The 68,940-nt window shown below is 49.5% G+C and overlaps 4 protein-coding genes across 11 annotated transcripts in view; 1 reads left to right on the top strand and 3 right to left on the bottom strand.

The window, feature by feature from the left end:
* SYTL4 (synaptotagmin like 4) overlaps window positions 1–12,989 on the bottom strand; it is a 24,613-nt gene extending 11,624 nt beyond the window's left edge. Inside the window, exons 1-9 of the mRNA XM_032772159.2 lie at window positions 12,755–12,989; window positions 5,811–5,998; window positions 5,308–5,523; window positions 4,433–4,542; window positions 4,031–4,145; window positions 2,114–2,227; window positions 1,221–1,350; window positions 1,020–1,110; window positions 620–723 (exon numbers count right to left, since the gene is read on the bottom strand). Coding sequence (XP_032628050.1) covers window positions 620–723; window positions 1,020–1,110; window positions 1,221–1,350; window positions 2,114–2,227; window positions 4,031–4,145; window positions 4,433–4,542; window positions 5,308–5,523; window positions 5,811–5,920 — 990 coding nt within the window. The 5' untranslated portion in view covers window positions 5,921–5,998; window positions 12,755–12,989. The remainder of the gene's footprint in view (window positions 1–619; window positions 724–1,019; window positions 1,111–1,220; window positions 1,351–2,113; window positions 2,228–4,030; window positions 4,146–4,432; window positions 4,543–5,307; window positions 5,524–5,810; window positions 5,999–12,754) is intronic.
* A 7,881-nt stretch (window positions 12,990–20,870) lies between these two features.
* Window positions 20,871–30,457, bottom strand: TYW2 (tRNA wybutosine-synthesizing protein 2). 4 transcript variants are annotated; one of them, XM_075068732.1, is made up of 8 exons: window positions 30,278–30,354; window positions 29,126–29,210; window positions 28,195–28,363; window positions 26,817–27,015; window positions 26,586–26,736; window positions 26,348–26,457; window positions 25,711–25,868; window positions 20,871–24,144 (listed from the first exon to the last, which is right to left on the bottom strand). In XM_075068732.1, exons 2-8 carry the CDS (start codon window positions 29,197–29,199, stop codon window positions 23,671–23,673), a joined length of 1,335 nt encoding a protein of 444 aa, XP_074924833.1. In that variant the 5' UTR covers window positions 29,200–29,210; window positions 30,278–30,354; the 3' UTR covers window positions 20,871–23,670. The 4 variants fall into 4 exon arrangements, with proteins under 4 accessions (XP_074924833.1, XP_074924834.1, XP_074924835.1 ...); XM_075068733.1 differs by lacking the exon at window positions 30,278–30,354 and adding an exon at window positions 30,392–30,457 and having other exon boundaries at window positions 21,594–24,144; XM_075068734.1 differs by lacking the exon at window positions 30,278–30,354 and adding an exon at window positions 30,058–30,180 and having other exon boundaries at window positions 21,594–24,144.
* Window positions 30,407–51,386, top strand: CSTF2 (cleavage stimulation factor subunit 2). Of its 5 annotated transcripts, XM_075068731.1 has the most exons (16): window positions 30,407–30,624; window positions 34,395–34,473; window positions 34,755–34,924; window positions 35,645–35,781; window positions 38,736–38,855; window positions 38,992–39,056; window positions 39,093–39,147; window positions 39,375–39,498; window positions 39,825–39,887; window positions 41,383–41,442; window positions 42,148–42,289; window positions 42,680–42,834; window positions 43,197–43,594; window positions 48,913–49,068; window positions 49,502–49,627; window positions 51,168–51,386. In XM_075068731.1, the coding sequence occupies exons 1-15, from the start codon at window positions 30,408–30,410 to the stop codon at window positions 49,622–49,624; spliced, it is 2,064 nt and encodes a 687-aa protein (XP_074924832.1). In that variant the 5' UTR covers window position 30,407; the 3' UTR covers window positions 49,625–49,627; window positions 51,168–51,386. The 5 variants fall into 5 exon arrangements, with proteins under 5 accessions (XP_074924832.1, XP_032628016.1, XP_032628019.1 ...); XM_032772125.1 differs by having other exon boundaries at window positions 38,992–39,147; window positions 51,163–51,386; XM_032772129.2 differs by having other exon boundaries at window positions 30,433–30,693; window positions 38,992–39,147.
* A 98-nt stretch (window positions 51,387–51,484) lies between these two features.
* NOX1 (NADPH oxidase 1) lies at window positions 51,485–60,705 on the bottom strand. Its single transcript, XM_032772131.2, has 11 exons — window positions 60,595–60,705; window positions 59,312–59,396; window positions 58,447–58,595; window positions 58,134–58,315; window positions 57,621–57,759; window positions 56,524–56,616; window positions 56,043–56,278; window positions 55,754–55,916; window positions 55,380–55,526; window positions 54,942–55,066; window positions 51,485–53,600 (listed from the first exon to the last, which is right to left on the bottom strand). The coding sequence occupies exons 1-11, from the start codon at window positions 60,652–60,654 to the stop codon at window positions 53,474–53,476; spliced, it is 1,506 nt and encodes a 501-aa protein (XP_032628022.2). The 5' UTR covers window positions 60,655–60,705; the 3' UTR covers window positions 51,485–53,473.
* Window positions 60,706–68,940: the final 8,235 nt, after the last annotated feature.

The raw sequence follows: 68,940 nt of genomic DNA, 5'->3' as shown, positions 1-68,940 counted from the left end.
CACAATGGGTACATCTACATAGCAATGAGTCCCAGAGCCTGGATCAATGGACTCAGGCTCCCGCTGCAGGGCTAAAGATAGCCATGTAGACATTCAGGCTTGGTCTGGTGAAACCCGGCAAGTTGGGAGGGTCCGAGTGCCTGGGCTTTGGACCAACTCTCAATCTCTAAACAGCCATCTGTAGCCACACAGTGCAAGCCCAAGTCAGTTAAGCCAGGTTCTGAGATTCGCTGCTACAGGGTGCTACTTGCTGTGTAGACATACCCGAAGGCTTCTCGCCCAACACCCAGTCCCATCAGGTGTACTCACCTTGGACTGGGGGAAGATGCCCTGAGCACACAGCAGATCAGTGACCTGACTAAGTTCCTCCCCCACAGCCCCGGAGCGCTCATTCAGAAAAGATGTGAGGCTGGAGACCCACAGATGTGCAATAGGGTCTGAGCTTCACTGGAAATTTAGATAATAGCATGGTAGTCTGCAGCTGAACTGAAATGGAAGGAGGCCAGGTGGGGAGCAACTCCCCCTCGATCCCACGGGCCTCAGAGAAAGGTGGCGTGAAGGAGAAGCCTCCCTCTGTTAAGCAAACAAGTTGATGCAATGCAACTCAATAGGCTCTCACCACTTCAGTTTTGAGACCTGGGACCGACTTGCTTCTGTCTCCCATGGAGCCGCTTTCACTTCCCAGCTCCTCCGGGCGCAGATCAATCACTGACTTGGTGTAGTCTGTGTCAGAGACAGGAAGGTGAGATGCCTCCAGTCCCAGCTGTTAGTGCAGTGCTAGCACGCTGTAATGGGCGTATCTAGTACTTGCTCATCCACTGGTCAAGGTGTGTTACAGAAGTGGGGAAGCTTCGCTATTCCCCTTTTGAGGGTGGAGGAACTGAGGTGGGTGAAGTGACTTGCCTAAGGTCACTCAACAGGTCAGCAGCAGAGGCAGGAACAGAATCAAGGTATCCAGACTCAACCCTGCGCTTTGTTTCCCAGAGCACAGCTGCCAGGGTCCCCAGGCAGCAACTCACCTGCAGGCCTCAGGATTCTCCTGGGGTTCTTCTTGAATATGGTTTCATTCTCATCTGCGGATGCTGCACCATGGCTCCCCACACGAGCCTCCTATGAAGGGAAAACAGGCTGTTCAGAGAGGGGGAACTAGACTGCGTATAACCCCCAACCTCACAGGGCAGGAGAGCCCAATCACTGCAGAGGTGGTAGCGGACACATACACTTTCTGAGCCAGAGGGAGTAGTGTCTCTGGAGCGGGTGGGGATGGGCAAGGTGGATACGTTGGAGCCCACGGGACCAGGCCTTTGCTTCCCCTCTTGGAAAGTGACAGTTTTATCCAGGGAGTTTCTCCTGCAGACAGTAGGGAAAAAGTCAGACACGCTCTGTATCCATCCAGCATGAGAGCTCTTTGGGGGGAGTGGGGGGGACTGCCTAGCAACTAGGGATAGCTTGCTTATCAGCCAATATCTTGACTTTCTCAACAAGCATGGGAACAGCCTTCTGAGTGACATTAGAGTATCTCCATCTACCAGTACCATGTGCTAAAGGAATGAGCAGGGGAAGACATGGTGGAATCCTGCCTACCCAGTGTAAGATTTAAACACATTTTCCCCTAGCACTGCATTTTGCACTTGCCACTCTGCCTGCATCACAGCCAGCTCAGAGTTATCTACTCTTTAGGCTGCAGCAGCACTGCTCCCAGTTCCTCTCATGGCTCAAGGCCTCCTGGGTGTATCAGGACTTCACAGGCAGCTGAGCACCAGCCTGTTCAGCACACGGACCGGAGCAGCCATGGGCTCTAAAGGGACCAGGGTTTGGGAGACAGCTGTACCCACTGGAAGGGGAGGGGAGCAGCATCTAGAACAGGTTAGGGAGTCATCTCCCCATTAGGGTCTCAGCTAAGCATTTCTGGAAAGTGGGATCCCAGCTCACCTTCAGAAGCATCCCTAAAGTGTGCCCCTTTCCTCCTACTCCAAATCTTTAAAGGACCCTCCACCTGCCCTTTGAACCATTTACTTAAGGCAGGAGGGAGACAGCAACACAGGAAGGGGGAAGAGGCAAGTACCGGACCGCTCCTGTTGACAGTTTTGGGGCACAGGACTCAATCTCTAACCTGGATCTGACACCTGTGCCAGCAGCATTGGGTCTGTACCCATCCAGACTCATGTTCTCCATGGACTCGGTATCACTCTTCCCATCACGGGGGTCCATGGCTTCAGGAGGCATGCTGGGAAAAAGAACAGATCCGTCCCTATGGTAGGAAAGGCAGTTCCAGACTGCAGTGCAGGAGGCCCAACCCCTCCTGAGACAGGGAGATCCAGGGTGTCAGCCACTATGCTGTATAGCAATATGGACCTTTGGGGCAACTGGCAGCACTTTGATTTTTGCTGCACAGGGCCTAGAGGAAGATACTGGCCCCTGAACGCAGCCATTTTATTTATAAGGGCAGGAGATGGGTTTCAGATAAGCAGAGCCACGTGGTGGATTTGTAGGTCAATAAGAGAAGGGTCTGATCAGATGAGACCTGCATCAGACCACCACCACATTGACCGTGGGAGAGCTGGATCGGCCTGGAGACCTGTTGCAGCTCTCTGGAAAACTCCACTGGAGGGCTGGGTTACACAACAGCAAATCCTCCTCATCTAACAGCATCAGGAAGGGGCCTGGAAAGGAGCATCAACAAGCTGAGGGAGCTTTAAAAAGGTCTGGTCTATTTTAGCTGCATACGGTCTCCACAAGACAAAGTGGCATTACCGGACAGCCACCGTAATTTACATTTTCATGCCATCACCCAGATAAGCCACTTTGGTGCCAGATATCAGAGGGGTAGCCATGTTAGTCATTTATGTGACAGAAAGCATAATGGGCTGGGATAACACCCATCTCCCATGGTTCCTCTTTTGGGACAACAGATTCCAGCTCAGTGCCCCGTGGCCGAGGGATGGTATCATTCCCACCGCAGGCAACAGGAGGACATGGTTGACCATATGAAACGATACAGGAGACAGAATATCACACAAAGCCCATGGGACACAAGCATCGCCAGCTGATCAAGTGTCACCGACAAGCACTAAAGCATCTCACCAACAAGGGGAGGGTATCATGCTGGGGGCCTGCTGGCTGAAGGAACAGGGCAGGAGCAACAGCACTAGTTTAGCCCTTCTGCAATTCATGGTTCTTGGCCAGTCTTACATCACACCTTGAAGTGATTTTCTAATACGCCCATCAGGCGTAGTATCTGACTGTCTGTGTGAGGGAAATTGGGAGTGACAGACAGCCCAGGTCCCCTGCCCCAGGGCTGGGAGGGCAACTGAGGAAGGAATCTTCCCCAATCTATTTGCCAAAGGCCTAGAGATCCACAGTCATCTGCTGTAGCATTCGACAATAAGACTCAGTCTGTGCCAGGGGTTCTCACAACAAATTTTTTGGTTACCTCAGAGTGCGGCCACCAACTCTTGCTGATGGCCACTCTGACAAACCTGTTTCTCTGTCCCTGCCTCCCACAGCTCTTCAGTGACAGCCTGGCCTGGGGAAAGCTGGCGACCTGGCAGGAATGGGGGAGCTGCCTAAAGGAGTGCCGCAGGGACCAAAAGCCACAGCTGCCTCCAGCACTGCACGCACTGACCTCATGTCTCCAGATGTGCTTGAGGAAGTAGCACGGTGCAGGGCACTGATCCCTGCTGGTAGCGCCAGCACATATACCAAGGTAGCACAGCTCACTGCCTTTGGTACCAGCTACTCAAGGGAACAGCTGGGCACTGATTTGCCCCTCACCCCCATCTCCACCCATGGTTTGGAGGCTGACATGGCCGCATTTGAGAAATGCTGGCCTATGCCCTCTACAGCTACCAGCCCTCTTCCCATTAGAGAGAACATCTTCTCAAAGCCCACTGCTCTGCCCCATGCACATGAATTTCAGGTCATTGCTTCCCTGAGAAATCTGAGGTGAACGCAGGGAAGGTGGGATCTAGTTCCCTCTTTCTGCAGAGGCTCCAACAGTGGACACCTGCAGGATGGACTCAAGACTCACCTGGGCTCCTTCTGTCGCTCCTGGGGATTCTTCTGCTTTGCCATGGGGGAGTCTTTTGGATCGTTTGACTGTGCCTGCTGGAGAAGGGTTTGCCCCACTGTCTCTCTTTTGTTGGCTGGAAGAAAATAAAAAACAATGCCAAGGCAACCAAGATGGCAGGAGAGCAGCCCAGGAGGGGCAGCCTGCAGAGACCTCAGGCATCTTATTTGCCCATCAAAGTGCTAACTCTGACATCGCCATGAGCAAGAAAACAAGTGCCTCCATCTAACCTGGAGGGCCCCTTGCGGTGAAATGGGGCCTGTGTCCTTGGCCTCTCCATACGGAGGCCACCAACTAGGTTGCATCCCAGAGGTGTTTTTTTAGGATAGGGCCCCTCCCCACCCAGAGCTTGCCTGTTCCTACCTGGAGGTTTGCGCCGAAGGGACATTCTCACTATGTCGCTCCCCAGCCTGTTTGCAAAGCGATTGATTCTTTGGTCATAGAACCAGTCACCGGTTGTCTTCTTCAGCTCTCTGCAGCGGAAAGAGGCAGTGAGAGGTCATTCTCACCCTGTGCAAAGTCAGTGTTCTCTGCTTCCTTTACTCTACCACCCTGCAGGAGGAAATACTGTTGGAGCAATATAGATGAGCATGGCAATTTTAGGATGCAGATGCATAGAAGACAAGATCGCAGCCCCAAAGAGCTGTCAGACTAGCCCTGGGCATGCAGTTCCAAAAAGGCCTGCATACACTGTCAGCAAGGAACAGACACAGGATGCCTGGTGCACCGGCAACAGGAAGCTCTCCCGGTGTGAGCAGCAGCAGGAGAGATGCTGCGGAGCTACAAGTGGGAGAAGGACAAGGGATATAGGTAAGGCAGGGCAGGAGAGGAGAGAGGGGTCTGTTTTTCACCACCGAAAGCTTGCATATTGCCAGCTTGGTGCAGAAAGAGAATGGGAAGAGGGGCGTTGGAGGGGAAGACTCATAGCAGAAGTGCTTGGAACAGACTGGGAGGGAAGAAGAAAGGCTGGACTCCAGGGTAGGTGGAGAGTGGAACAGCTGTGGCAGGAGATAACCAGGACAACAAGCAGCAGAAATAGAGAAGGACGGATGGGTTTTACAGATGTTGGAGTAAGCCGTGAGGTCTTTTAAAGAGCCTTACTGTGTGTGGGAGCAGGGGAAGAGAAGACCAGGATGGCATCCAGGTTGCAAGCCTGGCGACAGGGAGGATGAGGAAGGCAGGCATGGTCTGGGCAGAGAGAGACACTCAGCCTGAACTCTCCCCAGGGAAACACTCACGCTTCCTTGGTGCAGACTTTACAGCGCCAGGTGCTGTTGATGCTGTAGGAGCGGCAGTCCCGACACACTAGGTGGTTGCAGCCGCGGCAGCTGTTGGCCTTGGGGCTCACCCGGCCCAAGCTCTGCTGGCACCGGGCACACGTCCTCTCGCTGTAGCGCTGACTGCCCCGCTTGGCCCCTTTGCGTCGGATCTCCAGCAGCTCATTCTTCAGTCGCCTGTTCAGATGCAAAATGCAGGAGCAGTTAAAAACCACACTGAGCCCTGCGTCAATGCTGCCTCTTAGAGCAAGTCAGGACAGTGCAGTGATGTCTGGGCAGCCACCATTTACCTCCCCCATCAAGGAAGAACAGAACACAATACCAGTAGGGCAGCTAACTACAAGACCCATGTCCATCCCCACCCTGCCATTTACAGGCAAAACTTTACCAGCCATCAAGGAAGCAGACTGCAGCTGAAGACTTTGAAGGAGAAAAAAACCTCTCCTCCCTACCCAGGCTCTCACCTGACCCTTCTCTCCTCAGCCTTGCGGAGCTCTTCATCTCGCTGCAGGACTTGCAGGATCATATCCCTCTCTGCCTCTGACAGGAAAGACAGGTCCACAGCCTCCGACATGGCTTATCCCAGGAATCGCCTGCCTTTTCCTGAAAGGATTCCTCAGAGCTGGAGCTGGAGCAACTGGATTCCTTAGAGCTGGAGGCAAGTTGGCAAGTTAGTACAATCAAGGGCAACACTCCTGGGTTCTTCTAAGCCCCTGTGCACTTGCATGAAGCAATAACTCATTGATAAGTACAGGTGGCCATCAATTGCCACTGTATCTACTCTGCCTCACAGCACTTTGTTGGTCCCACCTCACAGCAAGGCTGTGGCGAGTCCCTGCATTAGTCACTAAAGCATGATCAGCTTCATCCCTGCGCCCAGCCTAAGAGCATGCTGCCTCTGCTGCCCTCCCAGCACTAAATTACACTGCCGGTTCAGAGAGTTCAGTGTTTTGGAAGCTCTTAGCCTCCTGCATGTGGCCTTAATGAGCCCCCATGGGAACATCCAGTGGCTGAGTTGTTTCACCAACACACCTGGAGTTTCCTGCCTGCATCCAGCACTTGCAGACAGACCCAGCCTGGAAAGGGGTTGGAGGGGGTGAAAAGAACAAAACAGGATGGATTAGAGTTCAGAGGTACAGCGTTGCGCCTCCCCTACTGACACAGGCCCAAGTGTCCAGGCACAACAAGGCCTTGTGAGCTGCAGACCTCGTGAGCTGCAGACCTCCCCAACCCCAAGGAAGTAAAGCTACTGCAAGGACCTTGGAAGCATAGGATGTAGGATCTGGCCTACGAGGCTTCCCTCGGAGCCCAGAAGAGGCAGGAGAGCAAAGAGATCAGGCCCATCGCTAAGCTGCCATGAGCGGTTGCTTGTAGTATTTCTATAGAGCTTGGACCACATCTAAGTCACTTTCCCAGGTCCCAGCTCAGCCCATCGGGGTCAGATACACCACACAAGAGCCTTCAAAAAAACTGTCCCTCTCCCATCTCAGGAACAGGCTCCTCAGGGCTCTGAAGCACACAACAGCAAGCATACGCTGCTGTCAAAAGCAGCACTGCCCCTGCCTTGTTCACCCAGAGCCTTGCAGGTTCATTCCTTGTCTGGACCCCAGCTATCTGCAGTGATGAATTTGCCCCTACTGCCAGCAGGAAGTTCACACTCCCTTGATGCTGCCCGAGTGACTTTCCTGCCTCCTAAATGACATCATACTCATTGTTATGGCTACAGATGTGCTGTGACTTCTCAGGACAGTGGGAATCAGGGACTCCCTAAGAGCAGGAGGCCAGGACTCCCAAAAGGAGGTTGAGAATCTCATTGAGTTCTAGCTCAAATGTGTTGGGTTTTGTTTGTTTGTTTGGGTTTTATTTTTTAAATACAAACGGAAGCCAACCCAGGCCTTAGGATTTGCCTATGCATTAACTCAAGACAGCACAGATCCAGACAGAGCAATATATTAACCCCTGTGCTATTTTCAAACTGAAGACACTAAGCAAAAATAAGTCGCATATTGGAATTTACTGTACCCGGTGTGACAAATGTCTAAACTTGTTTATATAGAGAAAAAACCTGCACCAAATATCAACTACGGACAAATAACCCCATCTTGTAAACCGCCTCTTTACGGTACACCTCTACCCCGATATAACGCCACCCGATATAACATGAATTCAGATATAATGCGGTAAAGCAGAGCTCGGGCGGGGGCAGGGTTACTTGCTCTGATGGATCAAATCAAGTTCGATATAACACGGTAAGATTTTTTGGCTCCAAAGGACAGCGTTATATCGAGGTAGACGTGTACTTAGATTCCAGGTTTTGCCTGACCTTTAGTTAAAGAGCCACCTCTACTAAGCAACTCATCTTTGCTGGTTCCTTAGTCCCATTTTCAGTCTATTTAAGCGAGATTTGGGGTTTTAAAAAAGACACACCATTCCCATTGTGATGGGTGCAGTGTTAAAGACAAAAAGCCAAGGGAATTGGCCCCAATGTTTTGTTTCTTCACAAAAAAAAAGTATTTTCACAAGACTCTGAGATGACAAGGAATACCGCCTGGAGCGTTTAAAAAGCATCACCCTCTGGTTTACAGTACTGTGCTAATCCATGTGAGATCTGGAAAGTGAACCTGAGCAGCATATCATTGTTCAAGCAGAACGACATGAAAAACCGTTACCACTACATTTTTAATACCCCAAGATGTCCTTTATTTAGGTTGCTAAGAAAGGTAACATATGAATTTTAAACCGCCCATGTTCCTTTAAATGGCCGTGTTCTACAAACATGCAACAAGGTAGCATCTGGGTTCCAAAGGAATGGAGAAAAGAGCAACAATAAGAACAAAACCAATGGGGAATATTAGTGGGCTAACTGAAGTCACTACCAGTACTTTATTCAGAGAGGCTCTGAAACAGTCCCTCAGCCCCATGTCAAGGAGTAAGATGCATTTCTTACTTCACGACTTGCAGTAAGTTGGTTACAAGTCTTGTCTGAATACCAGAGTGATCGGCACTTAGATAGACCATCCAGGAACAAGCAAAGTAATGACACAGTCTCTCTGCCAGCACGCAGTCAACATGCTTATATACGTCAATTCACTTCCTACTCAGTCACCATTATCAAGCCCTACCCAGAATATATGCCTCAGACTCTTAGCCGTAGAAATAGGAGTACTTGTGGCACCTTAGAGACTAACAAATTTATTTAGGCATAAGCTTTCATGGGCTAAAACCCACTTCATTGGATACATGCAGTGGAAAATACAATAGGAAGATATATATACACAGACACCATGAAAAAATGGGTGTTGCCATACTAACTATAAGGAAAGTAATCAGTTACGATGGGCTATTCCTAGCTCTCCCCATTCCTGGAGCTCCATGCTCCTGACACATTCCGCTGAGTCTGTATCAGCTACAGGGATTTTAGCTAAGAAGCAGGATGCAGATTTGAGACCTCTCTAGAATCACAGCTATATTGGCCATTTCCACATTTTCTGTAGCATAACGTTCTGGGAAAGAAGGGCTCACTGGGACTGGGCGAACATCTGGAAGAGACAATATCCTCAACCATCCCACCATCCGTTGGCTTTGGTGATGCCCTCATTTATTCTCTCCCCTTTCAACTTCCCCGTAGCACTTTTCCTCACAAATGGGATCTGTCTAGATGGGTAGCTAGAGTTCTAGGCCTGAAGAAGAAAATCAACAGTGAACAGCTTCTGAGGTAGCTGGCGCACCAATCAGGCTGAGAGAAGAAGGGAAAGTTGCTGAGATTCTGTTGGTTTAGAACTGGCTTTTCTAAATCATCAGCCAAATGAATGCTTAGGCATCATAAGGCAGGTCTGCAGAGGGACAAGCATCTTCCCTTTTAGCTCTGTATTCAGGAGTACCCATTTTGGATGCAATACTTAGATGGACTGTACAGGTCTTTTCTCAAACTAACTTTTAAGTTCTCAGTCATGCATCCAGACAGATGAATGTTGAGACATTTCTTCTGAGAAGTTGAACAAGCTCTCTCTTTAGTGCAGCCACTCCGGAAGGTGCTTTTGTTCCTGTAGGTCCCACCTGAAAGCAGCCATTCCAGTAAACACCCTGTCATAAACAAACAGTTAAGGGTTAATGCCTCTTTTGCCTGTAAAGGGTTAAGAAGCTCAGTAAACCTGGCTGACACCTGACCAGAGGACCAATAAGGGGACAAGATACTTTCAAATCTTGCGTGGGAGGAAATCTGTCTTTGTTTGTACTCTTTTGTTTTGGGAGTTGTTCGCTCTTGGGACTAAGAGGTACCAGAATCAATCCAGGCTCTCTAATCTTTCTGACCAGTCTCTCATGTTTCAAACTTGTAAGTAACAGCCAGGCAAGGTGTGTTAGTCTTACTTTTTTTTCTCAACTTGTAAATATTCCTTTTTGCTGAGAGGATTTTACCTGTTTGGCTGTAACTTTGAACCAAAGGCTAGAGGGGGTTCCTCTGGGCTATATGAATCTGATTACCTATAAACTATTTTCCATCCTGATTTTACAGAGATGATTTTTACCTTTCTTTCTTTAATTAAAAGCTTTTTTTTCTTAATAGCCTGATTGATTTTTCCTTGTTTTTAGATCCAACATTGGATTGGATCTGGACTCACCAGGGATCAGTGGGGGAAAAGGAGGGAGGGGGGTTAATTTCTCCCTGTTTTAAGATCCAAGGGGGTTGGATCTGTGTTCACCAGGGAATTGATGAAGTCCCTCAAGGCTACCCAGGGAGGGGAAAGTTTTGGGGGGACAGGGAGTGATCCAGACACTGAAATTCTGGATGGTGGCGGGGATACCAGACCAAAGCTAGTAATTAAGCTTAGAAGTGTCCATGCAGGTCCCCACATCTGTACCTTAAAGTTCAGAGTGGGGAAGGAACCTTGACACACCCTGACACTCATTGCAAGGGCCTCTATAACCCAGGGGTTAGAGCAGGGAAGGGTCACCATTTGAAGATGGAGTGTCCACACTCAGACTAGGAGAAGGACCCAGGACAGTGGAGGCTGTTTGCAGATGCAAAAATATTAGCCCAGGAGCTACATGCAAGGAGGTCAGCCCCAATTCCCCTCTCCCTGTGCAATGTCCTCTTGTACCCAAGTGACCATGAAGAGAAAGAATGAAGCTGAACAGGTTGAGTAACTTCTTGTTTCTGACAGAGTGAACTGGCCTCCCAAGGGAGAGTCACCTCCTCCTATGTTCTCTGATCACTATACTTCCAACTCCCCAGGCTTTGCTTCTTTAGAGAAGTGGGGAAGGGCTGAGGACACGGAAACCAATGCTTCCCTAGGAACAATGCACCCTCCAGGACAGTGCCAGAGCAAGACTCAGACCCGTAAGTACCCACCCACTTTCACCTCCAAAGAGCCAAGAGCCATGCAATCCCAGTCCAGCCTGGAGGGCCACTGCTTTTTATTCTCTTGTAGCTACACAGCCCCAGGGCTACATGCTGGCTTCCCTCTAACACAGGGGGAAGCTAACCAAGTATTTGGCAGTACCTTACTTACTCACAATGTCTGGGACTGTCAGGCTTTCCTGAATGTGGAACTGCATAGAAAAGGCTGTCAGGGGGCACCCTACAAGAACCCTCCCTCACCTACCTGTATTTAAGAAGTGCATAAGCTCTGGACCAACTCTGGTTAATACAGAGGGAGTGCATACCTCTTTAGATTACATCTTCTTCTAACCCACTCTGCGTTACACTAGCTGGACTTTAAACTCTCATTTCCCAGCATGTAACCCATATCCCTAAGAACACAAGAACAGACCATTAGTCTGACCCAGTTTGGCCATGTAGCCGACCATCCTGTCTTCCAATAGCAGCCAATGCCAGATGCTTCAGAGGGAATGAACAAAACAGGACAATTTATCAAGTGATCTATCCCATCATCCAGGTCCAGTTTCTAGCAATCAGAGGTTTAGGGCCACCCAGAGCATTGGGCTGTGCCCCTGACCATCTTGGCTAATAGCCATTGATGGACCCATTTTTCACAAACGTATCTAGTTCTTTTTTGAACCCAGTTATACTTTTGGCCTTCACAACACCCCCTGCCAGTGAGTTTCACAGGTTGACTTCCACAGTACACCGCTACCTCGATATAACGCCACTCAATATAACATTAATTTGGATATAATGCAGTCAAGCTGTGCTCAGGGGGGCCGGGACTGTGCACTACAGTGGATCAAAGCAAGTTCAATATAACATGATTTCACCTGTAACCCGGCGGGATTTTTTGGCTCCCAAGGACAGCGTTATATTGAGGTGGAGGTGTACTTCCTTTTGTTTATTTTAAACCTGCTGCATATTAATATCATTGGGTGACACCTGGTCCATGGGTTATGTGAAGGGGTAAATAACATTTCCTTATTCATGACTGGGGTGGAGAAAGTGATTTTATAGATCTCTATCACATTCCCATTTAGTTATCTCTTTTCTAAGCTGAACAGTCCCAGGGTTTTTAATCTCTGCTCACATGGAAGCTGTTCCCTCCCTCCACCTTCTCCCCACATCCCTGCTTCCACACCATCCTGGATTGGGCCCCCAAATTCAAGCTGCCATCCCAAAGGTCAGAAGAAAGGAGTTAGCATGGAAAGCGACTGCAGGGTGTGAACTGAAGCTACACCCCCTTCTCTAATTTACACCTTCTGGCCACACAAATTACACCAACTACACACACTCTCTCTTTGAGATCTGTACATGTAAACGAAACCACATTGCATCACCTTACATACTCTAAAATTGTCTGTCTCCAGTGTTCTACACACACAGAAGCACCTCTGCAAATGGGAGAGAAAGTATTTTCAAATGGATAAAGGTTTTAATTAGGAATGTGACTCACAGATGAAGATTAGCAGGATCTAACAAGTGAAGAAGGTTTCAGCACAACAGTCCCATAGCTATTATTCCACATGAACGCCAAGCAATATCCAAGTACGTAAGAGAAATACAGCCTCTACCTCTGTATTTATAAGCCCACTTTTTTCACAACAGGATGTGTGCCTCAAGGAAGCAAATGAATGCATCCTCCCACCACCCAGATGAAGCAGGGAACTGAGTTATGGTCCTTTCCTGTGGCAGGAAGCCTGGGACTGCTGTGCAAGGTTCTGGAAGGCTCTTGAGCGCAAGGCTAGAGCCAAACTCTCCCTCCCCACCAAACACAAGTTGCAATCCTTCCTCTCCCCTCCTCACTGACCTGCCCTGAGAGCTGGAGACTGAAGTTTTGGGAGTGGGAGCAAATTCCTGACCAGCTTAAGCAGTGAACTGCCAGGCAGCCTGACCCAGACACCAAACCCCTCATGCCCACCACATGACAAACTCTAGCCCTGCACCACTATGCGGCACAGCCCCAAACTACCCACCACCGGGGGTTGCTACCCGCACAGCAATCCTCAAAAGCTTGCTTACCACACACGCTCCAGAACTGGCATCTACACTCTGCCTGTGCTGTCCCAGCTGTGCTGCTACGTAGGAAACACGGCTGTAACAAGCCAGGCTCTACTATCCGAAAGACAAACCTCTCCTAGAATGCCAGGAAGTCAGGATCACAACCAGCACCCGTCCAAGCGAGCTGGCCTGGGACCAGCACCCCAAGCAACACACAAATCGCCGGCGTCGGGGCTCCACCGTAAGCTCAGCGATCGCTCCGCCCTGGAAAGCCCCTGGCAAGACAAAGAGAGAGTCAGGCCACGGCCACAGCAGGAGCTTCTTTCCCGCAGCCCCCGAGCAGCAGCGTCCCAGCAATTCCCCGTGCTGGGGGACACCCCGCTCCGGCACAGGGACCGGCCGGCACCCACGTGTCCCCGCTGCCCCCCAGCGCCGGGCACTGCCAGGACCGGATGCTGGGGCCGGAGACGGCGAGTGTCCAGGCCGCCCCCTGCACGCACCGCGGCCCCAGGCCCGCCCGCAAGGACCTGCCTGCGCACTCCGCCCCGATCCGCCGCTGTGCCCCGGCAGCGCCCGCTGTCAGCAGCCGCAGGGAAGAGGGGGCTGAGCGGAGCACGGGGCGATACCTGCGGCGTCGCCCGGCCCGGCGGCCGCACCAAGCTGAAACTTTCGCCCGGCGTGGGCGGAGCCGCGCCCCCTCTCACCTGCTCCCGCCCTTAAAGGGACCGTGCCCAGCCGGAGAAGAGCCGGCGAGCGCACCGGGTCCCTAGCACCGGGGAGTGGGACAGGGAGGACACCCCCCCCCAGGGCCTCCGGTGACGGGCGGGAAGCCTGCCCCCATTCCCAGCTCCACCACCGCCCCTCCATGCCGCCCAGCAGCCCCCCAGCCCTGGTGATGCCCCCCCTCCTGAGCCACCTCCTGCCCTCTTCCAGCCCCTCCGGCCCTAGTAACTCCCCATCCTGAGCCAGCCCCTACCCTGTTCCAACCCCCCTCGCCCTGGGAACCCCCCATCCTGAGCCACCAGCTGCCCTGTTCCAGACCACCTTGTCCTGGGAACCCACCATCTTGAACCAGCACCTGTCCTGTTCTAGCCCCCACACCCTGGGAGCCCCTCATCCTGAGCCACTGCCTGCCTTGTTCCAGGACCATTTCCACCCCCCTCAGCCAACACCTGCTGTTCCAGTCCCACCTCCAGCTCTGCCAAGGCATCTCGGCCATGACGATGCAGCATCCCCTTAGAGTTCCAGGGATGGCATCACTTGGCATCAGGCATCAACTCGGCATAGCTTTACTTGGTGAGGAGACCATTCAGGTGCCCTATACTCCCCAGTGCAAGAACAAGGGGGCAGTCAATAAAACTGAAAAGCAATAAATTTAAAACTGATGAAAGGAAATACATTTTTACATGATGCATAATAATCTGTGGAACTCACTGCTACAAGATAGTAAAGAGCTTAGCAGGGTTAAAAAAAGGACTAGATATGGATGTGGAAAAGGAGAGTATCCAATGAGATGAAAGGATTAACTACGTTAAGGGATATAAACTCTTATTTCTGAAGGCATAAGCCAACAACTCAGTTTGTTGGTGAGAAATTTCCCTTCTGGGAAGGCTATTCCAGAATTGTCCACTTTGGGGCTTCTTGCACCTTGCCCTGAAGAAGCTGGTGATGGCCAGTGTTGGTGACAGGCCACTGGACAACAGGAACCCCACTCTGGCATTGCCCAGGCTTGTGTATGGTGAGTTTTGCAATATGGACAAATGTTTCTAAGCACATGCAAGGAACCATGGAACTAATTTTTCTTCATGGTCTGCCCTGAGTCAGAGCTGGATCCCCGTCTCCGGAGGTGAAGAGCTGCCACATTAACACACTACACAACCTGAAACTAACTCAGTCACACAGAGAAAGACTTGATTGTTGAGCCCCTGTCAGGATGTTCCCTCATCCTAGCAGTAATGAAAAAGACTATGCTGAGGGCCCAATTCTGAGAGGTGTGGTGCACTTGCATCTGCTAGAATTTGGCGGTACCCAGCACTTCTCAGGAGCAGGCCCTAACATGGATGCTCAGTAAATGTTTGCTAAGGTGACACTGCAGAACTTCCCTCTCACACCAGTTCCCCTGAAGCCTCATCCTGCTGTGACGCAGCTGCCTGAACAGCCTTGCATGAGGTTGGATCTGATGAGCTGTAGGGCTTTGTGATGTTGAAGGAGCTTGACAGGCAGGACTTGTCTGGAGCCAGACATAAATCAGGCCAGCCAGGTGTCAGTTCTGACACACACACAGCAATACCAATGCACCTCCCTGCTGATCTTCAATCACACTGTTAATCCAGTCCTGGGGCCCGTCCACAGCTCTCTCAGTCTATCTTGATCCTGATCTGCAGTGTGCTCCCACCTCGAGCCACAGCTGGGTAATCCAATATAACAAACACAAGCCAATACTGCTAGCAGTGATACATTTTTCAGTATTGTGAAGTGAGCAAATGCTTCCACCATCCTAGTCTGAGAACATCAAACTCAATGCACTGGTGACCTGCACAGTGAATTCTAATCCTGGAGATGAAAGGGTAGTATGCTGACCCAATACATTTACTACACTATTCTAGTTCTGATTTAGGAATGGCCTATCTTGAAAATGTAGGAATTTTCCTTTTAGGAAAGGACATGCAGTTTATTCCGTAAAGGAAGTTCAGGTTAGTGCACAGCAGTGTGCAACCTAAACGAGTATTGGGAGTAGCTGTGTTAGTCTGTATCCACAAAAACAAGGAGGAGTCCGGTGGCACCTTAAAGACTAACAGATTTATTTGGGCATCTGAAGAAGTGGATTTTTTTATCCACGAAAGCTTATGCCCAATCTAAACAAGACACAGTAAGTGGCTGAAACAAGCAGAAGTTTAACCCAGGAGACATTTCTAGTATTCAGAGTATTAAATCTGTGTGGGCCCAACCACTGCAGCCTAACAGGTCACACCCTGTAGACAGCTGCCTGCTCCTTTATCTGGGGACTGCTGCCTGAGAGTCAGCACAATGGCTGCCCTACTCAATCCCACACTGGCCTCGTTTCTCTCTGTGCCACCCCCACATCACACGCGACATCACTGCCGAGCCATCAAGCTTCGCACTGTCCTCTCTGAAATGTTTCACTCTCTCCCTCTTTGAAAAATCATAGGCAACTTTCCAGTGCTCATGAAATCAGGGGCTGAGAGCAGTCACTACAGCCAGTTACAGTACACAGGATACGTGGGTGACCAGGCAAGCTGCATGCCTCTGACAATGCACTTGAATCCTGCTCTCACAGCATAACTGCAGTTGCAGTCCTGGGCCTACACACAGCTCTGCTGGCACATCTTACTTCTGACATGCAGCAGCCCAGATAGTCCAGTGCTGACACCTACATACACAAGCGTGTGCCTGCATAAACCAGCACCCCCTGCAATTCTAGTCCTGCAATCTAACACACCTGAATTCTGCTCTGCATCCCCTTGGCTAGTGCTTGTAAATGTGCAGTGTGAAAAGGGAACACTAAAGGACTTAGCGATCATGGCAGAGAACCAAAGCTTCCCAAGTGATGTGATGGGGAAGAGGGCTAATGCAATCCCTGAATGGGGGATTATCAAGTAGGAGTAGGGAGATGATACTGTATTCAGGTCTGATCACCACCCTTTGAAAAGGATGTTGAAAAATTTGAAAAGGTCTAGAAAAGAGCTACAAGAACAATACATGATCTGGAAAACCATCCTTTCAATGCATCCGATGAAGAGGGTATTCACCCAGGAAAGCTCATGCTCCAATACATCTGTTAATCTATAAGGTGCCACAGGACTTTGCATCCTTTCAATGAGAGACTTAAGAAGCTCATTTTATGTGGTTTATCAAAGAGAAGGTTGAGAGGTTATTTGATCATGGTCTTAGAAGTACTGTACTCACAGAGGAAGAAGACAGACAATACTACATGGGTGTTTAATGTAGCAGACAAAGGAATAACAAGATCTAATGGCTGAATATTGATGTTAGAAACAAGGCAGATATTTTTAACACGGGATAATTAGCCATTGGAACAGTTTACCCAAAGGACATGGTAGATTCTCTGTTTAAAAGATCTGCTCTACTTGCACTACAAGTTATTTAGCTAGATGGAGGAATTACTCGCTGAAATTCTCTGTACAGGTCAGACTACATGATCATACTGATCCCTTCTGACCCTAAAATCTATGGGAGGGGAAGGGCAGAACTCCTGGATTTGGTCCAGCTCAGAGGAGCAGCCCTGTGTGAGCCAGATAATATTTGCATGTGAAAATGAATTAGCAATCAGTATGCAGGTTAGCTCTTGGCTGCAGATTCTGTGTTTTTCACATGGTGCAAGTTGAGATGTGCTGAGATGAAACCGGCTCTCAGCCACTGCACTGCACTGCTAATGAATTCTGCTGCTGCTTCTTTTATTAGTAAAATTTAACAACAAAGTGTCACAGCCAATAAATAAAGATCAAAACACCAAGCAACACAAGGGGAAAAGAAACAGAAGACAAACCCTACCAGAATCAGTCCCTAGGATGTAGGGAAGAAACACAAAACATGATATTAAGCCAATGCTCACATTAAGACTTCCTTATACTTCTGCCCAGCACAAAGGAAGGGAAATATACAAATCCTTGTTCGTTTTGATTCTAGTGTCCACACTGTTAACCCAGTCAGCTGGCATCTGTATTTGCTCAATAAGATCTAATTTTACCCTCCAGTCAATTTCAGGTTTTATTTTATCCGTGCCCATTGGTCATTCTGGGGTAAGTGTATTTTTTGGAAGCATGCTGAGATCATATCCAGGAGTTGTATTATGTCCTTAATGTATCTCAGCACACTGAATGCCTCATCAAAGCATTAAAGACTTTTGCCTCCTATACTCTAGCCAGGTTAAACACCTCTTCGATCATCTGCATTTGCAGGTTGCTTTTCAACCCAAGGACACATGGAATCTATTCTTCTATTTCAAATTCTTCTGAGTGGCATGTCCTTATGCAGACATGTCACAGTGCCTTAGCCACAGAGGCTTATTTTGAGCACAGGATATAAAGCAAGCTGAGGCTCTGATTATAACAGGTGAGATATATTAAGGATATAGTACAACTCCTTGATATAGTTTTGACAGGTGGTGGTCACTAATCTTGCTTGCTATGATTACAAGCCATTCTACTGGCTAAAGTAATTCAGGCTATAGGACCACAGCAGACAGTCTTGGAAGAACCAATCACTGCTTTTCTTTATTTAGGAGAAGAATAAAATCCTAATTGTTTGTGTTGCTTCCCAGTGCTCAGATGGTCATGAGAAGGCTCTTCAGAGGCTGCCATAAAAGCGTGGAAATGAAAAGGGCAAGGAGACTCCATCCCCTCCTGTCTGAACACATTTGCATCGGTCTCACCAGCGTTTCCTGAACATGCAGAGCAGACTGGGCCCCTTCCCCTGTCTCTTAACTACTTGAAGATGCCCCATAAGTGCTTTATTCTGGATTCCCAGGATTGGTTTCTAGAAGGGCCCTGCATGCTGGATGTGGAGGTTGTTTTACACTGGAAAAGGACCTGAGCAGCACAATTCATTTCTGGCTTTTGGAATCCTCAATAATCAGGGTTGTTTGGGTCCAAGATGTTGGTTCAGCCCATTACAGAAACAGGGACCTGGTGTGAAACTCAGCTACAGATCCTATTCAGGTCATCTCCTTCTCCCCAGTGTGGGGGCAGTTAGACCCAAAGGTTTGGTTCAGGTCACTCTGGTTACCAAAGTGTGTTTTGCTGCAGTAGAGCTTGTGGTTTATTTGCGTGAAGGCTCCTGCAGCATGAGAGCTGGGGAAGCCAGCTCCACCCAGAGAGCATACACAGAAACTGCTGCAGTAGGAATTAATCTGGGTGGGGTCTGACTAGTTCGCAAAGCTCTCCCTCTGCAGAGGGAAATGACAGGAACATGCAGAACTTCTTGGCTGAACCTTCAAAAACCATGCCAGCATCACCTGGGTAAATTCCTTCCCTCACCTTGACTGGCCCACTCTGCTGCTCCCTAAAATGAATTCAATTACTACTCTAAGGCACTGCTTTAGATTCAATGACATCCTGTGCTGTGGGGAGGTGGATCATAGAATACACATGAGTCACTGTCATTTACACTCTGCTCTATCTCTGTGTTATAAAGGAGAGCCCTAGGTGTGCACATAAAACCACCCTCTTGGGAGTTCTCAGCCTCTCTGCTATTGTCCTTCAGGGCAAAGATTTCAGAGGCAGAGGGAAGCACATAAAGGCAATGCTGTACCTGGAATGAGCGAGAGTTAAAAGCACTACAAGAGACTTCTTTCCATACTCTCTCTTTCTCCCTCAGCCAGATCTCAGGGCTGTATGGTCACCCTAGCACAGATGTACAGTCAGGGTAGTGTGACTGGGACATGAGCTGGAGTTGCAGGGACAGCACAGCAGGCCTGGGGGAGAGTTCTGAGGACCTAAGACAGGAAGAACAGAGGGACAAGGTACATTCCCAAGACAGAAATAGCCCAAAGTGCTGTAGGCCAAAACTGAATTTGCGCTGGCAGTAGTTTACCATTACATGCACTGCTGCATCTCAGGATCAAGCTGTGTTAGCAGAACTATTTGGGGCCCAAGACTGTGGTTAGAGGGATGCTCTAAGACCAGAATTCAGATGCATTGTGCAGCAGACATCACACCCATCTGTCTTCCATATTGTAATTGGTGTAGTCAGTGCTATCAGCCCCTCACTCAAAAGCATGAATAACTACTACAGTTACTTTTAGAGAGAGAGAGATTTCAGAGGACAGTGAGAAGCTCTGGAGGCTGGCAGTGGTTGTTGGGTGTGTGTGTATGTAACACCTGGGCAACCCAGATCACTGCCGTATCAGCATTATGTGTACACACAGAGGAGGAGATTGCAGCAGCTATTATGCTATCTCCTAGGCAGCAACTCACAGACAGGCAAACTGGGTGTGAGCTGTTGGGCTGGATTATTTGGCCCATGTGAATTTAAAGCTCTACGCTCTAACTAGTTCCTGCAGTTGTACACGTTTCAGCCACTTCCCCTGTCCAGCAGGGGTTGTTCATGGATTGTTCACTGTGGGAGAATCTTGTGTTATTGAAAAAGCTGCATATCAGTGACCTGTTTCATCATTTCCCTTGTTTCTCTGCATATACTCGAAATGAAAGGCTCTGCCATTTGGATGGCACAGTTCTCGTGACCAGGGATATGCAGGTGTACAGTACAACTTCAGGTCTGCAATCAGAATTCAAAGCTAAATACACCAACCAACTGCTCGTTTCCTGCTCGAAGGCCAACTTTTACCCCTTGGTACACTGCCAGTCACAAATAAGTAGTGGGCAAGAGAAGAGGAGCAAATGAGAATAGGGAGCAACGTGTGATCTCTCAATTCCATGCATTTTCTATGGGTACCAACTAGTAACTACCTAACAAAGAAGGGCAGCAACTGTCTTGCTCATCTCAAGGGCATGGTGGTAATTTTTTTTTTCACTCCTGACTGTCCACCACCTATGCGGACACATCAGCTTGTGTGACACCACTGGGCTCCCCTTCCCAAAACTATGTGCCTGGCCACTAGGATCCCGAGGTGTAGAGGAGCAGCCCCTTCGCACATAAGAACTCCGTGAAGGAATAGCAAGAGACGTTTGGAGGAAAACACAGAGCTGATCTGGAACAGCTAGGGTAGCTAATTCTCGCTGCCACTCTTCCCCTGTGCCAGGGCTCAGCGCATACAGCGACCATCTTTGATTTGGGCAGCTAACTCAGATAAACTGGGAAAGGAAAAAACCACTCAGTCCTACTTCTTATTCAACCAGTCGCTCAGACACACAAGTTTGGTTACATTTACGGGAGAAAATGCTGCCCCCTTCTTGTTTACAATGTCACCTGAAAGTGAGAACAGGCATTCACATGGCACTGTTGTAGCCAGTGTCGCAAGATATTTACATGCCAGATGAGCTAGATATTCGTATGTCCCTTCATGCTTCAACCACCATTCCCGGGGACATGCCTTCCATGCTGATGACGGGTTCTGCTCAATAACAATCCAAAGCAGAGCAGACCGACGCATGTTCATTTTCATTATCTGAGTCAGATGTCACCAGCAGAAGGTTGATTTTCTTTTTTGGTGGTTCAAGTTCTGTAGTTTCTGCATCGGAGTGTTGCTCTTTTAAGACTTCTGAAAGCATTCTCCACACCCTGTTCCTCTCAGATTTTAGAAGGCACTTCAGATTCTTAAACCTTGGGTCGACTGCTGTAGCTATTTTTCGAAATCTCACATTGGTACCTTCTTTGCATTTTGTAAAATCTGCAGTGAAAGTGTTCTTAAAATGAACAACATCTGCTGGATCATCATCAGAGATTGCTATAACATGAAATATATGGCAGAATGCACGTAAAACAGAGCAGGAGACATACAATTCTCTACCCAGGAGTTCAGTCACAAATTTAGTTTAACGCATGATTTTTTTTTTTACGAGCGTCATCAGCATGTCTTCTGAAATGGTGGCCAAAGCATGAAGGGGCATACAAACGTTTAGCATAATCTGGCACATAAATACCTTGCAATGCCGGCTACAAAAATGCCATGCAAATGCCTGTTCTCACATTCTGGTGACATTATAAATAAGAAGAGGGCAGCATTATCTCTTGTAAATGTAAACAAACTTGTTTGTCTGAGCGACTGGCTGAACAAAGAGTAGGACTGAGTGGACTAGTAGGCTCTGAAGTTTTACATTGTTTTGTTTTTGAGCGCAGTTATGTAACCAAAAAAAAAAAATCTACATCTGTAAATTGCACTTTCACTACAAGGAGATTGCACTACAGAACTTGTATGAGGTGAATTGAAAAATACTATTTCCTTTATCATTTTTACAGTCCAAATATTTGTAATAAAAAATACATGCTTTGATTTCAGTTATAACACAGAATACAATATATATGAATGTAGAAAAACATCCAAAATATTTAATAAATTTCAATTGGTATTCTATTGTTTAACAGTGCGATTAAACCTGCGATTAAATGCAAGTACTCTTTTTTAAGTTAATCGTGTGAGTTAACTGCGATTAATCGACAGCCCTAATCCAGAGCCTTTCACCTCTTGTCACAGGCCTGACTGCAGCCTAGGTCAGTAGCAACTGGAAGTCATTGCCATTGCATGGCTGCTGAGCAGTAGGTTATGTCAAATCAATGTGGTGGTTCCACTTCAGTTCCTAAGGAACAGGTGGCCCCTTTGAAAAGCCCAACATCCCAAATGGCTTCTTATTTGGCAGTTTCTAAATTGAGGCCCAGGATTAAATGGGCAGCTACCCTCTTAGCATTAATCACTAGCGAGGAGGTGGCAAGGAATGGTATTGAGAAGGCAGGTCAGGAGCTTTTCTTCACCCTCTCTTGCTGCAGACGAACAAGGGGACACTAAACGAAAGCAAAAGGTGGTGAATTAAAAATTGATAAAAGGGAATATTTTTTCCACACAGTACATAATTCACCTGTGGAACTCACTGCCACAATATCTCACTGATCTCAGCAAGGACTGGCATCACAAGTTAGAATGGTGAGGGTTACAAATAATGCAGAGGTTTGGAAGGGATTTAAGCCCTCCCGCTTCAGGGCACAAACCAGCCTCTAACAAACAGAGATTAGGAAGAAATTATTATTGTGGGCAGGATATTTCATAACTGCTTTCTGCAGGGTTTCTTGCACCCTCCTCCAAAGCAGCTTGCACTGGCCACTGTTGGAGACACACCACTGGCGTGACCCAGCTTGGCAGTTCCTATGTTCCATCCAGGGCAGGAGTGAGGCAGAACTGCTGGGTGGGGAAATCTTGCACTGACTCTGCATCCGTTCTGTGGGGAGAAGCTTTGGTCTCCAGGGATCTCAGTTTGGTACCTTTCAGCAGGACTACATTCGTTCATTTCTCACTATTTTAAACAGAGACAGGCCAAAAATCCCAAGTAGCAGCAGAGAAGCCACATGCCCAGGCTTCCTGAAACTTGTGGGCAAACATCATAGCAACTTCAGCTCTAGGCTTGGAACAAGAGAATGAACAAGCCTCCTTAGATGCTAAGAAACATGAAAGTTGGTATCTGTTATGATAAAGTACATAGGGCCCGATCCCGCAACTGGCTCCACACTGAGCCCCACTTACATCAGTGGGGTTCTGCCTGTACGGGGGCTCTCTGCAAGATTAGGTTTGTAGTGCAGTAATTAGGAATAGATCAGGACAGCAGTAGAGGGAGCATGGTCAGCTCATAGGGACTGCACTACATCCTGGATATCTTTACATGCCCACAACAAATGAATACCACGAGCAAAGCGCTCAGCGTTTTCTGATTAGATCACAAGGGCAGTAAGTCTGGTGAGTCTCAGCCTAGGTCCTAGTGGTCACAGAGACACAATTTACCCACAGCCTGGCACTAGTGGCAGCCTCTGTCAGGACTGAGATGCTCTCTGGCTCAACTGGTGAATCTGAACTCAGACATTCTGCTAAGTTCACATGCCCAGGTCTCTTGCTGGCATTAGTGGTGAAAACAGAGTTTGAAGCTGAGTGCTGAAGAACTCTGCCAGCCCGCTGGGAAAAATGACCCATGCAGATAAAACTAACAACAAATGTTTAACCTGGTTACAAGAAATGGAAATAGAGTGAAGATCACAGAGAGCAGCTGCAGGGAACACCATGATGGTCAGGTCAAGCTGTTGCATACCAGTCTGGAGAGAAGAGGGGCCCCAGGAGCGCAGAAGGCAAGACCAGTGTCAGACTGAACCAGTTCACAAGGTGCCAGCTAGGAGCACTCAACTCTGTGTAGGCTTTGTGCACTTCTCAGGCTTGGGCCCTGAGCTCCCTCAGCATGTTTGCTAGCAGAGAAGGTGACATTTCTGGGGATCCCAAGGGTGCAGTCCACTCTCCTTGTGTACTAAGAGAGGGGGCGGCACTCCAGATCCAAGACTATGTGATACACATGGGGTGCGTACGATTTCACTGGCTCAATGTGCAGAATGTTTGTCCTCCAAGGCTTCCCATGTAGCTGCTGAAGCAGAACCCTGATACGAATTCCCGTGGTCTCTGCCCACCTCTGCCACTTGGCCCTGGTCGCAGCCGCCTGGGTCTCCCTCCCAGAATCCATGATGTCAGCATCTTTTGGGCTCCTGTGGCCCATTTTGTCCTCCTGCCTGTTGGATACAGCTTGTTCTGGACATTGCTGCAGCTGCTGCTCCTCCAAGTGGCCACTATGCAAATGAGCCTTTCCTGGGAAGGACTCCACGTTCTGGTGGATGTGGAGAATGCCCCCTGTGCCCTTCCGCAAAAGCTGGCAGGCGATAGGCCAGCCTTCCTCTGAGCTGGGGAGCAGCCCCAGATTCACCCTGTTGGCCACGTCTCGAAGCTCCAGCTGGAAACGACAGGGGGAGGTGAGGAAGAGGTGGATGGGATGGTGAAAGGACATACGCCACAGAGGGCCCCATGTCAGGGTGAGGAAAATACACCAAGCAAGGCATAGAGAGGATCTCTTTCCCTCAGGGGAATATAACAGTATATAAAGGTTGCCACAGCTGTCTCTTGCCATCTACCATAGGAAGAGGGTGGATGTAAGTGGGCATTGCTTGCATACTCTTGCTCTGAGTAGGGAGTAATATATAAAGTTTTCACCAGAACCATGAAGCCCAACCACTGCTCTTGTACCTCCTCAAAGCCCCCCCATCCCACCTCAAAATTAACTAGCAGGTTGCACGCATCATTGTAGGCCAAGCTCATAGCACATGCTCCTTGCATCCCTCCATTTCCCTCAACAAGCTCCCTGTGTGCCATCTTCCTATTCCTCTCTATTTCAGGGACTCCCTGCAACCCATCCCCACCTCCTCCCCCAAGTCAGGGGTCTCAGTGTACCCCCCAGGCCCTCCTTCTCCCCCATTCCCGGGTCTCCCATTCTCCGCATGCTAGGGACTTGGTGCCTTCCTTCTCCCCACCATTCTCATTTTGTTGTGTCATTCTGACACATTTTGAACTGTATTGGGAGGCTGCAGAGGTGATCTGAGGATACTGGCTGCCATTAGATGGCTCTTTGATCTACAGACAATTACACTGAGGCCAAGAACATTCCCTGAAATTTGAACTGCTTGGCTGCAGCATTCAAAAGTTATTGTGTTACGGTCAGACAGAGAAAGGCCATCAAGATGGATTGAAGGCTCTGTTTCAGGGACCATCTGTGTTTGTGCAGCAGTTACCACGTGGGGGCCCCAGTCCTTGGCTAGGGCTGCTAGCCACTAAGGTAACACAAATAATAATAATAATGAAGTTGAGTGTCGGGCCTGACTTTGCTCAGTCAGATACAAACAGCTTGGCCAGAACAATTAGTAAGGATGTAGCGGGGTCTGATAACCAGGGGCAAGTGTTTAATATGTGAGAGTTATTTAGGATGGCACATGGGGATGTCTCTGAAAGCAATAGGATGAGCTGGGCCTGCTGGCTAGCCAGACAGGAGTCAGATCTACAGTTTTCTAAGGGAAGGGTGTGCAGCTCCACTGCTTGGGGCACTGGACATCGCCCTGGAACACACACCCCAAGCCCTCCAGGAGATGGGACCTATTAGATCCTTTTCATGTCTGCGCTCTAGAACTGCCGAGTCTGTCTGACCACACCTCAGTGCACCAGGTCCCTGTCTCCTACAGTTTGCAAACATAACAGAGTCTGCCTTCCCAACACAGACTTTTTGGACCTTTGTTCCCATCCCTTGTACCATGGGGAAGAAGCTTTGCCACATCAGAAAGAGGAGAGGGATGGGGGGAGAAGAGCAGTTTCCTGGGAAAGAAATTCCTGTGACATCTAGAGCCAAGGTTAAAATTCAGAGGCACGTCACCCCCCTTAGGGGGTCTCAGCAGCGTGGGCTGTACCCTTGGAATTCGTTTCCCTAAGACTCCATTGCGGCCCCTCAGCTGTGGAAGGGTAGCTCTCTGCTCACCTGCCTGTTATCCCCTTGGTGGATCTGACACCGATCCTGCACGCCATTCAGCTCCAGGTTCTTTCTCAGGGCCTCCAAAGCATGGGGGTTCCACTCACAGGCATGGACAAAGGCAGCACCGGCGTGAATCAGGTACGGTAGCGTGAAATAGCCAATCCCTGAGGGCACAGGAGACAGATGCTGCTGACAGCACAGTCCAGAGACACCCACCGTGTAGGAACAAAATGCTCAGGCTCAGGGTTAAGGCCTCATTCTCAACAGCAGAGATGAAGTGGATTGAGGCTGTGGGCAGAGCTTAGGGGGAGAGGGAGAAGGTTCCAGGGGCTGAAGCTGCTGTTAAGCACACAGCACTGGCTACTGGACAGATACTTTGGCAAGCATGGGGTAGAGGATGCCACTGGATACTGAGGATGCTGAGCAAATAATGAACAATGGGATGAACTGAATTCTTGTGATCAACAGGGCAGTGTATTTTATCTGGGGCTGGTTCCAGACAGGAGGATGGGGAGCAGTAATCCACAGCCTATAGGCTCTGCTCTCAGAGCCCCAGCAAACTCCAGAATGGACAGAGTGTAGCGTTATTCCCAAAACTCAGAGGAGGAAGCCAGCCCTTTCCCATCGCCCCAAAGACAGTTACCTGCATAGAGATCCACTAGCACTTCCCCAGCACATGGCAGCGACGCCACCCGCAGCTTCTCTGTGATGTTTCCAGGAGAGAACATGCACCTGGTCACATCGAATGTATATCTGGGAAAACACCATAGGCCCAGTGAGAGCCGCCAACATGGGGCTGGCCAGGAACCCCTTCTCAGGGGCATCTTGGCTCGACAGCCCCTTCCTGCTTCTTCCACCCATGCCCCATCCCCCCCTTCTACCTGATTCCATTGTCCACATGCTCCACCCAGCCATCCTGCCCCAGCAACAGGGTCACTGTCGGGGATCGTACTCCATCCGGCGATATTCGCCCTTGTTTGGCTATGCGTCGGGCGTCCAGAGCAGAAGCAACTGTTTCCCAGAGCTCTGGTCCTGGAAGAGAGGCCCAAGCAGGTGCTTAGAGAAGGTTGGTTCGGTGCATCTTGGAAGACAGAGTGACAGATCCCTCTTACCCAACTCCTTCCACAATGCAGCCCTGAAGCTGTCCTCGCTCAGCAGGATGAGGTCTCCGTGCCGCTGCCAGGAACGAGGGAGATCGTCCTCCAGCTCATCTGACCACCTGCCCCCAGAGGCTGACACTAAATGCTGCAGCTCCCTGCACAGCTTCCGGGCAGGTGACTGGTCTCGTGCTGCCTTCGAGGGAATGGGGTTCTGGGAAAGAAACACAAAGAAAAACACTGATGCTGAGATAGGCTCTCTCCCTCTCTGTGCTGTGACAGGATATGTTTGTGGGGGAATCTCCCTCCCACAGCTGCTGTACCGGGTCATTTCCCTTTACCTCCCCCAGAGACTGGAAAGTCCAGCTCGCTGGGTGTGATTCTTCAATCACACTGGCTACACTAACCTGCAACAGACTGAAGGGGCTTCAGGACCCATGGGCCACATCCACCATATCTAGATAATGTCCCTCAAGCTGGAGCAGCCACTGCTCTCTAAATAAAGGCAACGAGTTACCCATCGCACTGGCAGCTCCTGGAGACTGTGATGGGCCTGGGGACCCTGCAAGGAGGGCACAAGCTCCTCCTTTTAAAGCAGGGAGGTTTGTCTGCTTGTTTAATGTGGCAGGAATTTATTCCTTTTGGTGCTGGGCATTTTCCCAGCCAGCTGTGGAGGAAGCATGTAGTAAGCCCTGTGCAGACAGGCATGGAAGAGCAGCTAAAATGGAATATTACTGCCCCTGCAATCCCATCTCCCACGGCACTAGAGTGAAAGTCTCTGCTCTATCAGTGACCCACAAGGTCCCTGCCAAGGAGCCCCTCAATTGAGACTTAGGAATTCAATCAAACCTTGCTAGGAAGGAGTAGAACTGCCTGACCTCATGCAGCCCTGTCATTGTTGAACTCAGACAATCCCAGCACATGTTCCAAACCTCACGGGAAAAAGGAACCTGATCCTGAGGTCCCAGGTGCTTCCTGCAAGCTGCTGAACAGCCTCATCTCTCACTATCTTCCACAGGAATGGAGCACGTTCAGCAGCTGGCAGGATTGGACCCTAAATAAAATACATAGGAACTGAATCAGACTACAAAGTGAAACTTGCCTTCTCTTCTACCTAGCTTCCAGGAGCTTCCTGTCCGTGCCAGGCAAGGCTAAGATAGTCCCAGGGAATTTTAGTCATATTCCCCTTAAGCTGATGGCAGAAGGGGTCAGAAAAGAATTCACTGTCTTCAAGTGATGTATTGTACAAAAGGCTAAGGTACACTATGGGAGGGGTTGGCATGCCAATGACCCATGGGGACACAGCAATTTGCAGAGACAGGATATGGAGACCAAGAGCTTGGTATGGTAAATCCTACCCCGATTCTACTGAGGAAGCCAGTGCTTTGCTGACCTGAACCCACGTCAGTGTGCATGTCTTCTCAGGGGGCAGGCTCTCCCGCAGCTCCTGCAGCTGCTGCTCCGTGAGTTTCTCTCCCAGCACAGGCAATGCCACTGTGCCATCCAGCAGCTTTTGCACACGATGGCGGACATCCAGAACCCTCTCTCTCTCCAAATACTCCCTGCAAGTCCAATGATGTATTCAGGTATTTATTCATCTGTCATTATACACTCTAGGCTTTCTGCAATCTACTCATGTAAGCCTGAGCAAAGCAATGCTCTATATACATTGTTCAGTCCTGGTCTGATGAGATCATCATCTCCTGGAGTAACAAACTGCACTGGTCTAGTGTCAGGAGAGCTGAACCTATTCCCAACTCTGTGAATGACTCACTGCGTGACCTCAGGCAAGTCACTGCATCCCTGGGTGCCTCAGTGTCCCCTCTGTAAAATGGGGATGATACCCACCCACATTTGTAAAGGCTTTGAGATGACAGTGCTGACTTGATCCAAGCATAGTACTGGCAAGTGCTGGCTGTGCAAGCTCTGTATCTCATTTCTGAACTCTCATCACCCTGGCCTTCCTATGAATGGGTATTGGCAATCATTCCAATTACCAGTATGTGCTAATTTTGGGAAGTGGATCAATGCCCATTAAGGACTGGGCTGAGATCCACCAAATGGTCCATCACTTATGAAAGTGAGAATTCCACTGCAGCCCCTAATGCTCTGAAGCTGGGGCTGTGTGTTGATACAAGCAGATTATTACTACTAGTAATGTACTAGTCTGGAACTACGAGTTCTGCTCCCACTCAAGGGAGCCCAGATCTACAGGATAGGTTTTTTTGCTCTATTTTGCCATGTTAATGACAATGTGATCAGCTCAATACAGCTACAACAATGTCTTTCAGCTTTCTCCCTCCATCTGCATCTCCATACTGTACCTGAACAGCTGGGCAAACTGTGACTCAGTAATAAGTACAGAGATAGGACCAGAATTCAAATCCTTTGCATCCATCTTGTCAGAACCTAGAAGAGAAGAAAACATCACCACCCAGTTGTCTGGCTTGACAGTAAGCGAAGCTACTCAACACATGTTTGGCAATTCCAGGGAGCTGCAGCCTGAATGTCTCTCAGCACCCAAAAACTTCTCCCCAAAAGTGTCATTGAAGATGCAAACTGCTGCAACCTGTAGCCCTGATCTCTCTGCTAAGGATGCCAACAACAGGACTGATTGTGATGTGGACACATATACTAAGAGAGAGATCAAGAGCAACAAACTCATTTCACACAGGCCACCAAACAGCAATCAGATCACGGTGACTTTTGATTACTATTGACTTGGGCTGGATTTTTACCTTTGTGGAGGCAGAAGTCTCCATATCCCCATTATCAAAGCCCTACATAGCACTGCATGCTCTAGATGTGCACCTCAAAGCTACGTCACAGAAGAACACTATACACCATCAACCCAATCAGTGCTGTGAGTGCAGCTTTATTAACATGACCTATGCCAGATATGCCCAGAAGTCTCCCTTTGGAAAAGGGGAGGTGGCAGAGAGAAATGCTCCCTGCTAGCACTACAGCACCTCTTGTTCTAGATTTCACAGCCCATGTGATAATTGGGCTGCACTTTGATGGATGTGTGGGCAGTGAGGCTGCCACCTCTGTGAGTGTGCTTGAAGGGCAAGGTGAAGATGCTTCCTGGCCCTGGAAGTGCTTTGCAGACCAGTGACTAGCCACTCTGTTGCAAACGGGACAATCTGCAGAATCCCAGAAGTGGCAACCCTAGAGGCACATTTCCTGCCTCCCTAGAGAGCACTGAGAGAGGCAGTGCCAGCAGGATTAAGCAGGAGCAGCCACACCATTTACTTACAAATCACAGTGAATTCATCACCCTCTGCTCCAACCACCGTACAACATCCTATGCATCTGCCCCCGCACAATCTCCTACCCTGCCCACTGCCACCAGCCCCAGGCTCCCACCTTCTTACCTCATGGCCACATGCCTCTGCCTCCCACCTCCTTACCCCACTGCTACATGCCCCCTGCCTCCCACCTCCTTCCCCACTGCCACGCGCCCCCCGCCCCCTCACTGCTTGGCTGCCCCAGCCCTTGGCTCTGGGCTGGACGCGGCTCGCTGCTCCGCGAAGGAGACTCCGAGGCACAGACATGCGCGGAACTAGACGCGCGGGGTTACTGTTTCTCACCGGAACCGAGTCGTTAATGCCGTTCGGCGCCTGCCGCCGCCATCTTTCGTGTGGGCCTGTCGCCTGCTTACGGCGCCAGAGCTCGCTCCTGCCAACGCTGCTAGGCTCTGCTCCCTCCCCGGAAGCGCCCCGGAGCCTTGGCGGGGCTCGAGCGGAACGGAAGTGGCCGTGCGTGTTTCCAGCCGGAGCACGGGGGTGCCGGAAGCGGGGAGACTGGAAGCGCTGCACCGGCGGTGGGTGAAGGATGGCGGGGCTGGCGGTGCGGGACCCCGCGGTGGATCGCTCGCTGCGCTCCGTGTTCGGTGAGCAGGAGCCGGGGAGCGAGACCCTCCCGCCCCCGGGACAGAGACCCCAATACTCCCTCACCCAGCTGTGTCACTTGGGGGGCAGCGCCCGGGACCCCCTACCGGCTCCTGGGACCTCCCCCCCGCCTCCTCTGCGCCCGAGTCCCGCCCCCATCCCGGCTCCCCCCTCTCCACTCCCCAGAGCACGGAATCGCCCCCGGAGTCTCCCTCTGCCAGGTGCCCTCCCACCCCAGGTTAGACCCACTGCTCTGGAACAGAGACTCCCCGTAGCGCTTTCCCTCGACAGAGGCCCACAGAGTAGCCTAGCCCCCTACTCTACTGGGTGTAGAGATCCTCTTCTCCGCCCCTTCCCCACAGCCTTCCACAGAGGCCCACACGCTCTTTGTGACATCACAGCAGCTTGTTGCAGTGATCATTGTGATGTTGTAATGCTGGTGTCAGAAATGGACCCCCAGAAATAAATAATACGTGTTTCTGAGCAGAATGAGTTCTCAATAAAACACTTCTCAAACCTATGTTTGTGCTATCCGTCACTCACCAGATACTGGCTGGAGAGAGATAATATCCACAGCAATGTGATTTCTTGCCCCAAAGCCTTCCCTGGGGACTATTGCAGTAAGGGGAAGCAGCACAGAAGAGACGATTGCCTTGGGCATCATGTGCACACAGTGCAGCCTTGCAAAACAGACATGAAAGTCTACCAGCTCAGGCACTAAAACTCACCTGTTCCTTACTGTAAAGTGGACTTAGAAAGCTAGAGATGCTTTACTTACCCTGAGCGAGTGATGACTAAAGTGTTGCAAGTGCATACAGATGCTAAAGTGTCTATGGGGTGTACTATATATAGATATGAACATTTTTTGCTTTCAGTATGAAAGCTCTTTTCTGCTGTACACCTCTTGTGTACAGCTGGTAAAAATTTTCCAGGGAAAAATGCTAGCCACCTTATTCAGTTCTCAAGTTGTGTGCCTAGCAGGGAGTTTGGGATTCCCTGAGAGCCAGGCAACTTGGCAGCCTGCCAGTTAGGCACATCAGGCAGCCAGTGATCGGAGGGAGCTGGGAAGCCAACCCATCTGCTAGGTGGGGAGATTGACAGTAGGAATGTTTCATTGTTTCCCAAACCATTTTGGGGGAATTTCAGTTCTTGTGAAAAACTTCAAGATTTTGACTTTTTGTTCTGAATTGGAATGAAAAAAACTTGGAAACTCTAAGTTTTTTGTGGGATGGAATTTGCATTTTCCAGACAGCTCTGTTCTTATGCATGTCACCTACACAGAGATGCATCATAAGCATCTCTCTGTTGTGGGGTTGGTACAAAAGGGTATTGTATCAAACTGTGGTATGTTTTTATTTGGTGTAGTGTATCCAGTTTGTATGGACCAAAGATGTTGATTAATTGGTATTGTATAAGTGTCCTATGCAGATGGAAAGTTTTTAAAAGCTATGATTATTTAATCAGGACAAGGAAGAATTAGATGTGACTAGAAGGGGTTAGTGAAAATTGCAGTACCTCCTTTGTCTTTCTCATTATAAAAGAATGGGTCACTCAAAATCATAGCAGGTAATCTAGGAACAAACTAAGAAAATGTCTTTATGCTACACGTAGTCAGCCTCTGGGATTTGCTGCTCCGGAGTGTCATGGGATCACGTTGCAGAGGGGCTTTAAAAGGGGCTGGATAATTGTAAGAGATATTGGTTGTTATACAGGCTGAGATGAAGTAATCACAACACATACTTCAGGTCACGGGATAACTACCTGTAGGATTTCCCCCTTCCCTCCCTCCAAGTGATGTGCAATCAGCCTGTGTATAACAGGGTTCAGGAGCTGCATTCCTCTGAAGCATCAAGTACTGGCCAATGACAGTGGAACTGATGGACCAGTGATCTGCTCCCCTATCCGAAATCCAATTTTCCTACTCACGGGGAGTGCAGGCTGTCTTCGAGCATCCGCTATGTCATTCTCCTCAAAGCCTTTCTATGTTCACGTTCTTTGGTCGTTGATGTGATGAGTGGAGTTAAAAAGTATACACACAGTTTTTGACTGTTCTGCACTGATTAAGGGCTTGGGCCAAAGTCCATAGACATCAGTAGATTTTGGATTGGACCCTGGATGCAGAAACACCTTGGTGTGCTGTGGAAAATCATAGCACTGTACCCTTTACCTTCCTCCGCATGGGCCCTTCATACTTCTCAGGCAAATGGAAATGGAGTTAAGGAACCACCAAACCTGATTAAACTAAATAGTCCACCAATATTTTCACTAAAACAGATAGGAAAAGAGTGGCAGAAAATGCATGAAATGAGACCTGCCATCCCTCTAATAAAGGATTAGGAAGATGTCCCAGGCTCACTGTAGTCCCTGTATTGTACTTACCTGTGTCCTGCACTGATTGATACCAGCATGGTAGTAAAAATGGGGAGAAAGAAGGAACTTGCAGCAGTATTGCTCCACTTTTTTGTGATTCACTGGCCTGGTGTATGACCCACTCATCTGACAAATAATCTTCTCAGATGGTGATTCCTTCTCAGATCTTCTCAGATGGTGATTCCTAACCTTTTCAGGCAACTCTTCTTGTCTGGACTTCAGTAGTACTAGCCAATGCCTGCTATCTCTCATTGGATTATGTACACTCTCATGGAGCTCTTGGGCTGCTCCTAATCCTACTCCCATGAACACTCTATGCTCCATAGTGGGTTGGGCAGCACAACTGAAAGGAAAGCAGGCAACTGCGGCATTCTGGAGACCATAGACGGCTCATTAAGCTTGGAAGAGGGAAGAGCCTGGTGGCTCCAGTTCTGGGCACCGCATTTCAAGAAAGATGTGGAGAAATTGGAGAGGGTCCAGAGAAGAGCAACAAGAATGATTAAAGGTCTTGAGAACATGACCTATGAAGGAAGGCTGAAAGAATTGGGTTTGTTTAGTTTGGAAAAGAGAAGACTGAGAGGGGACATGATAGCAGTTTTCAGGTATCTAAAAGGGTGTCATCAGGAGGAGGGAGAAAACTTGTTCACCTTAGCCTCTAATGATAGAACAAGAAGCAATGGGCTTAAACTGCAGCAAGGGAGATTTAGGTTGGACATTAGGAAAAAGTTCCTAACTGTCAGGGTAGTTAAACACTGGAATAAATTGCCTAGGGAGATTGTAGAATCTCCATCTCTGGAGATATTTAAGAGTAGGTTAGATAAATGTCTATCAGGGATGGTCTAGACAGTATTTGGTCCTGCCGTGAGGGCAGAGGACTGGACTCGATGACCTCTCGAGGTCCCTTCCAGTCCTAGAGTCTATGAATAGTCCACAAAATCCTGAAACATAAGTACTGGTATCCAGCCCATAATAGGGACCCATTATTTTAAGAAACAACTACCCACTTTCCTGTAATTCCCTTCTGACCTGTATTTGGATTGAGGCACATTACCAGAGTCCTAAAATGTGCCCCAGCCTGGATTCTGTACTAGCAATGGGACACTGCACCAACAGGTGCATCAGGAGCAATGGTGTATATACACAAAAGTCTGCAGTCCTGCAGCAGATTGCCAGAAACCTGTCAGTGTGTGTACGTTCACACAGCCATCCCTGGGCTTTGCCATCCCTGGGTTCATTTCTGTTCTTTCCTGTCTTCTCATGGAGAGATGTTCATGGCTGTGTTTTTTCCTGATACTCGATATCTGTACTGATATGTTGCTCCCCTCTCCCATAGTGGGGAATATCCCATATGAAGCCACAGAAGAGCAGCTAAAGGACATTTTCTCAGAGGTCGGACCTGTTGTCAGTTTCAGGTGAGAACTGTTTCACTTTTTGGCATCTCCCATAAACAGACAGGTGATCTCAGCTGTAGCCAGTTCTGCACTCATCAGCACTCCAGCCACAAGCAGATGGGTCTCAGGCATACTTGGCAGATACAAGCTTTGAATGAGGTAGTCCTTCATCCTGTTGGGGACTGAACAGAGGGTATGGGGATGGCGTTACCAGTCCAGAAAATGCTGTGGTATTGTGTAATACTTTCCCCGAGTGCCGTACTGCATCTAATGCCTGTGATTCTTTCGGCTCTGCCATCCAGGTTGGTGTATGACAGAGAGACAGGCAAACCAAAGGGATATGGCTTTTGTGAGTACCAAGACCAGGAGACAGCGCTCAGCGCCATGCGGAACCTGAATGGGCGTGAGTTCAGCGGGAGGGCACTGCGTGTGGACAATGCAGCCAGCGAGAAGAATAAGGAGGAACTGAAGAGTGAGTCTGAACTTTGGGTTGAGGAGGTTAATGCTACCATAATGTTTGGCCTAAACCAACCTTACAAATCTGTAACAAAAATCTACTAGCCAAGGTACAAAATCTAGACTCCACCCGAATCGGGATGAGGTTGACAATGAAAAGCTCACAGATAGCTGATGTGCTGCAGATAAGATAGCAAGTGAAAGTTTTGGGGGGGATTGTAATTTCCGTGACCAGACAAACCCTACCCATACCTGCTTTTTGTGATTAGTGAAGTTCCACATTTGACAAAGAGGTGTATGAAGAATAGCCACATTATTGTGACATCCAGGGTCCTAGCTCACGTAGGAGACTGTATTGCAGATCTGTGTGAAACAATCTTTCTAGTGAACCATGGCGCAGCCCTCAACTTCTAATTGACTTAGTAGGAATTCCAGGCATGTTCAGAGCCCAGACTTTTAGTCAGTGACCCATATACTCTCCAACAGCAGAATGTTGCTCTTGAATCTGTGTTTCAAAAGTACATTTCCCTCCCTCCTGCTCATGAAGATGCAGCTGTGAGTACATCATCCTTGAGTTACTGGCCTTTCAGCTGAAGGGGTCAGTGCGAGAAAACATCAGCAATTGTGCTGGTGATTCCTGTGATGTGAAATGAGACTGAGACCAGCAGCTTAGGGTTCCCAGGACGCTTGTGTTTTTAACCTTTCCTCTTTGTCTTCCCCTCTCTATCCCTGCCAGGCTTGGGCACAGGTGCCCCTATCATAGAGTCACCATATGGAGACCCTATAAATCCTGAAGATGCCCCCGAGTCTATCAGCAGGGCAGTTGCCAGCCTGCCACCTGAGCAGATGTTTGAGCTGATGAAGCAGATGAAGGTGAGTGGGAGCAAAGTGGCTGGAACCAGGTCACAAACTTGCCACTGTGGTCTTACAGTGCAGAATAACTCCACCCCCATCACACGAAAAACCAGGCAGGAGCAGTTTCTCACTCACAACTCTGTGACATTGCCACTCCTGTTAATGCCTCATATGTGCCACTGCTGATGCAGGGTAGAATGGTCCGGAGGGTCAGTCAGGCCTGGTCTACAGTAAGAGTTTATCTTGGATTTAGCAGCGTTAAACCAAATTAACCCTGCACCCGTCCACACAATGACGCCCTTTACTTCGATATAAAGGACTCTTAATATCGATATCTGTACTCCTCCCCGATGAGGGGAGTAGCACTGAAATCGGTATTACCATTTCAAATTAGGGTTAGTGTGACTGCAATTCGACGGTATTGGCCTCCAGGAGCTATCCCACAGTGCACCATTGTGACCACTCTGGACAGCAATCTGAACTCATACAGGAAAAGCCCCGTGAACTTTTGAATTTCATATCCTGTTTGCCCAGCATGGAGCGCTGATCAGCACAGGTGACCATGCATTCCCAGAATCAAAAAAGAGCTCCAGCATGGACCGTACGGGAGATACTGAATCTGATCTCTGTATGGGGAGATGAATCTGTTCTATCAGAACTCCGTTGCAAAAGGCAAAATGCCAAAGCATTTGAAAAAATCTCCAAGGCCATGATGGACAGAGGTTACAACAGGGGCTCAACACAGTGCTGCGTGAAACTTAAGGAGCTGAGACAAGCGTACCAGAAAGCCAAAGAATCAAATGGATGCTCATGGAAGGAGGGGCAACTGACGGCTGTAGCTGTCCCACAGTTCCCACACTCTCCGAAAACCATTTGAATTCTGGGCTGAGGTCCCAAAGCCTGAAGGGTCAAAAACATTGTCGCAGGTGGTTCAGGGTATATGTCGTCAGCCCGCCCGCGAAAGCAAAGGGGAAAAAATCGTTTCTCGCCTTTTCAGTGTCACCGTATGTCTACTGGATGCTGCTGGCAGACGCGGTGCTGCAGCGCTACACAGCAGCATCCCCTCATCTTGCAGACAGCAGACAGTACAGTAGGACTGATATCCATCATCATCATCCTGTGAGTGCTCCTGGCTGGCCTCAGTGAGGTCGGCCAGGGGCACCTGGGCAAAAATGGGAATGACTCCAGGTCATTCTCTTCTTTAAGTTTTGGCTAATGGAGTTTCAGTCCTGCCTGGAATATTGTGGCAGTTGGAGGCTTCTGCCTCAGGCTGCTCTCCCAGTCAGCAGCACCACGCAGTCGCACCTACCCCAGCCTACTCCTTGCTACCAGGGCTCACAATCAGATACTTAGGCCTCTACGTTTTGCTGCAAATAAAAAAATTAAGCTGCCATTTAGAACTGTCCCCCAACATACATATCCTGGGACATTTTACCAGTGTCAGCCAAAGGCCCACACACAAATGGAGATTCAGTCCTACCTATGCTTCTATCCTAGTGCTTGTCACAGATTCCCATTTTCAGCTATAGGCTGAGCAAATGCAGAATGGTGGTTCACTCTACTTCACTGTAAGCCAACTGCCCTCCCCTCCCCTCTTTGATCTCTGCTTGCGGAGGCAATCAAGTCAGTGTTGTTTCTTATTCCTGCATTCTTTATTACTTCATCACACAAATGGGGGGATAACTGCCACGCTAGCCCAGGAGGGGTGGGGGAGGAGGGAAGCAACAGGTGGGGTTGTTGCAGGGGCACCCCCTAGAATGGCATGTAGCTCATCATTTCTGCAGGATCTCTGGGGCTCTGACCCAGAGCGGCCGTTTGCCACTCTGGTTCTTTAGTAGGCTTGCCTGATATTCTAGGCAGGACTGACTCTCCATTAGACAAAACTTAAAGAAGAGAATGACCTGGGGAGTCATTCCCATTTTTGTCCAGGTGCCCCGACTGACCTCACCGAGGCCGGCTAGGATAACTCATGACAGCAGCAGATGGTACAGTATGACTGGTAACCGTCTTTGCTAACTTGCAAAGGCAAGGGGATGCTGCTGTGTAGCACTGCAGTACTGCATGTGTCAGCAGCATCCAGTACACATACGGTGACAGTGAAAAAAGGCTGAACGGGCTCCATGATTCCCGTGCTATGGCGTCTGCCCGGGCAATCCAGGGAAAAGGGTGTGAAATGATTGTCTGCTGTTGCTTTCATGGAGGGAGGATTGACTGACGACATTTACCCATAACCACCCGTGACAAATTTTTGGCCCCATCAGGCACTGGGATCTCAACCCAGAATTCCAATGGGCGGGGGAGACTGGGGGAACTATGGGATAGCTACCCACAGTGCAATGCTCCGGAAGTTGACGCTAGCCTCGGTACATGGATGCACACCACCGAATTAATGTGCTTAGTGTGGCCTCGACTTTATACAATCTGTTTCCAAAAATCGATTTCTGTAAAATCAGAATAATCCCATAGTGTAGACATGCCCTTAGTATCTGGGGTGCTGTCATGAGGAATATAAGCAGGTTAGACAAGGACGTGAGCTGGTCTAACAGCTGGACTTGCTGTTGTGGAGAGCTGGGCTGTCAAGTGTCCTACTTCCGTGTTAGCACTCCTTAGTTTGGCTAATACTGTGGACATTGGAGAAGAGGAGATGATCATGGAGAAGAGGATGCGGATCAGGCACATTTTTATGAGCAGCCTGAGCGTGATTTCGTTATTAACTGTCCTTGTGTTTCAGACAGTCCACAGCATGAGTCACTCAGATGCATTATTGGTTGTTTTATTAACGATGCCAGCACCATGTAACTTACCAGACAAATGAAGCAAAATGCTCCTGCCCTTTGAGATATTGCCATACCTGCAATTCAAGAAACATCACTGTCCCCAGGGGTTGCAGCAACAGTTATCAGTGAAGGGCTTAATACTGCACAGCAGCAGCGAGCCTCATTGAGAGGTCTGATCTGTGTGTTGCTCTTTAGTTGTGTGTGCAGAACAGCCCTCAGGAGGCACGGAACATGCTGCTCCAGAACCCTCAGCTGGCATATGCCCTGCTCCAGGCCCAAGTGGTGATGAGGATCGTCGATCCAGAGATCGCTCTGGTATGTATGATCCCGCCCCTCGGTCTAGGATCAACGGGGACACTTGTCTGGAGAGATAGGGCTGTGGGTAGATTCCAGGAATCCATGTCTAGTTGGTGCATGCACAACTTCTTTCTCCTCCATCTTCTGCCCTTAGAAAATTCTGCATCGTCAGACCAGCGTTCCACCTCTGATTCCAGGCAACCCACAGCCAGTTCCAGGGCCCGGGCCTGGGCCTGGACCCGGGCCTGGTCCAGGTCCTAATGCACAGATGAACCAGCAGAATCCCCCATCGTCCCAGCCACAGCCCATAGTAAGAATCTGTTTGTTCAACCCACATTATTGAGATGGAAGTTAAGGGTGTGAAGTCTCAGTATGTGTTGTTGAGAAGGCTTCTCAGTGTGAAACCCTGGTGTGTGGGGAAGCGTTGTGTGTGTGTGTTGCTAAGGGGGAGTTCTCCGCCTGCAACCCTAGCACACTGGACGATGTTCATGTCTGTTGGTGAGAAGGGGCTCTCAATGTGATTTCTTCCCTCTACAGGGTGGCATTCATGTAAATGGAGCTCCTCCTCTGATGCAGCCTCCTATGCAGGGTGGAGTGCCAGCCCCAGGTCAGATGCCAGCCTCCGTAGCCGGCCCAGGTCCTGGCCCCTTGGCTCCTGGAGGTGAGCTCTGTGAGCATGTTTGAACTACGAACTGCAAACTGTAAAAGTTGCCCAAAGCTTCTGCAAGGACAACATGCCCCATGAGTGTGGGGACATTGCAGGCTTTTAAGAGACGCAGTTGCACATGCAGAAGATTTGAAGCCTAGGGAGTAACTCTTGGGTCATCCAACTGGAGGGGCTCACTCCATCTCTATGGCCTGTTAGGCCAGGTGGAAATCTGTCTGTCAGTGGCAGGGTAGGGCATCTTTATAGGAGCAGAATAGTGAGGGCTGTGGGGAGAGAGAACCAGAGAGAGGAGTTGTGAGTGCTCTGCTCTTCCCTCCCAGGTGGAATGCAGCCTCAGGTCGGGATGCCAGGAGGTGGACCAGTGCCCTTGGAACGTGGACAAGGTAAACCAGATGTCAGTTAATCCATGTTTGATGCAATGTGTCATAGGGATCCCTGCTTCCAGGCCAGGACGTTGAGATGTTCAACGCCACATGGCAGAGTTGTTGACGGAGCAGGGAATCCCCCCCCAAGCTAACTGAATGTATAAAAGTTTTTCCAGCCTGTCTGTGAGTCTGTGTGCACCTGTCCTTCTGTCTGAGTGTGTGTATAGTGAGCAGGGAGAGCAATGCCTTCTCCAGTAACTCGCTTTCTGGTACTTTGCATGTCCAGGTGTGGGCGAGCCAGCCTGTTGCCTGCTAGTTGCTACTGTTGAGTCTCCTGTGCTTTCTTTTGCTTGTCCAGGAGAGGGAGCAGTAGCTTTTCTTTTGCACAGAATAGTGATGTGTGTGGAGTGATGATCAAAGCAGAGTGTGTTTCTGTGGAGATGTTTTGCTTAGTCCTCCCTCCCTATGTGGAAGGCTGTACACCAGTGTCTTGGAATGAGATTTAATGCAATTAGACAGTTAAAGTTGGGACTCTCATTGTCCATTTTATCACAACAAGGGGATCCCTGTTCTTTCATATTGTGGGACATGGGGGGAGTGAATATCCTCCCTCAGCCTTCTAGCAGAACATGGCAAATTCCTTCTGGAATCCCATATTTTTACATACCTTAAAAGCAGCGGAATCTGAGAGAGGCTTGTTGTGATTTCACCTTTGGGTCCTTCACCCCCATGAACAGCCCCAGTGCCTCCCCACTGCTGCCAGAGCTTTGCCAAGAAGCAGCCACATGAAATAATTCTTAGCAGCTTCCCTGCTGTTTGCAGGGCTTTGAATAGCAGCGGTGAAACTGAACCAGACATTTGTTAATTTCTGTGTCTGCTTGGGGAAGCTCTGAGCAGAGGCAGTGGAGCTGTCTCCTGCACACTCAAGCACAGCCTGACCACCTCATGCTGCCTCCCACTTGCAGGAGGTTATTCTGAAACTGTAAGGGCTACACATTTAATATATTTTAAAGAAAGTAAAAATGCAACAGAACTTGATGATGTAGGTCCCTGTTCCCTCCGCCATAGTGACCAGAGAAAATAGTGTCTAGGTGAGTGGGTTTTTCAAGCCATGTAGAAGAAACCATCCTCCTCACAGGACTGACATTCAATGGTTTCCATCCAGTGGCATTATTGGGAAGATCTGACAAAGCCAGTCCTGTAAAATTGGCAGCATCTCTTCAAAATATGCAGTCTTATGTGGGAGCCTGCCTTATAGGTTAGGGGTTTGTTACAGGAGTGGGTGGGTGAGATTCTGTGGCCTGCATTGTGCAGGAGGTCAGACTAGAAGATCATAATGGTCTCTTCTGACCTTAGGTCTATGAATCTATGAGCTCACTCCGCGGAGGAAAAAGAGTGTGCAGCACTAGTGGGTCTGTGGTGTAGGCAGGCCTATCCTTGGGTCTGTGTGTGCGTGTGTGCGTGTGCTATTTATGTGTCTGCTCTTTTCCCTCTTTTCCTGCTGCTCACCCAGGAAACCTGCAGCTCTCGCCCGTGGGACCTGCCAGGCCTGCATCTATTGAGCGAGTTCAAGGTATCCATGACAGCTACCAGCTCCCTTTGTCACGGGGCTTAGTGTGGAATGCATGGAAAAAGCCTGGAGTTCAGCACTAGGGTTCTCTTCGCTTGGGGCTGTGGGACCGCTCTATGTAGTCTGCCCAGTGTGGAAGTGAGCACTCGTCAAAGGCAGGGCCGAGGGTTCTGCATAGAGGGGTAGGAGATTAACCCAGTACATGCGGAAACAGACGGGAGAGAGGAGGCCATCGAGGCTCATGCTCGGCTTTTGGACCTCATGGATGTGGGGTTACTGGATTTGATCTGGACTGTCTAGGCTCACAGCTGACCTTGTGACTCACGCTGGATGTGACCAGATTTGTTGGTAGTTATTGCGATCTTGGTTCTCGACTTCTTGTCAGCAAGCCACAGCAGCCGCTGTGGGGGACAGGAAGGTCTGAACTTAGCACCGAAGGCACCCGCTTCTGTGAGCTGCAGTGTTGTCTGTGGGAAGATTTCCTTCCTGTTTGCTGTGCATCACTTCCAGCCACATCATGGACAGCAGTGTTGCCTTTGTCCAAAGCCAGTGTGTGTCTGTGAGCTACAGGGAGCACTGGGGATGGGATTCGGTTGCATCTCACTGCCAAGGGCGACAGGAGTGGTGCTCTCTCACAGGAGGACTTTGGTGTGATTGTTCTTGCAAATACTTGACCTCAGTAATTTCCCTTGCTTGCCTCCCTGGCAGTGCCCATGCCGGACCCAAGGGCCCCTATGCAGCGTGGACCATTACCTGCTAGTGGCCCACCACCCCGGGGCCTTCTGGGAGATGCCCCAAATGACCCACGTGGAGGGACCCTGCTTTCAGTCACTGGAGAAGTGGAGCCCAGGTGAGTGGGCCAGAGGATGAATCGGTACCAATCTGAGCCTTTGAGGCTCTGAATCCCCGCCTCTTGTGGTCGGAGTGTTGGTTAAGTGGCACTGCCTGCCCAGTGAACTGCTGGGTCCCATGCTGGCTGCTCAGCGTGATGTTTGCTGGCGATCCAGGTACACATAGGTGTGCAGCAGGAAGGGAGGATGGTGTTTGTGGCCACTCAGACTGACTAGGCAAGGTGGAAACATTAGCATCCATCCCTATGTGCCAAACTCCCCCACTTTCTGTGCTACCGGCTATGTGCTTTGGTCAAAATACTGTACCTGCTCGGTGCCAAGCTTGTGTCTGATTCTCACACTCACCTTTCTCCTTCTGCTCTGTTTTCCTTCTTTCTCTCTCTCTACAGAGGTTACCTTGGGCCACCCCACCAGGGTCCACCCATGCACCATATGCCCGGCCATGACAATCGTGGCCCACCCCCACATGAAATGAGGGGAGGACCAATGGGAGAACCCAGGCCACTGATGGGAGAACCTAGAGGGCCTTTGATGGATGCTCGAGGTGAGAGAGTGGCCGTAAATGAAATGTGAAATGACCAAGAGAGGACCCAGGGATGTGAGGAAAATGGGAAGGTGGGACATTTCAGCAGTGAAGTGAGATGCAGAGAAAGTTATACATGGTTGGAGGGAGGCACTGGGGGGCGGGGGGAGGTGTAGTTACACAGGGAAAGGGGAGAAGAAGTTCAAATTTGTCATTTTCCAAAAGCAAGTGCCGTTCACACATCGTCCCTGACCCGTCTTGGTTTTCTGCCAGTCATTAAACCAAAGGAGGCTTAACTTTCAAATGTGGGTCTGTGTCCCCAACGTTCTCCCACACAGAATTCTCTTCCAGTGGTTTGCTTATGGCTTGTTTTTTCTCTGCAGGTGGAAGAGATCCCAGGGGCATGGAGCCCAGAGGGATGGAGCCCAGGGGCATGGAGCCCAGAGGGATGGAGCCCAGGGGCATGGAGCCCAGAGGGATGGAGCCCAGGGGCATGGAGCCCAGAGGGATGGAGCCCAGGGGCATGGAGCCCAGAGGGATGGAGCCCAGGGGCATGGAGCCAAGAGGGATGGAGCCTAGGGGCATGGAGCCTAGGGGCATGGAGCCCAGAGGGATGGAACCCAGAGGGATGGAGCCCAGAGGCATGGATGCCAGAGGAATGGAGCCCAGAGGGATGGAGCCCAGGGGTCCTGGCCCCAACCCAAGGGGCCCAATGCCTGGTGGAATTCAAGGACCTGGGCCACTTAACTTGGGAGCAAGTGGCCCTCAGGGACCTAGACAGGTACACACAGCGTCTTCTGTTTTAGTCTTAATCTGATAGATAACAACAAGCACTTAGTGGCAGGTTTTTAGGTAATGTCAATTCTTTAACAGCCTGCATCCCACTTGTAATGCTAACCGACTAACCAGGCCTACCAGCAAACCCCAAGGAATTGATAGCATTCCCCCTCCCAAAGAATCCTAGGCAGGGCATCCCCTGCTAGCTAGCACCAGGGTATTACAATGTGGGCTGCAGGGACCTGGGGCTGCTGGCTCTTGTCCGAGCTATAACACACGTGCCAACTTGCATCGTTCTCCTGACCCCTCATGTGTGGAACTCGCAATATATATAAGTGAGGTTTGGAAAAAGCGTAGGGACCTCCAGGCCACTTTTGCCCCTCGGCCTCTTCCTGTGACTTGCCCTCTCCTCTGCCAGGCCTAACCATGGTGCACTGAGTGGAGGCATGTTTTCCCTTCTGCTCTTCTTGCTCTGCCCCTGCCATGCCTCCAGCTCTGCTAGCTTGAGGGAGCCAGGTACTGAGCCAGGGCGTTTCTGCAGGGAGCAGCACCTCTGGGGAGCAGGCCAGCTCGCCTGCACTCTTCAGGCAATAGCGAATGCCTCACACTTGTTGACAGATTTCTCCTCAAATCCCCGCTGTGAGGTCGGGGAATGCAGTCCTATTCCATGAAGAGAATTGAGGCACAGGGAGACTAATGGCCAGATTTTTAGAGGTGTTTAGGTCCTGTTGATTTCAGTGGGAGTTAGGTGCCTAAAGACCTGTACAAGTTAAAAATCTAAAAAGTGACAAGTTTTTAAAGTGCTTATATACAAATGATAAAAGTCATAATAATATGGGGGAACTAGAGTGCCTCATATTAAATGAGGATATTGATATAATAGGCATCACGGAAACTTGGAATGACGATAATCAATGGGACACAATAATACCAGGGTACAAAATATATTGGAAGGACAGAATAGGTCAGGGGTGGGCAAACTTTTTGGCCCAAGGGCTACATCAGGGTGGGAAAATTGCATGCAGGGCTATGCATGTAGGGCTAGGGCAGGGGATTGGGTGCGGGAGGGAGTGCAGGATATGGGAGGAGGTGCGATGTGCTGGAAAGGGCTCATGGCAAGGGATTTGAGTTGAGGAGGGGTGCGGGGTGTATAAGGGAGCTCACGGAAGGGGGTTGGAGTGCAGGAGGGGATTGGGGTGCAGCAGAGGGCTCAGGGCAGGGGGTTAGGATGTAGGGTACAGGAGGGGTTCGGGGTGGGGCCTCCTGCCCGGTGCCACTTACCTGGAGCGACTCCGGGGTGGCAGTGGTGCGCAGCGGGGCCAGGGCATGCTCCCTGCCTGCCTGCCTGCCCTGGCCCCAGCCCTGGCCTTGCGCCACTCCAGGAAGCGGCCATCACCATGTCCCTATAGCCCCTGGGGGAGGGGGAGCAGAGGGCTCCATGCGCTGCCCTTGCCTGTGGGTACCTGCCCCGAAGCTCTCATTGGCTGCGGTTCCCCATTCCCAGCCAACAGGAGCTTCAGGGGAGGTACCTATAGGCAAGGGCAGTGCACGGAGCCATCTGCCCCTTCTTCCCCAGGGGCTGCAGGGATGTGATGTTGTCCGCTTCTGGGATCGGTGCGAGGCCTGCAGCGCCATGGGGGTGGCAATCCCACAGGCGGGATCCAAAGCCCTGAGGGGCTGGATCCGGCCCGCCCACCATAGTTTGCTCACCCCTGGAGTAGCTCGTGCTGGTGGGGGAGTGGCACTATAGATGAAAGAAAGCGTAGAATCAAATGAAGTAAAAATCTTAAATGACCCAAACTGTACCATAGAATCTCAATGGATAGTGCTGTGAATTGCTGTACCCAACCCAAGCGTGGAGACCTGTTTTCTTCCACAATTTTTTATTTTTCCCCCCGAGTCACAGCACCAAACTGTGGAAGAAAACAGGCCTTCATGCTTGGGTTGGGTACAGCAAGTCAGAGACAGTCTTTATTCTCAAGCAATTGCAAAGAGGAGAGAGACCACACTGGCAGGGATTCACCCTGTCCAGGCAGGTCTCTGATACATAAACAAGTAGAGGAAGCTTTTATACCTTTTTGTTACATATAATAATGAGCAACAACTGCATTTTGTTATACATACTTCTTCTTGATATCTCGCTTTTCTCATTAATTTCTGCTACAGTCTACATTCCATTCTTATCTAACACAAGCTCAGAACAGTCTCTTGCTGTCTGTTCCCATTCGCTTTCTCGTTTTCTATTCGCCTAGGCCCTGCCTTCAAGTCTCCTGTTATTAGTCTCAGTGTCTGCCTGACTTTGTTAGCCTGACTCTTGCTCTATTCCTAGAGACCAACTAAGATCTCCATGTTCAAATTCCCTTTATCCCTTTCTCCACTTCCACAATAGTAATTCCATGCTCTAATCATGAGAATATAGCAGTAGGGATATATTACCAGCCACCTGGCCAGGATGGTGATAGTGACTGAAATGCTCAGGGAGATTAGAGAGGCTATAAAAATAAAAAACTCAATAACAACAATGTGAGGGATTTCAACTATCTCCATATTGACTGAGTACATGTCACCTCAGAATGGGATGCAGAGATAATGTTTCCTGACAGTTTAAGTGACTGTTTCTTGGAGCAGCTACTCTTTGAACCCACAAGAGGAGAGGCAATTATTGATTTAGTCCTAAGTGGAGCAGAGGATCTGGTCCAAGGGGTGACTATAGCTGGACCGTTTGGTAACAGTGACCATAATATAATTAAATTTAACATCTACAGCAGCCCAACACTGTAGCATTTCATTTCAGAAATCCCTGCAAGCTGCATGGAAACTTTTTAAAGACTCCATGATAGAGGCTCAGCTTAAATGTGTACCCTAAAGTAAAAAAACAGAGAACCAAAAAAATGCCACCGTGGCTAAACAAAGAAGTGTGAGAGGCAAAAAGGCATTCTTTAAAAAGTGGAATTTAAATCCTGGTGAGGAAAATAGAAAGGAGCATAAATTCTGACAAATGAAGTGTAAAAATATAATTAAGAAGGCCAAAAAAGAATTTGAAGGACAGCTAGCCAAAACCTCAAAAAGTAATAGCAAAACATTTTTTAAGTACATCAGAAGCAGGAACTTAACAACCAGTGGCGCCACTGGACAATCGAGATGCTAAAGGAGCACTCAAGGATGATAAGGCCATTGCGGAGAAACAAAATTCATTTTTTGCTTAGGTTTTCAAGGCTGAGGATGTGAGAGAGATTCCCAAACCTGAGTCATTCTTTTTAGGTAACAAATCTGAGGAACTGTCCCAGATTGAGGTGTCTTTTGAGGAGCTTTTGGAACAAATTGATAAACTAAACAGTAATCTGAAGGAACTCAAATGTGAAATTGCAAAACTACTAACTGTAGTTTGTAATCTATCATTTAAATCAGCTTCTGTACCAATTGACTGTAGGATAGCTAATGTGACACCAATTTTTAAAAAGGGCTCCAGAAGTGACCCAGGTAATTACAGGTCAGTAAGCTTGATTTCTGTACTGGACAAACTGGTTGAAACTATAGTAAAGAACAAAATTGTCAGACATATAGATGAACATAATGTATTGGGGAAGAGTCAACATGGCTTTTGTAAAGGGAAATCACGCCTCACCAATCTACTAGAATTCTTTGAGGGGACCAACAAGCATGTGGACAAGGGGGATCCAGTGGATATAGTGTACTTAGATTTTCAGAAAGCCTTTTGACAAGTCCCTCACCAAAGGCTTTTAAGCAAAGTAAGCTGTCATGGGATAAGAGGAAAGGTCCTCTTCTGGATTGGTAACTGGTTAAAAGATAGGAAAGAAAGGGTTGGAATAAATGGTCCGTTTTCAGAATGGAGAGAGGTAAATAGCGGTGTCCCTCAGGAGTCTGTACTGGGAACAGTCCTATTCAACTTCTTCATAAATGATCCGGGAAAAGGGGTAAACAGTGAGGTGGCAAAATTTGCAGAAGATACAAAACTATTCAGGATAATTAATTCTTATGCAGACTGTGAAGAGCTACAAAAGGATCTCTCAAAACTGAGCGACTTGTCAACAAAATGGCAAATGAAATTTAATATTGATAAATGCAAAGTAATGCACATTGGAAAACATAATCCCAACTATACATATAAAATGATGGGGTCTAAATTAGCTCTTACCACTCAAGAAAGAGATCTTGGAGTCATGGATAGTTCTCTGAAAATATCCACTCAATGTGCAGCATCTGTCAAAAAAGCAAACAGAGTGTTGGGAGCCATTAAGAAAGGGATAGATAAAAAGACAGAAAATATCATATTGCCTCTTTATAAATGCATGATACACCCACATCTTGAATACAACGTGGAGATGTGGTCGCCCCATCTCAAAAAAGATATATTGGAATTGGAAAATGTTCAGAAAAGGGCAACAAAAATGTTTAGGGACATGGAATGGCTGCTGTATGACGAGAGATTAATAAGACTGGGACTTTTCAGCTAGGAAAAGAGACAACTAAGGGGGATATGATAGAGGTCTACAAATCATGACTGGTGTAGAGAAAGTAACCAAGGAAATGTTATTTACTCCTCATAACACAAGAACTGGGGTCACGAAATGAAATTAATAGGCAGGTTTAAAACTAATGAAAAGAAGTATTTTTTCACACAAGGCAAAGTCAACCTGTGGAACTCCTTGCCAGAAGATGTTGTGAAGGCCAAGACTATAACAGGGTTCAAAAAAGTGCTGGATATATTCATGGAGGATAGGTCCTTCAATGGCTATTAGCCAGGATGGGCAGGGATGGTGTCACTAGCCTCTGTTTGTCAGAAGCTAGGAATGGGGGACAGGGGATGGATCACTTGATGATTACCTGTTCTGTTCATTCCCTCTGAGGCACCTGGCATTGGCCAGTCAGAAGACAGAATACTGGGCTAGATGGACCTTTGGTCTGACCCAGTATGGCCATTCTCACATTCAAGTCTGGTCCTAAATGACTTGCCTAAGATCACAAGAGTGTTGGTGACACAGCTCGGAACTGAACCCAACCCTCCTTAGTCCAGTCCAGCCTCTTAGCCACAAGGCCGGCCTTCCTCCAACCTTCTGCTGTTATTGCCAGGTTTACATGGACTACGGTCTCTTGAACTTGGGGGGCCTATTTCCTTGTTTCTCCTGGCACTCCACTTTCAGTCTCCATCTGGGCGTATAGGTATCAATCTTTCATGGTGCCAGGAACTTACGTGCTTTACGTTCTAGTGCATGCATTGTGCTTTCCGTGACTGAATCCAGACTATTCACAGTTCTACAAGAGCAGAGGGGCCCAGCTCATCCCATCTCTTTGTGCCCACAGGTTCCCAACATGCCAGGGGCAGGCATACAAGGAGGTGGTATGCCAGGGGCAGGCATACAAGCAGGAGCCATGCCAGGGGCAGTGGTACAAGGAGCTGGCCAGCCAGGAGGCTTTAGCCCTGGGCAGAACCAGGTCACTCCCCAAGATCATGAGAAGGTGAGTAAACAAAGGGCAACTCAGGCTCAGAGGGAGGGGACGGAGGCTGGATACCCCATTGCCGTGGGAATGAACTAAGCGCTGCTTCTCTCTGGCACAGCAAGAGTCTCTAGTGTCTTGTAGTTTCTGTGCTGGGGCCAACTCCGCCTGGGGAGTTAATGCTCCTGCAGCTTTCCAGGAGAGTGTTCATAAGCAGCAGCAAGATGGCTGGTTTGAAACTTTTCCTTTAGTCGTGTCCAGTGAGCCAGGTCCTTTCAGTTGATGAGAGTTTATATTGCTCCCGCTCTTTGCCTTCCTCCTTCCCTCCCTCCAGCAGCCTGGTCTCTGGATAACTTCCTCTTTACTGGCTTTTCTGTAACCCTTTGCTGCCCCCTTCCTCTTGGGAAATTGTTCTTGCACATGGTATTGCAGATCCTCCCTTCTCTCTCCACAGGCTGCCCTGATCATGCAGGTTCTCCAGCTGACTGCGGACCAGATCGCCATGTTGCCCCCAGAGCAGAGGCAAAGCATCCTTATCCTAAAGGAGCAGATCCAGAAATCCACTGGGGCTCCATGACAGGTGAGATGGGGTGGAGGCTGCATTACTGCAGCCAGGGAGGGGCGAGGCTGTAGCCAGAAAGGTGATGGGACAGCTTGTATGAACTAAGGGGATGAAGGAAGTATGGAGAGCAGTGTGAAATGGAGAAGACCGCCTAACCCTGCCACTGAATTTGATGCCCTATGGCCTGCCCTGGTTAAGTGCCACACATTCTCCCATGCGTTGTAGCGGTGGTTCTCAACCAGGAGTACCCAGAGATCTTCCAGGGGGTACATCAACTCATCTAGGTATTTGTTTAGTTTTACAACAGGCTACATAAAAAGCACTAGCGAAGTCAGTACAAACTAAAATTTCACTCAATGACTTGTTTATACTGTACTGCACACTGAAATGTAAGTACAATATTTATATTCCAATTGATCTGTAATTATATGGTAAAAATGAGAAAGTCAGCAATTATTCAGTACTAGTGTGCTGTGACACTTGTATTTTAATGTCTAATTTTGTAAGCAAGTAGTTTTTAAATGAGGTGAAACTTGGGGTATGCACGACAAATCAGACTCTTGCCAGGAGTACAGTAGCCTGGAAAGGTTAAGAGCCACTGCATTATAGGGTTGCCTAGTTATGTGTGTTGTAGGGAGGGTCACTCCTCTCTCTGGTGCATCTCCAGTGATTTCTGTGTGAGACAGGTACTGAGTTAGGGCTGGTCTGTTCCAGTGTGGCCAGCCTTATGGCACTGTAGCTAACCCAGCCCTCATCTTACAGCTTCCACAATAAACACACATACTCCTGTAAGCGAGAGATGGGGCATGGCATCGCACTGCCTCTGATTCACTGTGTGATCTGGGGCCAATCACATCATGCTCTGTGCCTTAGTTTCCCCTCTGTAAAGCAGGGTGCTAGTTACACCCCCTCAGTGTCACCCAATGAAGGCTGGTAGCAGGTGAAGCTGCTGCTGACATATTGGATATGCTGACTCTCAGATAGCCCCCTGCTCTTTCGCTCTCCCTGAGGTTCTTTGGGCCTCCTCAGACAGACCAGCCTCGGTTTGGCCTTTACAGCACTAGGGGATGGGCCCCAGTTAATCCTGCCTGGGGAAGTGTATGGGCTTCACTCCTGCTTGTGGCTGGAGGGGAGGCTCAAAGTGCTCCTGCAGCTGTTGGGTGGGAGGTCATGGGCAGTATGCTCCTGTGTTGCATGTCATATGGAAGGCTCAGGGGCTAGACCAGGCAGTGGGATACGTGTGTGCATTGCTGGACTGTATTCAGCTGTCCTAGAGAGAGCAGCAACAGTGGCCAGTGGTGCCCAGCAAAACCCTGCGTCTGCAGCCACTGCGCTAAATCTCTTTAAAGAAGGGACATCTCCTTTCACAAGGCTTGGAAATGTAGGAGGGTTGCTTCTTGAGGAGCTGCCGTTTGTGCTGTGGGAAATTTCCATGGGCTGGGCCAGGGCCTATAAGGACACACTCAGTTATTTCTCCTGGGAATCCAGAATGGCCTGGCGTGGGCACCAGGCCTTATGTACTCCCCTCAAATATCCTTCTTATTTTTGCATAGTTTAGAAGATCCTTGGTGACCCTGGCAACAACCCTGAAGATCCAGACCTGTGGGATGGAGGAGGCACCCAAGGCAGCAGCTTCACTTCATCACTGTCTGACCTGGTGCAGCCATCAGGGGAAGGGTTCCCCCTTCTTCCCACCCAGCACCACCCCCATATTTTTCATTCTGTGTTTTGTGTGTGTGTTTTACAGTATTTGAAATAAACTTGGAGGAGGATTTGAGTACAGTTCACAACTCTGCTTGATACTGCCTCCAACGGGCGCCTCTTTCTGTGCCTGACTTTGAAGCACTAGAGATGGCAAAGGCCTCTAGGTCGCTCGTGTGAGCCCTTCACCTGGCCAGGCATGATGGCCTCTCTCCAGTATAATCAGGGAATTCCTTCATCTGGTGCAACATGTCCTGGCTCCAGGATTGATCATTAGTCACTGTGTTCCTGCAGACACCAAACTCCATGTTTCCCAGCCTTCTTCCCTTAACCACACAGAAGGTTTCTTACAGGCTGATCTGTGCTCAACATGACTCTTCCTAAAGGGGATGGTGGGAGAAAGAGATGGTCCCTCTAGGCAGCTTGTTGCTATTTGCTGAACAGTTGAGATGCTGCCGTTATTACTTGCAGTCTCTGGCAGAAGAAACTGAGTAAACTGGGCGTGTCTGGAGAAGGCTGGTGGACTGAAATTGTTATCTGAGGAGTATGACAAGGGACAGTTAGGCCAGCCTGACCACTGTGGTGGGACAAAGAGGCGGGTCTGTATTATGTCTGCTCTGCTGAGTTTATACATGTGGCCTCTGAGGAGTGAAAGGCGCATGAGGTGAAGATGTCCTCTTACCAAGAATGTCCCAGTTGATCTGGAAACCTTGTCAGGCACCAACTGGGCCCACTGAAAATGCCCACATCTGTGTCATTTTTCTTTCATTAACAACCATGTCAGTTCACTCCATCAGTGAGAGAAAAAACATTTCAAACAGTTCGTGGCAACCCCCCATTTAAGTGGTAAGGTCTTTTGTGATAGCAGGCAGGTGGGAACATTTAGGCCACAGTCACTTTGGCAAGATTTATGAGGCACCCTTATCAAAGCACCTGTGATGAAAATGTATCTGTCGCACTTGTCTGATTGAAGTTTGTCTTGGGCATTTCTTTCAGTGAATTGTGTGCTGGTGTAAGACACTGAATTGCAGCACTGGAGCACTCTGCCCACCACTGGGTGCAGCAAAGGAAGCTGCAGTGCAACTGTTCCTACAACACCCCTTACACTTGTGTACATCCTTCTGTGGAAGATCTCCTATAGGGCTGAAATGGGTAGCTTAGCTTTCAGTCCTACCCATCCTGATGTGAAAAATGCCATTGTGGATTGCTAAGCCCCTTGCTCTCAACTGGCAGATCAGCTGTGGCTGCTGTATCATTTAAGATATCTTCCATTCCTGGTAATATGATTTTCTTCTTTTCAGGATACATTCAGGCAGGTTTCGTTTCCGTGAGTCACTCTCAATCGGCTTGTTAAACCTTTCTGCTCTGGCTACTGGATGACAGAATATGCTCACAATGTCACAAAACAGAACAGCTGTGATGGGAGAGGAGGTGGCAATTTGACTTTATTACTGTTCTTTACAATTAGCGCAGACAGAGCACAGGTTCAACAGACACCATCAGACACTAGGTAAATGCTCTGCATTTGCATCTTAAATTGAACAGAATGGTTCACCAGGGTTGGGTTTTATCCCAAGTTATTTACAATGGAAGCAAGTTTTGTTTATTTTAATATTCATGTACAGAAACATTTATTGGAGAATATTGCCCCTTTGTGATGGATTAACTACAAATTACCTCTGTCCTCCCCAGCAGATTTCCCCCAAGTCCATCATCCTGGAATTCCTCTGTCCATGCCCAAATCAAGTTTAATCATCAGTCTCAGCCTTTATCAGTCCCTTGTGCAGGTGCCACAATCAAACTTTGTAAGATCATGCTGATTGCACCAGAAAGTCCATTTCAACTCTGATCTGCATGTGAGATCACTGTTGACCTCTAGTGAAGGAGACCCATTCCCCTCCCCTTTAAAGGAGATGCAAGGTGGAAAACTCAAAAGGACACTTCCTTTGGAGGAATGCAGTGTTGTTTTGGAAGCTCACTTCTTCCTTGAGTTTAGTAGGTAGGAGACACATGGTTTGAATGGCAGCATTTCCCAGTAGTGTCAGTCAGCGCATCCTCAGCAGGGCCAGGTTGATTCAGTTTTAAAAGGAGCTGTAGAGGATCAGATAATTGTTCTTTGGGAGGTTGTGGTGTGTCACAGTATAGTCACCATGTTCCTGCTGCTTAGAAGTTCTCCTTGTTGAAGTAGAATTTGACTTTCCTAGGGTCCAGGCTGGAGTACTGATGGCAGCACTTCTGCAGGCTCTTTGCCAAAGCTTGAGGCCCACAGAGGAACACCCCCACTACAGACCTGCACAGAACAAAGGAAATGTTAGTGCTGGGGAGAGATCATCTGCCTTCCCCAGCCTCTGTCCAGGGCCCTTCACCATCTGTGGGCCTTCACTTGCCTCCATCTTCAGAACACACCCACATCCTAGGCATTCATTAATCCCTGCTGCTGGGGCAGCGTACCAGATGAATTACAGTACATATATTAGCCCATAGCTCCAGGGAACTCTGAGACCATGTGCACACTTAACTCCTAACATCCCTTACGCCCATCACCGCTACCTCAGAGGAGATTCCGGTCCTCTTTACAGCATTCAGAAGGGACAGCTGTGTGTGGAGGAGCCATGGAGAAGAATGTTACTGTGCAGGGTATTTATGATCTGTGCAGGAAACCTTCAGTTCTTCCCAGTGCTTCCCTCAAGAGACGCTTTGCCATCATCCTATAGAACAGTGGTTTTCACTCTGGTCTGCAGGTCTAAGTCCTGTGGTCTAAGATCATTCCAAAAGGGTCCGCACGTCCATTTGAAATTTGTTAGGGATCCGCAGATGAAAAAAAGGTTGAAAACCCCTGCCATAGAAGATCCTTGAATTTCGGCCTTGGGCCCAGTTTTCAGAGATGCTGAGCAGCCATGACTCCACCTGAAGGTATTAGGAGCTGTAGGTGTTCTGCACCTCTGAAAAAACCTAGGCTGTTAGAATCCAATAATCTGGGAATTCTTCAGTAATTAACCATTGGAACAATTTACCAAGAATTATGGTGAATTCTCCATTACTAGCATTTTTTAAATCAAGATTGGCTGTTTTTCTAAAAGATCTGCTCTAGGAATTGTTTTGGCAAGTTCTCTGGTTTGTGTTATACAGATGATTACAATAGTTCCTAACCTATGAATCTAATCATTCTGGTTCTATAGAATATGCAGCTCATTCTCAGGCCTGGGCTACACTAGTGGTGGTGGGGGGTTTGAACTAAGATATGCAACTTCAGCTACACTATTTGCGCAGCTGAAGTCGAAGTATCTTAGTTCGATTTACCTGGCTGTCCTCATGGGCAAGTTGACTGCCGTGGTTCCCCCGTCGACTCCGCTTACTCCACCTGCCGAGGTGGAGTACGGGCGTCGATTCACGGATCGATTTATTGCATTCCTCCAGATGAGACACAATAAATCGATCCCAGATACATCAAACACTGCCCGCCGATCCAGCGGGTAGTCCAGATATACTCTCAGTGTCCTTAGGTGGCACCTGTGCTTACAGAAGCAGCACTAGACTTGCTGGGCATGCAATCTGAGGAGGAAGAGGCCAAGTAGCTTGAAGACGCATTTCCAGCTCTAGCAATATGGTCTCCAGGGCACTAGACACTTACCTGGGGTGGGCAGTTGCCACTGCAGAGAACATATTGCTCCACATGGGTCTCCCAAAGGAGGTTTTCTGTTTGAGACCTGTCACCACATCCGTGTCGTTATCAAAGTTGAAAGCTGCTTGGCCAGCCTAGAGTTACAGGAGATGAGGAGTGAGAACAGGCAGACGTCCTGCCAACGTCTGGAACCCAACAGACGGGCTGCAGGAGCCCTCATTCAAGAGGCCTTGGCCTCAACTGTTGCCACCCTCCCTGCGGGGTTAAGTGGCAAAATCTCCACTCTGGTGCCTGTGTTCATCTTGTCTAGCTTTTAACATGGTGTTCTGACCTTCCCATTCCTACCTACAGACATTCTCTCCTGTTCCCTTCTGGGCCATAGTGTTCTCCCCTCCTAGACTGTGACACATCTCCTGCCATCAGGACTGTATGGTGTATGTGACTCACAACACTGTTGTCCCAGCCTGTGAGGAAGAGTCTGTAGTTCAGGAAACCTGTTTTGCCAGATTTCTCCATCTCTTGCTCCAGGGAGGCGAGCAGGTCATTGAACCAGGCAAATGCACCTGTATCCCGGCAGAGCCAGTAGAAGTAGATCTGGGATCCAACAGCACAAAGAGAAAGAGAGACGTTACTAACAATGGGAGAGCTGTGCACTGCAGTGGAGCAGAGGAGAGAGTCCATTACAATAAGGACAGATTCAGCAGTAAGGCTGTCGCTTTGCGCTGTGGGATGTTGCACTTTAAGGACACACAAGAGGTTGCTGGGAATGAAGGTCAGACAGGCATCTGTAGGGCCAGCCTTTTCCCCATTCCACTGGTTACCTTTTTGGTTTTGAGATGCTGGTCTGCATGCTGGAACTTGTACCAGATTGATTTCAGTACAGAGGCAAAGGGCGTGACCCCGATCCCTGCTCCCACCAGCATAGCAACCTCATACTGGAATACATCTTCACTGGCTGTGCCAAAGGGGCCATCCACGTTTATCCTGGTAAAATAAGTCAGGACCCAGGTAAGAAGTCGAAGCTGCCTTCCTGCATCACTTTGTATCACAAAACTCTTCCCAGGGGGTGAGTTCTAATGGCTTCCTGGCTCTAATGCCATCCTGGCCTACCTGGGTGTCTTTGGTTTCTGCTGCTGAAAGGTATCAATAAGATTCTCTGTCCAGTCCCCTGCTGCCTGGATGTGGACAGAGAAGTCGTCTTCTTCTGGTGCAGAGGTCAGGGTGAAAGGATGCCACTCCAGGTGCGAGACAGAGGGGCAATTGATGAAAATATACTGGCCCACTTCCATGCTGAAGCCCTTCTTGTGCATCTGTAGTTCTAACACTTTTGATGGGTGTACGACAGCCTGTAGGAAAGGCACATCCACAAAGCATGAGTATGTCCCACCCAGCTGCTTCTACAGCGACACCACTGCTTGGGCTGAGCGTGGAGTAGCTAGGAGCACCCTACACAGGGAGCATACTGTGACTCCTGCTGGGAAAGACTGGGATTGGAGTGGCTAGGAGCTCCCATAGGTAGTACTTCTATCCCATTGCCCACAGTGACTCCTGCTGGGAGAGGCTGCACTGGCTGTGCTGAGACACCCCTTACCTTTGTAACAACGACCCTCTGTCGAGACCGCCAAAAGCGTAAGACCCGCTCAAAGACATAGAGAAGGATTGGGGTCAGCACCCACTGCCAGGACTGTGGAGACAGAAGTGAGTAATATATTGTGAGAGCCCTTCCATCTCTGGAGGAGCCAATGTGCACTGAGGGGAGATTTGGCAGTGTAGGGCACTGATGTCCCTACAGGGTGATTCCTAGATCAAATGTTCTCACCTAATGTTTTGGGAAATGTTTTTATGACACAGGAGACATGGCTCCATGCTGGTGCAGGGTGACGTGGGCCCACTAGGATTAGCATTAATACCTTATACCTACAGAGCACTGTCCCACCCACTCTAATTCAGGTTCTCAAGCTCTGTCACCAGGAAGTCTGGGCAGAGGGTGAGAGCTATCCCTGCAGGAGTTATCCCTGCAATCCATGCAAGCTTGGCACAGAGCTCCCCGGGGCAATGCTCACTAGTGCAGTGTGGGTTACAGCAAGTATGGGGAGCGTATTTCAGTCTAATGTCAATTCAGAGAGGAGAAAAGCTGGGTTTCCAAGTCCCTCTGCAGAGGGCTGTGATATTGTTCATGTCATCCCCTCTAAATCCTTTTGAGAACTGGCTACTTCCCAGCTGGATAACACTGAGGGCTACCCCCAGAGCAGCAGGTTGGAGCTGCTCTGGCCTGAAAGGAGCCTTGTCCTGTGCTGCTGGCATTTCTCACCCACCCCTGTCAGACTGGGAACCAACAGGGAAGAGGTGGGTTGGCCAGGAGTGTACATCGGGGGAAGGGAGGGGCTGTCTTGGCAAGAAGCACCTAGAAAGTTGAGCAGGGCTGAGGCAGCCTGTGAAGAGCCCCGTGTGGGATACTTGGCATGGAGAGGATTTAGGAAGGTGGGAGGGAGCTTGTTCTACTGGCAGGCATGAGTGGCAGGGAGGGGAAGGAATTAGGAGGGTCAGAGAACTCCTCTCCCGTCACACCATGGAAAATAAGATTGTGTCAGTGACTGCACCGCCCCCTCCTGATGGGACAAGGATGAGGTCTGTCAGTTAGCTCAGCATGGTCTCCTGCCAGCTATTGTCTGCACTGGTAGGACTCACCTCAGCTGGGATGCTCTCAAACTCGGGCTCTTCACAGTGGGAATCTGTGTTGTTTCTTCCCCAGTGTGTAGGGTCCTGCACACAGTGCTCGGGGTTGTGCTTATTCAAGTTCTCTGCTGTCTGCCCACGAACAAGACCACTGGGAGAGGAGAGACATGTCACCACAGCTCTCCTGATCCAAGCCTACCTCCCTGCTTCACCTTCATAACTGCTGAGCAAAGGAGGAAGGGGAGACGCTGGCCTAGAGATGGGAAGCATGTGATAGCAGGAGGTTCTGCTGGAAACGGGGGAGGGTGGAACAGTCAGAGGAGGGGGTTGGGTAAAGGGAGGGTGAGAGAGATGCTTGGATAGGAAGAAAGGAGGGTGCCAGATGCTCTATGGCAGTAGGGATGTGGCATGAGAGTCACATGCCAGGGTAGGAAATGGGGAGTGCATGACAGATGGGGAGGTGGACAGGGCCTGCCAGTGAAATGCCATTTGAGAGCGAGATGTGGCTGTTGTGTGGTGCCTTACGCGATGCCATGGATAACAAGACCGGCGAAGTAGATGATGAAGAGATGGTGTGTGTACCAGAAGACCTCAAAAGAGCTCCTGCGGATGAACTCCATGGAGGAGGTGACCATGAGGATCAGCGCCACAGTAATGATCACGCCTGTCAGGCCCGGGATAGTAGTGAATGTTACATATGCTGGAGTCTGCAAGAGAACACAGTGAGGAGATGGAGATGGTCACATTAAGTCAGCAGGCAGCACAGAATGAAGCCATGGCACCCTGTGGCAGCCACCCTGGGGCTCACATCCCCACAAGGCAGGTCCTGGGCACTCACCGTGCTGTTGGTGTGGATGGAGTTTAGCCACTTGTTACTCTCCTCATCTTGGTGCAGGTTGGAGAGGATGGAGGAGAGGCTCCCATCCGCAGCTTGCTGGCTGTCATTGTACCACTCAAAGTTACACAGGTGGGCGATGATGTGAACAGCTGAACATCACCCACACAGAGAGAGAGAGAGAGATTAGAACCAACCTACACCCTGAGAGTCCATCACTCAGGGGGAGTCTACACTGGAATAAAAGTTCCTGTGGCACAGCCATGGCTGACCTGGCTTAGCTGACTTGGGCTATGGGGCTAAAATTGCTGGATAGACATTCGGGTTTGGGCTGGAGCCCAGGCTCTGGGAGTCTCATATTGTGGGAGTCTCATAGCCTGGGATCTAGCCCGAGCCCAAATGCCTAACAGCAATTTTACAACCCTGCAGCCCTAGCCCTGGGAGCCCAAATCAGCTGACCTGGGCCAGGTGCAGGTATTTAATTGCTGTGTAGACATATACCCGAAGACCTGCTGCAAGCCAAGGCAGCACAGCTTGCTGTGGAAGGGTCAGCTGGCCCCCATCCCATTGCCCTCTTGGATATAGAATCCATGCTCGCCATATGCAGACCGAGCTCAGACCCTGATCATCATCCCACTGGGGAGGGCCTGGGCATCTGCTCACTCTGCCCTCAGTAGGGTGCCAATTTTGGTTGGATGTATTTCTGGAAGTTTCATCACATGACATAATGTTTAATTCCTGGACACTCCAAGACAGTCTTGGAGGGTTAGCAACCCTACCCGCAAGCAAGGGGGAACCTGAACCAGCGACTGCTGGCTGATGCAGCACTTTCCGGTACTATGTGCAGTGAGGTGGATGCCTGAGTTACCTGTGAACAGAGCAATCGCATAGGCCACAAGCTTGTGGAAGGTGAGGTTGTGATCTAGCTGCTTCCTCATTGTGCGCCTGCAACACTGCAGGGAGGAGAGGAGACGGTCAGCAAACAGGGGGCTGCTTCCAGACTGAGGGGGCAAGAGGGGTAAGGCCAGCTGAGTGTGACAGGTGTGAGGAGAGACCGGGGGCAGAGTGAGCCCCTCCCCATATGAGGCAGGGGGAGGACCTAGGGGTGGGCAGGCATGGACACACAGGGCCAGGGGCCATGTTGTGCATTGCATCTAGCTGTAGCCAATGAGGGGACCTTGGCCTCAGCTGGAGCCACTTGGGCACTGGTGCTAGCAACCCTGCCCCTGTGATTAATGCCTTTCCCCCTACCAGGACCAGCTCTAGGCACCAGCAAACCAAGCATGTGCTTGGGACGGCACAATTTCAGGGGCAGCATTCTGGGTGATCTCGGAGGATCTCCCTAGAGCCGGCCCTGCCCCCTACCCTGCCTCCTGAGGAAAAGCAGCCAATCAGAGCTGCTGCAGAAGGCACATGGAGCCCTCCTCCTGCCCTCAGGGGCCAGAACACTTTTGGGTGAGGTAGGTGATGACACCTTTCTCAGAGAAGGGAAGGGGGGAGGTGTCCCTCCCCCAAGCCCTGGGTCAGTCTGTTCCCTGCCCCTTTTCCTCCATCCCTACAACACCCAGTCCGGGAGGATGCAGAGAGGGTGAAGAGACCCCAAAGCTGCCCCTTCTGGCCTAGGAAAGGGAAGGAAGGGACCCTGCTGCAGCCCCCCAGGTCCAGGAGAGGAGGCTGCAGAACCCCTGGAGCTGCAGGAGGAGCAGAGGTGCAATGAGGGGCAAGGAGCAGATGCAGGGGGTGGATAATTAATTACTGGGTTGAGAGAGAGTCTGTAGGGGGACACGGAAGTAATTAATGGGAACTGTGAGCATTGGGGAGATGGGGGGGGACCTTACCCCACCCCATCAGGCAGCAGCAGTAAAACCTCCTCACACTGTATATGTGGAAGTGTTGGCAGCACTGATTTCACACACACACCCTGAGGCAGGGGGAGTTCAAAGGTCACATCACAAACACAGTAATATTTGTAAATGACTTTTGGGCCAATCTCCTGATGTTTTGGTGTCTGGCTCATGCTGTCACTAGTGCATGACTGTGCTGGGTGTGACTGGCTGGGAGTGCCAGGTGAGGCCAGAATCGGTCCCTGTCCTGGGTAAGCATTTGTGTGGTGGGATGAGGAGTGCGGGTGCGGCAGGGCTGGTCACTCACCGAGCAGGTGCCCCTCAGGAAGGAGAGCAGGTTGCGACACACTGGTAACAGGATCAGCATGCTGTTAAAGTTCAGGCATTTTGCAGAGGCCCGGGCCCATGCCAATGCAGACTGGTGGAGGATATGCAAAGACAGGGTCAGTCTCACTTTGTGGGTGCCCACCAGTAACCAGCTATCACTGTATACACCACACTGAACTTGGCTTTAATGCAGGAGCCTAAAGCCCTTGGTTTACACCAGCAAGGGTGGCATTTTAACATCCTCCTCTCACTGAACAGCAGTGGATGCTATTGTATGTCAACCACTACTGGCTAGTGTTCTGTCCCAGACTACTACTGTGATGAAATCCCAAAGGGGTCACAGCCACAAACAGCCTCCCTGTGTGCTCCATTTGGAGCAGCACCTGCACAAAATGGGGGGAGTTTACATGCCTGGACCATCGCCAGCCGGAAGTGGAGCTGTGATGGGATAGGCTTCCTATTTCTGAGATGGGAAACACTCCCAGCTGATAAGGTCAGTGTCTGGCAAAAAGAGGGGCAGGGGAGAGAGAAGGAGACTGTCCTCACCCCAAGGAGCACTCTGGTGTAGTAGAACTTCTTATCTCTGTCAAACAGCAGGAAATAATATACAAACAGGAAAACATTCAGGCCCAACCAGGCTGCCTAGAGAGTGGGGAGAAAAGACAGTTAAATGGCAATTGAAAGACCCCACAGTCAAACAGGGTGTTAGTGTGTCTGAGGGGAGGAGGTGACGACAAAAGACTTGTGTTCCTTTATTTCAGTGAACCTTACAGGAAAATGCTAGGGTACTATAAAACTCCGGAGGGCCAGATCCTCAGCTGCCATAGCTCTACTGCCTTCAGGGGAGTTATTCCAATTTATATCAGCTCAGGATGTGACCCATGGGCTGTAATCACTGCATCGAATTACAAAGCAGAGTGATCACCTGCAGCAGCACTTTCAGAGAGGCCCATTTTGAGATGCTTTGTGCCTGATGTTCTGAGGTGCCATGGCATCCCTTGAGACCAGTAGAAGCTATGAGAGCTCAGTACTGTGCTGGTGTTCCTGGGAGAAGGAGTTGGCCCTGCAGCCCTAGAGAGTTAAGGCCTCATTTTCTGAGGTGAGAGCACCCACAGACAGCTCCTATTGAAGTCACAGGGAGCTGGATGCCAAGGAGGATGCAGAGCTTGCCAGGCTGAAGGAATGCTCCTTGTATTGGCAAACTTTAGCAGGGCAGACGAGTTCTCACCATAAGTCCAGGGGAACTGTGGTGGAAATGAAGGGAGAATGTCCCTGCTACTCTGCCTTATCTGAGGCTATTTGGTCTGTAGGTGATGAAGCAAGGGCTGGACTAACAGAAAGTCCATCTGCTGGTTCTGTTTGTGTCACTGTTCCCCTGGATCTCACCTGTCATCTGGCTTTGGGACAGAGTTGTAACAAGGAATTTTTGCACCCGAGGTGAGGGCCGGCTCCAGGCTCTTTGGCGGCAATTGGGTAGCAGGTCCCCGAGTCACTGTTGGAGAGAGAGACCCGCCACCGAAGAATGAATGAAGTGGAGGAGGCAATTCAGTGGCAGGTCCTTCCTTCTGAGAGGGACTCAGGGACCCACTGCTGAATTGCCGCCGAAGAAGCAGTGGCAGTAAAGTTGCTGCCAAAGCACCGCCGATCGTGGTAGAACTGTGCCCTCCACTTTGGGGTGCTGTTCAGAGCCCCGTATAGGACTACAGTAGTGCTGCTCAGTCTCTCAGTGAGAAGGGTTAGCATCTCCCCTTCCCCTCAAACAAGAGCATGATGCTGTTCATGGACAGTTTCCGTTCAGCCCGTCGGATCAAGTCAGTGACAGGACAGTTCATGGGTATCAGAGGGCTGTGTCCTGGCCTAGGTGAGAGGAGTTGCTGGTTCTCAGTCTAGCTCCCAATGGAGAAGTGCCCATATTACAATCCCCTGGCACAGCTGGCATGCTGTTTCAGCAGAGAGGTCAACAGCAATGTGTAAAATGATCTGAAAAAAGTGGTAGGACTATCATATTGTGGAAACACTGGGTTTGGTAAGACAATGTTTAAAATGCACCCCTCAGCAACCCAGGTCAGTGTTTATATATTTATTTCAGTTGTTGGTCTGTGACTCCTTCCAAACATGTCCTTTGCCCTCCCTCAGCGCACGCACACACACTAAGCACTGGCTGAATGGGCCATGGAGACAGAATTCCCCTCTCATCCCTCACCCTTCCAGGCCAGGGTAGCAGCTGTTGGGAGGAAGCCAGCCCTACCATATCTAAACTGTCCGTGGTCTGTGGATAAGTAGAGGGCTTCCATCTCCAGGGCAGTCAGACAAGCATCTTTCCCCAGCAATAGCAGCACTTATCAAATGTCAAGAGAGACAAAATCCCTCAAGCACAAATCCCACATCAGATCTCAGTGCTTCTGTGGTAGCTGTTGGCTACTGAGTTAGATCCTGATCCTGCAGCTGGCTCCAGGCAGGCAAACACCTGTGCCCAGCCCATGCAGAGTCCACAGATGCCAAAGCAGCTCAGCATGGATGCAGAGTTTGCCTACACAGACCCAGCTGCAGGATCAGAGCCAGGCATTGCAGATCTTCCAAGATTTTTAGATGCCTAACTCCCTTTGAGCATTTGGGCCAAATTCCACTTTCAGTGACATAAGTGTAAATCCAGAGTAACTGCTAACTTCTGTGCAGTGACTGGCTTCATACCTCTGTAACTGAAAACAGGATCTAACCCCATTTTCACTAGACATTGTCGATCATTTCTTTCATCTTACACCATAGTTTAGCTTCCTTAGTAATTTAGTAAGTGTAAAAGTATCAGAGGAGTAGCCATGTTAGTCTGGATCTGTAAAAGCATCAAAGAGTCCTGTGGCACCTTATAGACTAACAGATGTTTTGGAGCTGACTTTAAGGTGAATACCCACTTCATTGGATGATGTAGTTGGAATTTTCAGGAGGCGGTGGATATATATGCAAGCCAAGGAGCAGGCTAGAGATAACGAGGTTAGGTTCAGTCAGGAGGAATGAGCCCTTTTAGCAGCTGAGGTGTGGAAAACTCAGGGAGGGAGAGAAATGGTTTTGCAGTTGGCAGCCTTCACATTCTTGTTTAATCCTGAGCTGTGGTAGTCCAATTTGCAGAGTGAATGAGGTCAGCAGTTTCTCTTTGAAGTCTGGGGTCCTAAGTTTTTTTTTGCATGCAGGGATGGACTTAAAGATCTGCCTATGGTGTGGCCCAGGGAGGTTGAATGTTCCTACAGGTTTGTATATATATTGCCTTTCTTAATATTCTAATATTGTTGAATCATTTAATCCCTTTCCTACGGACTGTCAGTTGTGCTAGACCGTTAGAGCCCGACAGGATGTAGACTATACAGCTACAGAATAGGGCCCTAGCGGGAAGCAATATGATGTGTTGTTCTTAATTGCGTGGACTGTGGCAGAGTGGAATGACCCCAGTGTATGGTGTGGGCTATCTGGTCCCCCAGTGCCTCCCATTACTACACCCGCACTCATAGAGCCTTCCCATTACTACGGCGTTGCTATAATAATGGATGCGGTGTTCGTGGTTGGTAGATATGTGGGCAGAGCTGGTCATTAGGGTTTGTTGGCAGGATTGGTTCCTGAGTTATGACTCGTTTACTATGGTGCTGCAGTGTGCAGTTATGGTCAATATGTTCAGGTGGGTTGTCCTGTGGGCGAGGACTGCGCCTGCATCCCAAGGCTGTTATAAGAGTGTGGGACATTGTCCTAGGATGGGTTTGTAATCCCTGATTTGATGCGTTTTGGAGGCGGTTTTAGCTGGAGACTGTAACTGTTTGGGCCAGTGGAATCCTATTGGATTCTTTCTTGGGTTTGTCTTGCGTAGGAGGCTTCTGCGGGTACCACGTAATGGCTCTGTTGATCTGTTTCCTCTATAGTACTACGTGGTTTGTAGGTTTTGAGTGGCTTGGGTGGAGATTTCTGTAGTGCTTTGATCTGTCCTGAGGGTTAGAGCAGATGCGGTGAATGTACCTCAGTGTCTGGCTGGCAACTGGATCGTTGTGATGTGCCGGGGTGAAGTGTGAGGCATGAAGATAGGCATGCGAAGCTTGGTAAGGTTTTCGGTTATATCATGGTGCCTGTTAATGTCATGGACCATCGCCTTATTTCCCTGTCTGCACCCGTGTGGTAAGTCTTATGGGAATGTGCGGACTTCCACGTGTAGATTCTGGTTCCAGGCTGAGGTCTTCGATTCGGTGGGAGTGGAAGCTTGTTGAATCATGGGTTGGAAATTTTTCCAGAGTCTCCTTCCCATGGGTCCAGATGATGAAGATGTCATCAATGTAGCATAGGTAGAGAAGGGGCGTGAGTGGACGAGAGCTGAGGAAGCATTGTTCCAGCTCAGCCATAAAAATGTTGGCATATTGTGGGGCCATGCAGGTGCCCATAGTGGTGCCACTGATCTGGAGGTATATACTGTCTGGGACCAACATGGCTGCAACACCACAGCAAACAAAAAACTGTCTATGGAATTTAAAGTGTTCCCATGAAGTCAGTGTGTGCGAAGCTGTAAACTCAAGGGAAAGCAGAAGGAGGCATTTAAATAACCTAGGAAATTCTTAGCAAAGCACCCAAAGTATTTACTATTGGATAGATGCTACCATGACACTAACCAGCCAGAATCCTAATGGGAAATACTGAAAGAACATGCATTTATTGTTTTAGAATGATGTTTTATCATTACAATATTTTTATTTTATTGTGTTATTTGAACCAAATTCAGCAGTCCTTATCCAGCAAAAGTCCCATGGACTTTATTAAGAGGTAACTTGGGCACCTCGGGCAGAGCTCAAAAAGGTACTTAAACTCATGCGTAACTTAACTGTGGCATGTAACCAATTGCTTAAATCAGCCACTGTACAAGCTGACTGATTTGATACTGATTTTCTTTTTAAAATGCTCTAGAGACGATCCTGGCAATTATAGGCTGGTAAGCTTAATTTGAGTACTGGGCAAATTGGTTGAAACTATAGTAAAGAACAGAATTATTAGACATTATAGATGAACGTGGTGTGCTGGGGAAAAGTCAACTCCCTTTTGTAAAGGGAAATCATGCCTCACCAATCTATTAGAATTCTTTGAGAGGGTCAACAAACATTTGGATAGGGGAAATCCAGTGTATATAGTTTACTTGGACTTCCAGAAAACTATTGACAAGGACCCTCACCAAAGGCTCTTAAGCAAAGGAAGGAGTCCTGGGATAAAAGGGAAGGTCCCTTCATGGATCGCTAACTGGTTAAAAGATACAAAACAAAGGGTAGGAATAAATGGTCGGTTTTCACAGCTGAGAGAGGGAAATAGTGAGATGCCCCAAGGATCCAGGGCTGGCTCCAGGCACCAGCATTCCAAATCTGTAAGGGGAGGCAGTCCCCATTGTTTTGCCCCCAAGCAGTGCACCGAATTGCCGCCGCGGAGAGTGGGGGCAGTCCGTGTGCCCTTCGGGCGACACGCTTATTTCCGCGGTGGTGACAATTCGGCAGGAGCTTCAGCGGCAGCTTCAGCTAAACATAGAAGCTGCTGCCAAATTGCCGCCACTATGGAAACGCACCTGCCTCCCTAAGGGCACATGGACTGCTCCTGCCACCCGCGGTGGCAATTCGGTGCGCTGCTTGTGGCGGTGAAAACTGTAAAGCCAGCCCTGCAAGGATCTATGTGGGGACTAATGCTGTTCAATATATTCATAAATGATCTGGAAAAGGGGATGAACAGGTGGCAAAGTTTGCAGATGATACAAAATAACTCAAGATAGCTAAGTCCAAAGCAGACTGAAAAAAGTTAGAAAGGGGGATCTCATAAAACTGGGTGACTGCGCAAAAAAATAGCAGGAGAAATTCAGTGTTGATAAATACAGGGTAATGCACATTTGAAAACATAATCCCAGTTATACACACAAAATGATGAGGTTGAAATTAGCTGTTACTTCTCAAGAAAGATCTTGGGGAATCATCATGGATAGTTCTCTGAGAACATCTGCTCAATGTACAGCAGCTGTCAAAAAGGCTAACAATGTTAGGAATCATTAGTAAAGGGATAGATAATAAGACAGAAAAGATCATAGTGCTACTATATAAATCCACGGTCCTCCCATACCTTGAATATTGTGTGTAGTTCTGGTCACCCTTTCTCAAAAAAGACATGTTGGAATTGGAAAAGGTACAGAGAATAGTTAAGAGTGTGGGGGGAGGGATAGCTCAGTGGTTTGAGCATTGGCCTGCTAAACCCAGGGTTGTGAGTTCAATCCGTGAGGGGGCCACTTTGGGATCTGGGGCAAAAACTGGTCCTGCTAGTGAAGGCAGGGGGCTGGACTTGATGACCTTTCAAGGTCCCTTCCAGTTCTAGGAGACTGGTATATCTTCAATTCTAATAACAGTTTTCATATGAGGAGAGGTTAAAAAGACTGGTACTGTTCATCTTGGAAAAGAGACAACAGAGGGGAATATGATAGAGGTCTTTAAAATCATAAACCATGTGGAAAAAGTGAATAAGGAAGTTATTTATTGCTTTACATGACACAGGAACCAGGCGTCACCCAATGAAATTAATAGGCAGCAGGTTTAAGATAAACATAAGGAACATGGGCACAGTCGCTGCACCCCCAGCCCCATTGCGCAGGTGGCTGGGCAGCGTGGTTGCTGCATCCCTAGCCCTGGGACTCTGGGCAGCCCCCAGTTTCAGGGCTCGGACACCTAGCCCCGGAATGCCAGGCAGGCAGCATGGCCCAGTACCAGCCACCCCGGCACCCCCAAGTCCCTGCAGGAGGCACACTGGCCTGGGGGCAGGGCCACAGTAGGTTGTCCCACCACCCATGATAAGGAAGTTCTTCATCACACAACCTATAGAACTCGTTGCTAGGGGATGTTGTGAAGGCCAAAAGTATAACTGGGTTCAGAAAAGAATTAGACTAGTCCATGGAGGATAGGTCCACCAATGGCTATTAGCCAGTAAAGTGAGGGACACAATCCCATGCACTGGGTGTCCCTAAACCTCTGATTGCTAGAAGCGAGTACTGGATCACAGGGGATGGATCAATCAGTACATTGCTCTGTTCATTCACTCCCTCTCAAGCATCTTGCCACTGTCAGGATACAGAATATTGGACTAGATGGCCCATTGGTCTGACCCAGTATGGTCCTTCTTATGCTTTTATGTTTAAACTTATGAGTGGTCTAATTAACACCAAGGGGACTACTCACATTCTTAAAGTTAGGCACGTGTTTCAACACCTGCCTGAGTTGGGGCCTTTATTATTTAAGTCTTGCCAATGTGTGTAACAAGCATATAGTCCAGGGGTTGGCAACCTATGGCACACATGCCAAAGATGGCACGCCAACTGATTTTTAATGGCAAACATTAAAAATCCTGCCCAGCCCAGCCCCACCCACTCTTCTCCGCCCCCTTGCCCCATCCCGTGGGGGCAAGGGGCAGGGGCAGGGGCAGGGGCAGAAGCTTGGTCCTGCTGGCTTTCCTTCCTCTTCCCACAGTGTGCTGGGTTCCTGCCCCTCCTTCTCCTCTCCCTCCCTCCCTGCCGCTGATCAGCTGATGGCCCTTGCAAGGGAGGGGGTTGGGAAGGAGGCAGAGAAAAAGCGGGGGCAGGGCCTTGGGGAAGAGAGGGTGGAATAGGGGCATATCCCCTCCAGCCCCCTGCCCTGACCCCCCACACACAAACCCAGCCCTCTGCCCTGAACCCTGCACACACCCTAGATCCATGCCTTGAGCCCTGTGCTGTGCACGCCCCCAGACTCCTGCCCTGAGCCCTGACCGCCCCCCTCACACACACCCAGCCCTCTGTCCTGAGCCCTGCACACACCCCCGGCCCCTGCCCTGAGCCCTGACCCCCCCCCACAGCCCTCTGCCCTGAGCCCTGCACACACCCCAGGCCCCTGCCCTGAGCCCTGTACCCCCCTCATACACACCCAGCCCTCTGCTTGACTCCTTTACCACCACCCTCATGACCCCAGCCCTAATTCTGGCACCCCACACATACCGAGGCCCCCCAGGCCCATGCCCTGACACCTGAACCCCCCTCACATGCCCTCAGGCCTCTGTCCTGACTCTTGCACCCCCTCCACATACCCAGCCCCCACTACATGCACCCCCCACATCCTGACTCTTACACCCCCCATATCCCCACCCCCACCCTGAGCACTGAACAGGAGCTCCTGCACCCCCCACCCACATTCTCACCTGCACCCCTCGCACCAAATGGGAGCTGCCCAGGTCACACCCAAGCCTTCTGCCCCAACCCTGAGCCCCCTCCCTCATTCTAGGCTCCTGGCCAGACCCTACACTCCAACCTCCAGCC

This window comes from Chelonoidis abingdonii, chromosome 8 (assembly GCF_003597395.2).
Source record: "Chelonoidis abingdonii isolate Lonesome George chromosome 8, CheloAbing_2.0, whole genome shotgun sequence".
Taxonomy (NCBI): domain Eukaryota; kingdom Metazoa; phylum Chordata; order Testudines; family Testudinidae; genus Chelonoidis; species Chelonoidis abingdonii.
The sequence above is the reverse complement of the archived record's forward strand: the minus strand, read 5'-3'. Positions and strand labels throughout refer to the sequence as shown.

Bases quoted from the DNA above. Each gene is read 5' to 3' on its own strand.
- TYW2 (XM_032772135.2), bottom strand. From the start codon at position 29,229: ATGTTTTCTTCTCTTCTAGGTTCTGACAAGATGGATGCAAAGGATTTG. The intron at 26,737-26,816 runs GTAAGAGGGATC...CCTCTCTTCCAG, and splicing joins TGCATTGTGGAAGGAGTTGG to GACCAGAGCTCTGGGAAACA. The intron at 24,145-25,710 runs GTGAGCAGAGAG...TGTCGTTTCCAG, and splicing joins ACCAAGGGGATAACAGGCAG to CTGGAGCTTCGAGACGTGGC.
- CSTF2 (XM_032772125.1), top strand. From the start codon at position 30,408: ATGCCGTTCGGCGCCTGCCGCCGCCATCTTTCGTGTGGGCCTGTCGCC. The intron at 35,782-38,735 runs GTGAGTGGGAGC...GTTGCTCTTTAG, and splicing joins AGCTGATGAAGCAGATGAAG to TTGTGTGTGCAGAACAGCCC. The intron at 42,290-42,679 runs GTGAGTGGGCCA...CTCTCTCTACAG, and splicing joins ACTGGAGAAGTGGAGCCCAG to AGGTTACCTTGGGCCACCCC.
- NOX1 (XM_032772131.2), bottom strand. From the start codon at position 60,654: ATGCTGATCCTGTTACCAGTGTGTCGCAACCTGCTCTCCTTCCTGAGG. The intron at 56,279-56,523 runs GTAAGGGGTGTC...CCTTTCCTACAG, and splicing joins AGAGGGTCGTTGTTACAAAG to GCTGTCGTACACCCATCAAA. The intron at 55,917-56,042 runs GTAGGCCAGGAT...TTATTTTACCAG, and splicing joins CAGAAACCAAAGACACCCAG to GATAAACGTGGATGGCCCCT.